The sequence below is a fragment of the Athene noctua genome, chromosome 1 (assembly GCF_965140245.1).
Source record: "Athene noctua chromosome 1, bAthNoc1.hap1.1, whole genome shotgun sequence".
In the NCBI taxonomy this organism is placed as follows: Eukaryota; Metazoa; Chordata; class Aves; order Strigiformes; family Strigidae; genus Athene; species Athene noctua.
In genome coordinates, this window is record NC_134037.1 from 244,607,104 (window position 1) to 244,679,192 (window position 72,089).

The window sequence follows — 72,089 nt, forward strand, 5'->3', positions numbered from 1 at the left end:
ATGGATGCAACACAGATTTTAATGAAATAAACAATCAGTCACCATTTTCATATCAGTATTAATAATAATATCCATAAAAGCACTCATTGAACATGTGGAAAATAAATGTCTTGTGCTGGCTCCATGCTTCTTGTTCCAAGATTACACTTGGCCTGAAGGAGCAGGAATGTCACTGCAGAATGTGGTAAAATAATTTGCATTATAAAAAAAAAAAACCCAAACCAAAACCTGACTGAAAACTGAATCCCAATTCACTTATTCTTCCACTGGCATGAAACCTGGTTTTCTCACAGTCCCTAGGGGAGAGCGCAGCATGCTGATATAAATTAAGACAGTTCTCCCAGTAGACAGATAAAGAATCAACTCCCCCAAATGGTGCTAGACTAAGGGACCCACATGTGCACCAAGGTACATCATACCTAGTGGAAATGCCAAAGATGAAGCATGGGGTGAGGGAAGGGAGTGAGACAAGTCTCCCAGGTCTCACTTTTCAGGAGGCTGGGATGGAGCTAGGGCATCCTCCATCCAACAGCCATCACTGCAGGGAGAAAGTGGTTCGCCAACATTGCACAGAAAGTCCACTCAGGCAGGGCTTGACTGGGGGTCAACTGATGGCCAGGAATCTGCACCACCTGTCCTATGCACTTTTCTATTTCATGGTTTAATGCTGGCAAGTCTGCATATCTTCTACTCTCAGTCAAACTAATCAGCATCACAGGGTCCCTAGAGGACATCAAGGGGTATCATGTTCTTCTGTCTCACGAGGTCTAGGAAGCTCTAATTCAGATATGCATATAATTTAATAAGTAAGATACTTCTGGAGAAGGTAGCCACTGTTTTAAACACCATCCAGGTAATGGTGGAAAAACTGCATGTCTGAAAGCAAAAAGCTATCTCTCTGTTTCATCCATGCAGAACCCATGCTGGTGGCTTAATTACAGAAATGTCATCACTTCACCTGTGTCAACTGTGGCTGCTAATGTCACTTCTTGTCACCCACCTCTCTGGTCAATCTGGCATGCCATGGCTTCGGTTTCATTTACCTAACCAATAAGACAGGTGGTAGGTATCCGTATATGTTATACTGTTTATGTATAATTTTTCATTTTGAGTGTTCTAGAGTATGTACCAGATGTGAAATCAAACCTGCAACTCCTTTTCATACCTTAAAACACTTCTTTGCCTCACAGTGGTTTTCATCCTGGCAGTTTTACATTGAATGTAAAATATTTCCACTGACATCAGTAATATGCATATTATTCATATCTCCTCTTATGTAAAAAGAAAATAAAGCATCAAAAACAAACCTTCCAAGACCTTTGATAATTTCTACCACAGTTTTGCAGAGGGCAAAAGAATAAATTTAAGTAAGACTTACATCAGCAGCTGAGTCTTCAATAAGCTTCTGAGTTTGATAAGAAACAAGTTACTTGCTGGCTTCTCAGAATGTATAAAGTATGAAATGCCTCATTGCTCATCAAAGGTCTCTGACAGAGAGCATGGACCCTGTGGATAATCATGTCACAGCAGGACACAGCTCACTGCAGATCTCCCAAAGAAACCATTGTGTCACTGAATCTGCCAAAGTAGGTGTCCGGCAAAAAAATATTTGAAAACATCTTAAATCTCATGCTAACTGAAACGTTGTTCTTTTATGGATTAAATTTCTGTGTTGTCTCATGTATGTTACTAAACATGGGTAAGTGCCTCTACTGTTATATTTGGCTCCTACTACCAGCCTCTTTCTCTTCTTATGCCATCTTGTTTTTTAACTTAGGGACTCAGATATCCCTCAAGAAGGGCACATGCTCTGCACAAATAGTAGGCTTTGCAGCCTTGAATCCAGCTTAACTGTGATGCCAGACAATTTCTGCACCTAGAGATGCCCTGGTTGAGAACTAAAAAGATGCAAGAGAGGAGGCATTCCTGTCCAGTCAATTCTAACCTGCTCTGCTTCTGCCTCTTGCCAATTCCACCCACGTGGACAACAGCCATTGTACAGGGGGAATGCAGGTGGGTCAATAGACTGCAGAAGATGGTAGAGTAATCAAATATGCAGTGGAAAGATTATGGTTTCTCAATATGCACTTGAGACACATCAAATATTCGCACATTTTAGGAACACAGCTGTGAAGCTGAGATTGAATCTGGCCCTGAAATATTTTATCTGAACCAAAACCACTGCCTAATAGGCTGAATAACGGAGATAGGAAAGTGGTGATTGATCTAACTGGAATGAATTATGCCCCTGTCTTTCCAAATTGTCCATTGAAGTAAAACAGAAGCTTGCTTTTTTTTGTTTGTTTGTTTTTACTCATGCCCATGATTAATAACAACAACAATAATGTTATTCCTCAAGGTTCCTTCACATCTGGTAAACAATCTGCCATAGTATAAGTTAAAATGAAATTGAAAACACTATAAAAATAAAAGACAAGAATGTACAATTGTAAAGGCATCAATGATTGCTGACAAAAGCCATTTGCTATAAAAAGCTTTAATTTATTTTTTTATACAAGTCAATAGCATAATCACTGGGAGGTCAGAAAAGAAGATTCTGTGTATTTGGCACTGAAAAGACTAAATACACAAATGGGACTTTTGCCATCGGCAGCTCACCCTTTCCAGGCAGAGAAGCAGCAATGCTATGTCATGGATCTTAGATCTAAATAGCGAAAAAGCCTATAGATAGTGATAAAAATGCAGTCAGCTTGGCTGCTCGGGATTGGGTATAAATCCCAGGGTCCTTCCATCTTCACAGCTCTTCTGTCAGATATGTGTGTGAGCTACACAGTAGCAACTTTATAATTATTCTTTATTATTCTTATTATTTTACTTGCAATACAGTAGTGGCAGAGAGCCCTGTGTGTTAATGGCTGCATGAAAGCCAAATAGGGACAATGGACAAACAGGGGGATGGAGTGTCTTGCTGGTTGCCTGCAAGATGGCAACAACAGAGCCAAGCCACCTCTTTGTCCTTTCAGAGCCATGCTCTGCACTGAGGGTCCTGCAGTAACACCACCAACATAAAAATTGCTTGTGTATTTTCAATCTGTTTATTTCCAATAACAACTGAAAATTAAGCAGTGCTTGTTCCTTTAAAACAAAATCTCTGGAATAAAATATTCCAGCTGTTTCAGGTCTTCAGCTCTGCTTCTATTCCTTTTGAAAGCACTCAGTAATTTCTGCTCTTGCTTCTATATCCCCTTTCAGCCATCCTACACCTTCATACTTTTCTCAGTCTCTGAGAAAACACAAATAATTACATCTCAGCCTTTGGAGTTACCTTCTCTTGTTGTGAAATTCAGTCCCAAACAAAGGCTCTTGGACTTTGTTTCTGTGAGCTGTATTGTCAATTCCCTACCACTCACTTCTCTGCTTTATTTTAAGCATGTGCACAGTCCGAGTGCATTAGGGGAAAATAAACATATCTTTAACTTTGAACTTGCAAATAGTCCTGCTGATTTCAACTGAGTCTAACTAAAGGTTTAAGGTTTTGGAAAAACTGGGTCTTCAAAATACATGGATAAGATTTTTTAAAAAATAAGCTGATCACTGGTGTGAGTGAGTATGTTTGGTTGTGCTGAGACCCTAGCAACTCCCACCTGAAGAAGAGCATTGTTGAAGGCATCACATTTTGTAAGTGATGAGCAGTGGTCAAGCTCCAGGATTAGTCCATGAACTGAGATTTAGGAGTTGAAGATGCCATTCCCAGAGATACCACTCAACTCTGTGTCAATGAGAAAGCCAGCTAATCTTTTTGGGTTTCTATTTCCTTTCCAGCTTTCTTTGGTCTGGCAGAGAGGCTGTAAGGTCTTCAAGTAGGTCTAGTCTTTATGGGTCTGTTTGCAGGCACAGAAGAGCATTATACTACAAAAAACATTTACCTAACTGATAAGGCCATTTTTGAGGTATTAAAGATAAATACTCCAAGACTGGAAAGTGCTAACAATGGTGTTCTGTATTAATTTGGTCTCTTTGTGTCTATACATTTTGATACTATCTTTAATTAAATGATAAGATAGGTTTTTTCCCTGTGAGGCTACTGGTTTGCACAGTGCATGAAATACAACAGCCTTGCTGCTCTTCTCTGTTGCTTTCAGGGAGCTTGGTGAGAAGATAGTTGGGGTGGGCTTCTCACTCTGGGGTCTGTAGCCTAAAAGGCAGCATGCCATCTCTGCCTGGATTTCAAGACTAGCAGTAGACTTGCACCTAAACAAAAAGGAGCCTTTCAAAACTGTTCAACTGGGGACTAGACTCAAAGCCTTCTTGGCTGTGTTGCTTCTCTTCTTTTTTAATATGGGAGGAAAACTTGCAAGCTCTTTTCAATATGTTTTGTTGTTTATTTGGTTTTATTTTCTGGAGCCACCTGATCAATCATTGCTCCTGTATCCTGTTTTCTGCCTCTTGACCTTTCATCTGCCCCATGCATCTGGGTGAGATCATAGATGTCTTGGCTCCTTTGCCTTGTCCATGCCCATTAGATGGGTGCATCTCTCAATTTAACCAGTACCTAACCATGCCTTGACCAGTCATTTCTTCTAACAAATGGCAAAGATGCCCTGCAGTTGCCATATTCCAGTTCTCCTTTCCCTAGCATAGTCAGATGTAACAGCCCCAGGAAAAGATACCATCACCAAGTAGTCCTGGACATGAGGGTAGGGTGTAGAGTTCTTGGGAACTGGGCATGCATTTCTTGGGCATTCATAGCAATCACAGGAAATTTAAATGTATTCAGACTCCACAGACTGTTACAGAGAGTTCTATTGCTAATATGTATGTCTCTGATGGGCAGATGCAAACTTTTCAGTGGCTTATGGCCCAGAAAAATGAGGGTGGGTTACACTACAGCTCTGACATCACCTTGACAAAAGTTATATATTTTCTTCTAAGCACACGATTGGAAAAAAACCCAAACAGCCAAACAAAGAAACAATAATAACAAGGAAATACCCCAGAATCACTTAGTGCTGAAAATGTATCTCTTTCATTAGCCTTATTTTCACAAAGGGCTTAGCAGAATTCAATCCTTGCCCCAGTTTTCAGCCTGATGCAGATACCTGGCAGAAACAGATATCAGTGGCAAAGTTTTAAGTAACTGAAGCTTGTATTGCAAAATGACATAGTAGAGTCAGAAAAGCCTGTTGTCTTGCATCTGTTATTTGATTCAATGCGTCTAACATCTGGAACATTAAACTGCCATTCTCGTTTTTTGTTAAATTTTTGTAAAATTAGATTTCTTGTGTGTTTTTTTGTTTAAGATCTCTGAGGGAACATTCACAATCTTGGCAGCTTCTGCTATCTCAGCTCTAATAATGCCCATATTTTGAGAAACAAAATGTATGTTGATCATGCCATGGATTCTTGTTTCACCAGATGTATTGTTTCAGGCCTTTATGATTTCATACTGGATTTTGTCTCTTCTGAAAAGAAGAGAGACATGCTAGAGAGATTCAGGAACATTTTTCCCATGAACATGTTTGTCTAAATTATGATTAAAAGAGCCTGCTAGGGAGAAAATACAGTATTTTGCTTTCAAAAATTAACATGTGTTACAGCTAGATCAAAACTGATTTTTTGCATGCCCAGTTTTTTACATGTTTCTAAGGATTTTATTTTTGTGCTCATTACAGTAGCAGAGCAAAGTGGTTCTGGCTTAATTGCTCTCTTTCTTGGGAAGAGATTTGGAATAAGACCCTTAAAAAGTTCCTAATGATCCTGAACTGCTTTTCTTCTCTCTAGACTAAAGGCTGTGGAGATCAGATAAATGAAGATGTTGGGGTGAGCAGAAAGCAACTGTGATGTTTCCTTTTTGCATTTAGAAAAGTCAGATATTTGGAGTGCTATTGCAGAAATGAGGGAGGAAAATTATAAAGTCTATTCACTTAGAACCAATGGAAAACTGTCTAGCAACTCTTCTCACATAGAAAATAACCGGTCTGTCAACAAAGCCCTACTTAATGAAATCCTGATTTTGTGCTCCACATAAGCTTTTATATGAAAGTGTTGACTGACAAGCTTATTCAGTGTTAGTTTAGGGGTTTCCTGGAAGGAAATAACTTGCCTGAATCACTTCTAAAAATTAACAAAATGCAAACCAAAAGCATCCAGTGGCAAGGCTGGGGTAGCAGCATTGATCTGGATCACACAGCTACAGCAATTTTACTGAACCTCCCCAAACTCTCAGCATCACGACACTGAGCAAAGGAAGGGAGACAATAGGAGCAGAAAAATACAAAAAAATGCTCTCTTCTGCCTTGCCTTGCCTTGCCTTGCCTTGCCTTGCCTTCCCCTCCCTTCCCCTTCCCCTCCCTTCCCCTTCCCCTTCCCCTTCGCCTTTCGCCTTTCCTCATACGTACTTTGGCATTTATCTACCATGACAAGCCTCATTTCTCCTTTTAAAAGAATGCATAAATGAGCTATGAATATTTGATCCTTTTTTAAACAAATATTTTGGCTTAACAAGTCACAGCAGATAAGACTACCCGAGATGGTAGCCAGCTGCTCTGGAGGAGGGACTGTAGGTAGAGCCGGGCCTATGTTAGAGGCATCACCTTTCCCAGACACTGCACGCAGGCAGCTGCATAAGGCAGAACATTGGCCACAGAAACGCTCTTTTGCTGGTGCAAACCTTCTGCTTTCAAAGCTGGTGGTGATTCTGCAGATTGGTGCCAGAGGACAAATTCTGCCACACCTGTGCTCTACTTCAGCACATGCATGAGCAGCCCCACTGATTTAGATGGAAATAGTCATGGTTTCCATCGAACACCTCTGTGTATCCTTCCAGGATCACAGCTCAAACAGCACATAATTCTCTCTGTTATAGTTTTTAGGAGGCTTTTCTGTGTTACTAGGGAAATTAGCTGACTCTCTAGTCAACTCAGATTAGCTGCTTTATAGAGAAGTTACCAGCCTCACTCCACAGTGAAATTTAATAAATTAAACAAATAAAAGGCTTTTTGGATACCCATTTATGGGTTAGTTCACATTGTATTTCAGGCTTGACTTGCAAGGGCAGTGTAATCTGCATAAAATCTTTCCAGGTATTGTACTATGCTGGTATTTTTGCTCCTGTAGCAAATAAACAGATTTTCCAAAAATACCCACTTAATCTCTTTTGCACCCAAGTTCAGAGCACATGAAAGTGGTATTTTAAAATCAAGAAACTCTAGGTGCTTGCATGTGAATTTAGCTTAAGTGTTGATTTTCTCTCTAAAACCTATTTTAAGTATATTTTGAATGGGATAATATAGGTAACTTTGGGGGATATTTTTTGTTTGTCATTGGATTTCAATTGAAAATTTTTTATTTTAGGGAAAATCTGAGGGGGGGGAAAGGTAAGAAAATAAAACTGTTTTCACTCATTGCTTTACTTATTCTACAGTTTTCTCTATAAAAAATTTTAAAAGAGCAATACCCAAATTCTCTGAGTTTCTGCATCATTCACCTTTTGCCCAAAGACAAAGGGTCAGCTGTAATTTTCTTGGTGAGGAAGAAAATTTGAAGTGTTACATTAGATGCAATTACATTTTCAAAAGCGCAGGGCAGATATTTCTGCTTTGTTGTAAATTTATATCATGGAGAGAGAATGCAAGATCCACTGGAGTCAATGCAAGGCATTCTTGACTTCAGAAGACTTTCCGTTTGGCCCAGGAGGAAAAAAATTTTGACTCTGGAAATCTTTTTACTGAGGTGGCTCCTTTCCTATGTGAATTTCAGTTTGGTTTTTGGTTTGGTTTGTTTTTTTGTTTTGTTTGTTTTTTGGTTTTTTTTATTACAGTATTACAGCTTTAACCCCAACATTTGAACATTAGGCAAAGCTAAAAGTTACTCATAAACACAGGACTAGGGAACAGTTTAACCACTGCATTAAAAATCTTGTCTGGGACAGTTCTTGATTTCCACCTAAGGCACCAGCAAAAGATTCATATTGATTCAGTTTCCAAATATTGCGATCCCCTTGTACTTTTCAGCCTCTAAGACATGTATTAGCGGGATGGCCCTGAGAGCTGAAAGTGATGAGCAGTGTCCTTCCTGGATGTCACCTCACTGCTTGCAGTGACAATCAGACACTTTCCTGCATCAGCTGAGGGATGGCACGGGCAGGGAGATTGAAGGCCTACATTCTCTGGTGTTGATAATTCATCATAGCAATCTTGTAGGTGTCTTACATAGTGTTTTTACTGTAGTTACATATCGTCAGCAATTAGACTCTGGACGAAGCATACTGAAGGGGAAGAGTTCTCCAAAATATTGCAGAATTCATTGCACTTCATGTATAGATTCAAGAACATCAGAACTAAGACTCAGTTATTCTGCAGTATGAAAAAAATGCAGCCCATAAACAGTACAAATGTCATAGAAGCATGCTTTCCCTCTGCATTTTGGGGGGGGCGTTTGTGGAAAGATGGTGGGATTGGTGGGAGAATGTGCTTAATTGAATATATAATATACATTCTTTTGTATTAAGCTTCCACAGACGAAAGTGCTCATGGTAATGTGCCCTTGTGACATTCTGTTTGAAAATATTACTCTTTCTTCAAAGAGAAAGAGAGAAGCTGTAGCTTTAAATTGTATGAGCATGGGAAAATCAGACATGGTAATAAAAGTGGATGTTTGAGTGTGTCAGATAAAATTTATTAGATAGGGGTCTCCAGCTCAGTGCATTCCTATGCAAAATTCTTGGTAAACTGCCAGAAAGTGAACTCTGAGCATTAGCACAGTAGAAAATATTTATATTGGTGTAAGGCTGCTGGCTGTGATATGTTTCTGCTCTTTTAAAATAGCTTGCAACGAATTCAGAGATGTCAATAGAGGTCAAACTCTAGGGAACTACACAATTTAATGAATCAATTATATGCTTACCAGACAATAAGTAATACTATTGTGGAAAAAATGAATTATTAACATGTGAAAATAATTTGTGAGCTGCAACAACATATACAGTAGCAGTCAGGGTTAGGTTTCTAAAAATGTTCAGTCAGTCTAATTGCTTTCCCAGTAAAGTCAGTACAATAGATTTCTTTTGTTTTGTGCTCTTTATTTTGAGCGTTATCTCCAATACGAATGCCTGTGTGAAGACATTCTTCAGCACACCTCAGCACTGGCTTCACTTACCTCTGCTAGTTTACATTTCATTAAAATTGAGCCCATGAGAAAGACTGTTAAATAATTTTCAAATATATTCTGTTACTTTTACTTTATTAAGCTACAGACTTTATGTCAATTATAAGTTCTATCTGCAATGAGTAGGGGTACCTTGAGATCAACGTATTATTTTATCTGAATTTTGGCCCAAATTCTGATTGGTAGTACCTTTTCAAGAAATTGTTAAAAACTGTCCCATTTGAAGGCGGTATGTTTTCCTTCCCACACAACTTTGGTGCAAAGCGCGGCCTTGAGCAGCATTTCCCTACGGTAGCTCATCCTTCCTTCCTATGATTTGCTTTTGCATGTAGCACTTGTGGATATTTCCCTTGAAATCTGAGGGAAAAAAAGACCTGCCCTCACTCAACCTCCTGCAGAAAGCTGCTTTGCTTTGCCAGTGGCGACGATATGCCTTTGGTCTCAGCCCCATGGGGTTAGTACAGACTATAGGTACAGCAGCACAAATAGTCAACAACTGAATTACAGTTTCTCCAGGATCACAGGAATTCTGACACAGAGTAGAAGGTTGAGCCTAAATCTATTGAATCTTAGACAATTTTCCTCTCAAAAATTAAATTAAAATTATGTATCAACTACCTCATAAATATCTAAGCCTTTAACTACTATTTCCTAATTTATTTTTTCTTAACTATGATCCTGCAGGCAAAATAGCAAAATAATTCCTTGTTTATTTGGGCTTTTTAAACCATTTAACTTTGACAGCTTGTCTTTTAATGACAGAAAACATAAGATCAATATAAAGCCTTGATTACCCTGCCATTTTCAGAGAAAAATGTTTTTTTTTTTTTCAATCCTGATTTCCTGTGAAGTCATGCTTCTTTTGGATTATGGAGATGCTCACCTCAAATCTTCTCCTTTTATTTTATATTAAGCAGGACATGGAAAAATTTCCCAGCATCAATCCCAGCCCCATAGAGTATTTCTATAAATCACACTAACACCCATTTGGTGAATTTAGACTAATCACGATTTCCCATTTATTCAGGTCCTGGAATATAAGAAAATATCCATCAAACTCTCAATTAAAAACATACTTGTTTCATAGCAACTTTAGAAATATGCAGGCCAAACACAAACTAAAGGCCATGTTCCACATCCAGTACTCAAATTTTAGAAGAAAGATCTAAGTCTTTACTGAGGTTGAAAGGACCATCCAAAAATAGAACCTAGATATATGTATAAATAGAGAAATTGGGCTGAATGATAAATCAGCTACTCTCCTCATGTACTTCACTAAGTCAATATTAATACTTCAAATGAAAAATGGAGCTATAATACAAGTTCTTGAAAAATGTCACTGATGGGAATGGAACTTATATCTAACACTCCCAGACTTTGCTGGACTAGAAAGTGTTGCAAAGGTGTTTTCTTACTGCATTTTAGCAGTAGCACATCTTAGTTAATCGAATATACATGGTTCCTTAAGCTGATTCAGAAGGAGCCTATCAAGAACAAACATATATGTAAGCTACCACGTACATGTTGGCTGCTCTGCTGCAGCTAGTGCACAGAGTACCTGGCAAACAAAGATTAAAATGTGTTAACTTAAACCTCTGCCACTAAAGTTTAAGGTAACAGGTCTTATCTCATAGTTTTATCAAGAAAACAGCATTCATTTGGACCATTAACACTAATTCTCTGCTCTGTGGTAACTCATTAAATATATTCAGGCCATAACTTAAATACAACAAGCGAAAAATCAAGAAGAAACCACACTCTTATCCTGAGGACAGCCATATTTGTCTGCTTTTTCCTCTCCTAATTTGCAAAGCCACAGGTAGCCTGTGTTACTCCCTCCTTAGAGGGAACATTGTTCTCATCAGACAGCCATTTTAGCGATGGAAAGCTCAAAATAATGTCAGGATAGTCACAGATGTGCACACAGATTTAGAAAGCTTAGTTACCTCTTTGTAGAATGGGTAAATCTACGGGGTGGTAAAATCCACTTTTCTTATAGAGAAATTTTCCTCCCAAAGTGTATGCAGAAATTATTGTGTGAATGATTCCATGACCTCATGAGAACAAATTTTATTTGTAAAGACACAGTGAATATATATGCAAGGAAGGATATTTTTATTTCTACTTGCAATAAACAAGTTTTCTGTATATTTCTTCAAAATGTACTCAATTTATCTCTGTGGCAAAATAATCTAAATGGGGCCAGCAGCCTGTTTCAGTTCAGTTTTCGGTGTCACAGTATAATTTTTTCTAGGTCTCCTGAGACACAGTGATGTATGGAGACCTAATAGAAGTTGCAACCACACAGGACTTTGTGTCATGAAGAGATCAGCTTGAATTAGAGTAAATATCTACAATATGGTCAGAGGTAAGTTTCTGCTAGGCTGAATTAAAGAATTTACTGGCACATCTCCATAAACATGACTCTGTACTAGGAAATAGTTAATCTTTTATTACATTGGATAGCCTTGTGGGATTGCTTTAGTGATTCATTATAGAAATCAAAGTAAATTCTACAGTATTGTGCAGTTTGGCTCATCCAATTGGAAAAACCCTAATGATCAAAAAGCATGTGTTCTTACTCAGATGTGTTTTATGACATGGCTGTAAAATGTACCTACCACAGTTTTTCATTGTTTCACAGACAATAAGCACAGTCATTTTCAGGTTTCTATTGTTCTACAGCTGAAGCTGTGAATGTCCCCTTGGTCATTGACGTGAGTGACAAGTCCATTCATATTTACTGAAGAGGCATGATTAATCACTATGTTTCATCAACAAAGTTTATTCCTTAGACCTATAGAAATTATAGCACTGCATGTGAGACATGACTTCGAAGAGTATGTCAGCTTTTCAACCATAAACAACAATGTCTGAGAATTTGTAACTTGGCAGAAAGGCCTTTTTGATCTAAATCTTAACATGTATGTTAGCAGTCTAGAAATAATTTATTTTCTGAGATCTGCCAGCCTTACTCAGACAAGGTAGTGTTTCAACTCTACGTGGAGCCAGGTAGGAAAGAGATTCTATATAATTTAAGAAGTTGATTTCAACAATTTACATATATTTTTCTCAGAAAACAAACCTGGAACTAAAAGGACATGCTTTCTTTTAGCAAACATTTTTAAAGTCAACTAACTACAGAATAACAAAGGGTGAAATTTCAGTCTTACTGAAATCCAAAGGAGTTTTCACGTTGAATTCCATTTGTTTAGATCTGTATTTGGAAGTATATAGTTATCTTTTGGTAGTCACTCTGTATTACTGAGCTGTATTTTTGTATTAATTTATTATAATCGCACTTGAGCAGGGCTCTGGTAATAATGAAAAAGGTTCGTTCCTATTGTGCCTGAGAGAATAGAGGTTTTATAGAACCCAGTGGAATTACAGGCATGCTGTTTCTCACAGGAATGGCTGTTTGCAGGAAGGGAGAGAATCTAAGGTTTAAATGGCTTGTCTTAAATTCCCAGGTCTTTGAATGCCAGTAATTCAATTACAAAAATCCTGAATTTTCATAGCCAATGGCTATCATGTGGTCAAGACAACAGTCTATCTTTTATTAGAGCAGAAAAATCCAGACCTCTGGATACCATCTGCTTCTTGTTTTTTGGAACTTCCTTATGTTCCTCCTATCTGTGGACATTTCCAAACTGTATTTTCCTGGTCGATCCCCAGAATACACACTGAACTCAAGTTTAATTCTGAGCTGCCACTTGGCATCCTAATTGAACTGCAAGCCTTAGCATATGCTTTGAATGTTGCTACAGCTCCTCAGTTGTCAAATAACTGCCATAATGTCCCAGTCTCTATAGAGGAAATTATTCACTGTATTAAACATTCTTAATGAGAGGACCTGTTCAAAAAAATTCACTGCACTTAAAACACTAAGTGATAAACATATGAAAAGATTTGAATCACCAGTTTCTGGGTGCCAGTAATGATCCATTATCTAGAGTGTGCCTAAACTTCATGCTGGAGAAGGGAAAGGAATATTATAAATTAGAGATTTCAGAAAACAGAGTTGTGGCTTGTTGGCAGGTAGTCTTTCAAGTATGGAAGTTTGTACCAGGACTAAAAGTGAAGTAGAGTATAAAATGTTATGGAGAGATAATGAAAGACAACAGTCTTATCTGGAAAAGAGGAAGTTTTGCAATCTGTTATGAACAAAGGTCAGTCAGCATCAGCTCAAGCTGTAGAAACTCGGGTCATACACAAGCTCTCATCTCATCCTGCAATAGGGATCAGATTGTGGCCCTCTGAGACATTTGTGTGGATCTACTCACATCTATTCTGCCCAGGGTCAGCATCCCCAGGAGCAATCACCCCAACCAGACTGCACAGCCACAGGTCCATGCGCCACACATGTGGCTGCACTACTATCTGCATACATGTTCCCATATCTGTACAGTGTCTCCAGTTTTTTCCCCTGTCATTTATTGTCCAACCAATGTACATTTTTCAATAGTTCTTGCTATTCTAAAGCAACAGATTTTTGTTGCATTTAAGTACAGTCCTGTTGTACCATGAGAAGAATAATACAGTCTAGTACACCTGGCCCAAACTGAAGTGCCCCATTTTTTTCTTTCACTTCTTGTTTCCCAGTGGTCTGGAATGTGATTGGGTCCTCTCAGTGGGTTTTTAAAAAATTGTTTTATATATCCTTTTCTTAGGTTTTATGATTCAAACCTTGCTCCTCCCATGTACAACTACTAGCACAAAAGGTAATAACTACAGTGCTGCCAGAATAATTATCTTTCCTAGTTCAGTTGATCCTGAAGTTTGATCCATATGAGTAGTAACTCTTGTGCTGACCCATTTGCAGAAAGGGAAGCTTAGAAGCATAACATGTCTTTGGCTAATAGTTCACTGTAAAATTAGTGCCCTGTGTTTTTTTGGTTTTCATTTACTTGTTTTTAAGTAGGTTATGAATAGTTAGTAAATGCCCAAACTAAAAAACTAAAATATATACACTGATGTGTGATCATATGGCTGTCCATGCTGGGAGACTGCAAAATCTAGGGCTTTCCATGATGGAAACAATGTAGAAGTCTGCAGTGCCCGTGTCTCTCATGCTTAATGATGAATTAACTCCAGAACCTCAAGGTGGTTTGGAACACATTTTCTTTTCCACTATAATGTTTCATGAAGTGTGAGTTGCATTTTTTTTTTTTTTTCTGCAGATGTTGCTGGCAGTGCTACACCACATTTTCTTATTGATATGGTAGAGGTGATGAAAAAGGAACATGGAACCGAAGGGGGTCACTGTTCTCCCTGACACTGTTGCAAAGAGTTTACAAGTCAAATATTGCATACCCACTTCAAATGGTTACAGAACCAGTACTGTAACATGGAGCCTCTGCTCCAATAATTATTTTAAAGTCTATGGCTCTGAAAAAGACACACATGAATAGCAAGTCATGACGTGTAATGTGCGCTATTGTTACTCTAGCCAGCACTGACAATTTTTTTGTCGTATCTTTATTATATATACCTGGCACATGGTACTTCATGTGATTTGGTATAGGTTACATCTCAGTAACTCTCTCACTTGCTCTGCTGCACGCCAGAGTGAGGGGCAGCAAGCATCACTGTTGGCTTCCTGACACTATTGTTGAAGCTATGACTGGCCATGGCAAGGCAAAGAGAAAACCCCAAGAAAGCAAGGCAAGAGAAACCAGATGACTGCTAGCAGCTAACTCTGAATTCTGAGAAGGCATCGAAGTCATCTCACTTAATTTTAGAGACGGGATTCAACCTTATTTTAGAACACTTTCATTTTGGTGTCTATATATGAGCTAAATGTCTGAACTCCCATTATAGGCAGTGGGCATCCAGTCACAGATGCCTGGAGCCTCACCAGCAGCTGGGAACAGGATTCAGTTGCCTTACCATCCGTATCTATTGCCACCCTAGGTGTCCCCAGGGGTCTTGTCTGGCCTCCAGCTGCCTCTCTGGAAGGGGTGAGTCTCCCACAGGTCCTGGGTCTGAGAAGGCCTAACAGGTCTGCAGCAGAGACAAGGAAGCATGCCCTTGGGTGCTGAAAATGCTTTAGGAGCTTATATTTAGGTGGACACTTGATATTCATACACCTGAGCTATGTTCTGAGAATTCTGTGAGAGAAAATGGGAAGAAATCAGCATTTCTCTGGGATAGTTCTCCCAAATTACTACAGGTACTATCTTGAAATCATGCTATAAAGGAGTCTGAAGGGATTTATGTGGCTCGTTCCATTAAATACCCAGAGATATCTAGGACCTCTGTACGAGACTTGTAGATGGTAGATATGCCACAGGACCTGCAAGAGACATGGAGTCTTTGCCCAGCTGCCAGAGGCCAGGGAGGTTGTTCTTGAACATCTCAGTTACCTCTAGACACCTCTGTCTAGGCACTGAGACTCCAATTCTCCTGTGACCAGCTGAAGTGTGGCTCCTCCACTATATAAACAGCTACAGATGGATGGGATGAATCCTGTCCCAATGGCCATTTCCAACACCCAGAGACTCCAACTATAAGCAGTAAATGAATCGTCCTTCCCTGTTCCTGACAGCCCTTTTGTCCATGGAAACTATCAGGGTTGTTCAGCTGTCATGGCATGCACGGATCATGGAAGCAAGTGCTCAGTTTTGCTGAGAACCACCATGCCTGTGGTGCAGCTCTGCCTTCTTTCATGCCATTCCTTTCAATCTAAGCCCCGCTGGCAGCTTCTACTGGCTTTCCAGACAGTGAGGCAACAAGAAGGAGAAACAGAGAGTGGAAACCCAGACCAACTCCAACAGTTTCTCTGCAGAAAATCACATTTCAAGGGACTTAGTTGGATGTTAATGGATGGACCAAAAAGTAGGCTTAAACGGGAATATAATTTTGTCCTTAGCTAAAATTCAGCTAACCTCAGGAACAATGGGAAGGAAATTAATTTAGATACACTATGCCATACAGAAAACTATAGTAAACTTTAGCTGTTGTAGGATAATTAAAATGAAAAGGAAGCAATGAAGTAAATTAATGGGAATGAGACTGCAAGTCTAGTAATAATAGAAAACCAAAGGACATTTATTTACAAGAAAAATGGAAATATAGTAATTCAAAGTACAAGAAAAGATACTGAGATTAAAAACAAATAGGAAAAAACAACAGAAATGTACATATGAATTTTGGGGTGTTTGGGTAAAAGTATGGTAATACATAAAAAAGATGGGGTTGAGTTTCAGTACCACTGAGTGATATTGATCAGATTCTTATGGTAATTCAAATTTTTAAAGCACTGCTGTGTTAAACATCCCTGTTCACTAATTTTATGCTAATGTGTGAATTTTTGATAAAGGGATTTGCTCATTAGAAATCAGAGTGGTCCTGTAAAGGTCCCAGTCCTACATATTACTATAGCAATTGCAAGTGCAGAGCTCAGTTTATGGAGAAGCATTTTTAAGGGTCAGGACTTTGTGGATCCCCTGAAAGCAACCAACACAGCACCTGATAATAATCTCAGCTACTGTTGAATTCATCTAAATTTTAGGGAGTGTGTTGGATTAGGGAGTGATCCAGATATGAAAGAACTCAGACACTGGCAGACCAAACTGGTGACCAATAGTATCTCTTTGCCTTTTGAATCTCCTCTCTGGGCTGTGTCTGTTGTCTATTGTTTTACACTTTGAATGAAACACAGTCCACCAGGTCTAATTTGCTAGTTAGGCACCTCAGTAATGCTCACAGAAATGTAGGTTCCTGACACTGCATGAACTGTAAGAAGAGAGTAACAATTCCATCCACCTAAAATAAGTGAAGAAGTTCCCTGAAACTGGAGAAAGACTTTTCATGCCTTTGAGTGCCTTCAGAAGTTTCAGCCAGCCATACTTCAGGATTTCTCTTCAATGACTGTATGAGAATATCAGGCCCATTCGGAAGGTGAGCAGTCCATGAAGTTAAGTTTTTATCTCTCTTGCTAAAAGCCTAGGAATCTAATGGGAATGGGATTTACTGGAGCAAATCCTGTGAGGGACCATAGAGATGATTAAGGGACTAGAGCATCTTCCTATGGGGAGAGGATGTGAGAGCTGGGACTTATCAGCCTAGAGAAGTCTCAGGGAGATTTTATCAATGTATATAAATATCTGAAGGGAGGGAATGCCGATGAAGGAGCCAGGCCCTTCTCAGTAGTGCCCAGTGACCAGACAAGAGGCAATAGGCACAAACGGAAACATGAGAGGTTCTGCTAGAACATCAGGAAACACTTTATTCCTGAGAGGGTGATCAAACAACGGGATTGGTTGTCCAAAGTCCGAAGTCAAAATGTCTGCATCCTTGGAGATATTCCAAAGCCACCTGTATAGTCCTGGGCAACTGGCTCTAGCTGACCCTGCTTGAGCAGGGGAATTGGACTAGCTGATCTTATGAGTTTCCTTCTAACCTCTTCCATTCTGTAATTCTGTGATCTTTCACATCTCACCAGTCTCACTAGCCCCATCAGATATGGAATACGTGGATGGCAACACCAGCACCCATTGCCGACATGATAGTCCAGTAGTTAGAGCATTGTTCCAGGCCTGGACCCACCTCCCCAGTGTCCTTAAACAGGTCTCCCTAGTGCGTCTTTCCATTCTTGCATTTTGAATCTGGTCCAACTTGCAAGCAAGAATAATGCTCAGGGCATTCAGATGGATAAGGCAGAACATAGGTTTGCCCTCTTCAGCTTCTCTGCTTTTATCCATAATGATTTTGGGTAAATACATGCACACCCAGGCAGAAGGTCCTGGACCCGCTGGCTGTGTCTTTTCTTGAGTTCATACCCTACCACCATCATCAGGTTTTCTTTTCCTGCTTCTTGCATGGGTGGCTGTGTACTGGCTCCTGGAAAGATCAGGAGCAAGCAGCATCTTCAGTTATGAGGTCCATGGTCCAGTTGGTTGTTTGGGCACTTGGCAGAAGTGCATGACCCAGCAACCCCTGGGAAGAGCAGGTCCTGCTGTCCCTCACTGTCCAGCCGGGGGAGACAGAGGCCAGTCTTGCCAGAGCAGGGCATCCCGTCCTCGGTAAGAAACTCCTTTCCAACTAAAAAACTGTAAGCTCCCTAGGGCAAAGACAACAGCTTTATTCTGTATTTGAACCATGTCTTCCTACTGCATGTCCTGCCTGGTCCAGGGCAAATATTCCCTTTAGCTGTTGTCAGTACAAATGCAAACAACAAGCTGTGTCCAAATGCCAAGCAGTAACAGGAAAGCAAAGAGAGAGAAGGAAGATGAGCAGACCTATACAACCCTTAATTTGCTATTAAATTTTTAGCTACAGACAGTTTTGTCAGTCAGAAATGAGAAATGTACAAATACTTCATTAGGGATGATATAGACACATTTTTAACAATTGAAAGGCTCTGGCTCAATGAGGAGGCATTTTTTGTGGCATTATACACGGCTGTAAATCAAGATAAGTTTGAGGGACATCCCATAAACAACCCAGCTCTTTTCTGACTCAGTCTTTCCTAGCTTTTCAAAAGCTCCAGATTGAGCCAGACAGTCTAAATCCTATTAAAGTCAGTAAATTCATGTAAAAAGGAATGTTCCTTGGACTACAATAAGGTTTCCTACCAATTTTCCTTTGATTATATTACAGATGACAGTTTATAATAGAACTGCAGGCTATGGTAACACGGAAAAAACCCATAAAATTTAACATTTATATATTTCCAAATCCTTGTCAGACATCAGAGGGATTTAAAAAATTTAGTGAGAAATTTATACCTTGACACAATCACATGTGCAATAATGACAATAATTACAATAATAATAATAATAATAATAATATCAAATGCCTCTCCTCCATTCTATCCTTCCCCCACCCTTGAAATGAAACAACATTAGAGAAGTATTAAAAAATAACTTGGACTCCCAAGGTGAAGCTGATAATAAATACAAAAAGCCACAGGGAAATAATTTTCTCCCACTGTGTGAGGAGGCTCAGTCAGTAAATTCTCTATATGTCAACTGAATAACTCTTTCTGAAAAATCTGTGCATAATGTATGTACAACCTTCTTTTTTTTCCTATGGGTACTTCCATATATAGACCAAAAACCTTTTAGAAGAACTTGGGTGCCCTGAAAGAGCAGCAAAATGTTTAAAACCTGTATTTCAGCTGGGAATTTTTCTATGAATCACTAATTAAAAACTGTGGGCTTAATCACTCGAGGATTTATGCACAGGAGCAATTTTACACAGGTGAGTTATAAAATGAGCTCCCCTGAGAAGATTCACATGAGTAAAGTTACTCTTTGCAGTGCAGTGTGAAGGACTGGGCCCAGCAACTGAATCACTATGTTTTCCATGGCACTCTCAGTGGCACAGGCAGTATCACTGCATGGAGAATATGAATATTTCTTTGGTGTTTTTTCCTTCGAGCTCTGCTTTACACATTCAACACACAAATTAAAAATTGTCTCCAAGGATTAGGGTTTTTAAAAAATTATTTATATATATTCAGATTAATTTTATATATATATTATATAGCTGAAGGAAAAAAGCCAGCTTGATTCATGCTATAATAATAAGCAATTTATTTGTGCAAAAGAGCTACAGAATAATAACATAATATGCAAGCAATAGTTAAAAGCTTGAGAAAATTCTCAAGATTAGGGCTACCATATATGGTTACACATTAAGATCAGGTAAATATGGAGTTAAAATATCTTATCAGATTCCCTGTAAAAATAATTTTTGAGAGTAATAGAATTACTGTAGAAATACAGAAAAAGCCTTTGCCTCTGATGAATCCCTCTTGATGTTCTAACTGCATTACAAAGGGAATGTGACTGCAATTTTTTTAGCTTATAGAAACATGTTTTATCAGCACTTCTGTAGTAAATTCTAAACTGTGTCTTTAAACATCACATTAGGAAAAGTTTGCCCCATCCAAGACTAGTCTCATTAAAGTCTTGTAGACACTTTCTGCCCCTGGAGAATTTTAGGGCATAAGCGAGAAGCTGGGATATGAAAAAAATAGAGAAGAAAGCCAGCCTCATCCAACTTACAATCCAGACAACGAGGAGCCTGATGATGATGTAGTGAACGCTGCAGACAGGGAACTCAGTTTGAACTCTGCTTCATGCAAAAAAATCTCCACAGGTATGAGAGCAGCTCTAGACTCCAAGATACAAGCTATCTGAAAACCATTGGAAATATTAAGCAACAGGGTTATGTGAATTCAGCTGAAGTCCTGTCTCCTGCTGGGGAAGAAAATTTCTGTTTCTTGTACCTAGCAGGGATGACTGAGGTTCCCCAAATTCCTCAGTAGCAAAAGCAAATCAAGAAAAACGTAGGAGAAAAGTTTAAATTGCCACCAAGCCCCTGACATATCTGACAACAGTGTGAAATCCTACAGGGGCTGAACTGATGGAGGGAGTATGGAAAAGACTCCTGACATTGGGTTTGAAAGATTAGGCATCAAGTGTCTGTGCAAGAAGGGGTGCAGTGAGAAGAAATGGAAGTGTTGCCGAGAAAGCAGAATGAGAGCTTGAATCCTTGAGGCAAGATTTGGCTGGATGATGGCTCCCACATTCACAAATGTAATAAAGCGAAACACAAGGAGTGAATTTAGGTGTTTATCAGTGGTGCCAGGATGCTGTGCCTTTCAGTGCCACAATACGTAATACTTGCTAAACTTGGCTGGTGTCACCTTAATGGGGCAAGCTAATGTCGTCTCTGTCATGCATGACCATGGAAGTGCCAGAGCTGTTGTGGCACAGCCTGGTGACAGGACCCCTGCAGGCTTCTTTTTCCTTGGGGTTGGGTGAGGACACCCATGGGAATATGTAAGGTTGGGAAGACCCTTGACAGTGTGTGAGCAGCATCTTCTTAGCCTGTGGATCTGGCAGAGGTTCAAGGGGAACAGAAAATAGAGAACTCATGTGCCCCCCAGTCAAAGGTGGGCAAGGATGGGAGGGTTCAGACAAGGCTGTTTGTCTTGTCTGTGAAACTGAATGCAAGAACACCATGAATAGATCATATTGAGACTGTTGCTTGGTCAGAAGAGCTCTCTCTCCATCCACTGCCAATGCAAATGTTGTCAGAACAGCCTGTTCAGTGCTAAGAGGATTACACGACTCAAGTAAGCAAAAGAAAATTCCTCTTTTTCTAAATGTCCATAGGTTTTTTTCCAAAGGGCAGTAGAAAGAAGAGCAGGAAAACATGGTGAGTTAACTTCTTGCAGTTATGAGAATCAAGTACCTAATAGGCCATACCATCGTATCCTGTTCTGAAGAGGGTGCATGACACTCTGAAAAAGGTATCCAGTTATCCATTTATAATTCTGCATACTGAAGTTTAGGAAAAGCTTATCTGAACTGTCTTCCAAAAACTCAGGTTGGGTTTGAACATTTGTATTCATTGATGGTTGATCTGGAATGTTTTGGTGATTTTTCTTGCTTACTTTTAGGAGGAATAATATTTATGGTTGCAAATATATGGACTAACAAATCCAATGCTCTACCTCATTTAAAACTAAACATACAAAAAACATGATATTTCCTTAGGCTGGCAAAGAAATGTCCGCCAGATTCAGAAATGAGCTCAGTTTTTTAAACCGTAGCTCTGAAAGTCTTGTATAATTATTTCTCTCTCGATTTGTTTCCAGAAAGACTGCCAGATCACCACACTGTGCAATTACAATTTCTAGTTCTCCGTAGAAACCAATCTTTCGGTTGCTATTCAGAAATATTATTACAGAAGAGCAATTACAATGCTGCTGAAATTGTCTTAACAATGACAAATAAAACCTTTTCTCTTGCTTAATTTTCAATGATTACCAACTAACTTTATTGGTATAGCTAACCTAATATTTTATCATGATCAGTGAATTACATTACACAGTAGAATTACACCAGCTGGATACCAACACTTTGTCTGCAAAGTATCGTAAAGTATATACTTGGGTTAAAATTGCAAGATTTATAAAAGCAAAATCTCTTTACTGATAATATTAATATATTAAGAATATACTCCTCAATAAATGATGAATAATGAAATATACAAACAATACATGGTTGGTTACTTTACAGTGTAAACACTATAAATTCATGCACCTAGAGTTCATCTAATGGCATCTATTTTAAAAAAATGTGAATTACACTCTTGATGACTTCATATTGAGTCGTACATCTCAGAGTTACTACAATCTTTTTTACTTAGGGCTTGTCATTATAATACATAAAAAGTTAATGTTGAAATAAAGTTACCAAAGCAATCAATCTTTATCTGTTTTTCAAACCTTTAAACACTTTCAAATTTAATTTTCTAAGGAAAAATCTGCTGCAAGATAAAGAAATAAGGGAACAACAAGTAGATGTCAAAAAGATCCACAAGGATGGTAAACTAGTCCCTTCTCAATTATTCTGCTATTATGAACTGAGTGTGAACTGATGGTAATTGAAGCGGGAAAGGCACTAAAACACTTTCCAAAGCAACATCTGCAACAAATCAGAGGAATGAAGATAAAATGACAAGGACATTTAATGACAGGATTGTTCCCCTGTCCGCCTTTCTGCTTAAAAAGGTCTGGCCAAATTCCAGTTAGAAATGATCCCAGCGTAATGAGTATACCATTTCTGTGTGATGTGTAACTGGGTTTCACAAAGATATTTGAAGAATGCAGTTAAGTATCTCTTTGAAATCTGGATTGTTCCCAAACTTTCTGGTGCTCATGACACTCTGGGTTGAGCTCTTCTTCTTCATTCTCATATTTTTTCCACCCACAAAAATTTTCTATATTATTTAGGTGGGAGCATTGCTGGTAATGAATGCACATTGGTATTAGGCCTTATGAAGAAATCAAGTGTATGCAGGGCTATCCCAGCCTCCATAATGCTTCTCCCCTTCCTCACAGCCCTCCCTACTCAGTCCTTACCTAGTCATACTCTCCCATAACACACCACAGACCCTCACCTCCATCAGGCTCACACTTCTGTTACAAATAGAGACTTCCAAGAAAGACAGAACCCCTTTTGAGGGTAAGATCTTCCATTGTTAAGTTATTTTCACTGCTAAAAAGGCATATCTTATTTATAATCCTTTCATTTGTCTGTTCTATGTTTCTCATGAAATTCCAGGTCATGATCAAGTCATCTCTAAATGGACAAATTCTCACATAAATACTGAATTTGATTTTCCATGTTTTCCAGATTTTGGGGCTTGCTTGTAGCTTCTCTCTGTTGTGGGCAAAGAACTGAACAAGGTACCATACGTTACTAGAATGATAAAACACTGTGAAAAGCCAAACTAATATTTAGAAACAATGGTATAACATTGTTAAAACTGTGATCCAGAATAAGACAGTTGAAAAAGTCTTTCTATCTTGAATAGATTTTGGATTATGGTTAACAGAACCCTCACATTTAATGATTAAAATGAATAATACCGTTATTGTAAGTGTAATACAATTTCACAGGCAAAATATTGATTCTGTGTCTGTTATCTGATTACCTAAAATTAGAATTGGAATATATTCATAATGCTTTGCTGACAGGGAGCAAGCAAACAAAATTATTTCAAATCAAGGGAGGAGGGAGTCTAGCTGGTGAAACCAGATTGTACAAGACACTTAAGAGATGAGGTGTTTGATCTGCAGTTCCCACACTGCATGGACATTTTTGCATAAAAAGCTTTTGGCTTTCTATCAAAGCTGAAAATATTTACAAGTTTGCAACTGTTTTTCAAACAGCACTCTAAATTCCTTCTGCCCCCGTAGGTATAGTTTATGAGAGATTGGTTTTGTCTGAACTACCTTCCCCCCTCCCCAATTGTCCATTCATAACAATTACAAGATAAATTTTTGATCTCCTGTTTTCTGGATTAGTTCTGAATCATCATATTCAACTGTTCCTGTGTGAAATGGAGGACAAAGAATTAAATTTTTACAGTTGTACATGTTTACTGTAAATCGAAAGATGAAAGTCGTGCCTCTTTTAACCATTCTCAAATTATTTTCTTTGAGTAGGAAGTAGATCAATAATCAGGAGAAGTCACTTGACTAAGACATACTTCCATTAGACATACTGAAAATATGTGGTACATACAAGACACACAATCTGTATTGTACTGGAATTAATTTGACGTTGTTACTCTTTTCAGCCGTAAGAAGACTCACAGCAAAAGGAAAGAAATATGCAAGGCTTTAGCTCAGAGCCCTCTGAAGACACTGCGAGATTTACCAGGCTGAAGTGAGAAGCGATTAGACTTTTAAACTATTCCATTTCTACCAGTACTTTAGGAAATTGAAGTTTATTTCCGTTTTAAAAAGCCACCTGTCATGTCATGCATAATCAGTGTGAAGGGTGAGATTAGCAGGGGTTTTTTTCCACAGTAAATGCAGCAATTATTGGCTTTTGGGGAAGACACAAATTTTTGGGGAAAAGCAAATTCAACAACTAGTTCTGAATGGAAAAAAAAAAAAAAAGGTAGCAAGTTCTGGATTAGATTAAAACATTTTGTTTCAGTATTTTGAAATGATCTTTTTTTTTTTTTTTCAAAGCAGTGAAATGAAATTTAACATTTTTTCTGCATTACAAAAAACCAGCTGTAAGCAACAAGGGGATTTGTTAGAACAGGAGATTAATATAATGAATGTAAAAGGGAATGTGAAATGCAACTACAAATGACAAGAGAGAAGAAAAAATTTTGATCTAGCAAGAAAACACTCTCAGTTTAGGAATAGGGCATTGAGTTTCAGCCTGTGTAGGTGAGCAGGACCTGGGGAGCCTCATGCCCATTTCTATCCATTCCTCTACCCACAGTGTTTGGCAGAACTTCTTCCCATGTGATGCTTCTTCTGTACCAGGGGTACAGAGTGGTGATGCAGAACAAAGGTAGGCACATATTTGCTCTGCTCCATGCCAGTAACAGCAGAACAACAGAGACATTGCAGCTCCCCAGCAGTCCGTGTTACAGGATGTGCATAAAGGGACAGTTGAGCCATAAGCAAATTTAAGAGAGTAAGGTAGTAATTGTTTGAAACATAGACTGCCTTAATAGACCTGCGAGATCTTCAAGGGAAAAAAAAAAAAAAAAAAAAAGATATCTTACTGCAGTCAAAAGTTATAAATATCACATTTAATAATCACATTTTTCCATATTCACATTCCATATTTCTGCACCTGAAATTAGCTAGCATATTGATAAATGAATTTATGCAGTTGATTTCACAAAGGTGGTCTGTATATTGTCACCATCTGTGCACCAAAACTTTTTGAAAGTACAACATCGGAAAAAAAATTGGCATTATAAACATTCTAAAAATGTGAGTGGGTATTCCAGGCTCTTAAACTTTTTTTACCATATTAGGATTTCATCAGAATTTGATGTAGGGTGAGCAGGGTGAATTTCTAAACCTTAAAAGATCAGGCAAAAGAAAAATTATATCAAGTAAATCTCTATTAAAGCAATATCACATCCAGAAGAAACATGTCATTTTGGGTCTTCCAAATACTTTGAAAAGAATAAAATGCGGTTTGGAAAGAAACGTGGTATGCTTTGAAATTCCAGCTGAAAAACCAAGGAAGACCTATTTGTTTTCTTTCGTCTTTTCATACAGCCTTTCTGGATTTTTTTTTTAGTATCTGTAAAGTGTTTTCAGATCATTTTGTATGACAGGTTGAATATGCATCATTATTTTTGTTGCTAGGACAAATGAGATAACTGTAAATGTTTGGCTACAAAACGGAAACTGCTATCAATTTTATGTGGGATATGTAATGAAGCCATGGGCAAGTGAAGCTGGTGCACATGGTGATTGCTGGGTGGGGATTAGCTGCTTTTGGTGGTGACTGACAGAAGAAACAAAATCGAGATTTTTATGGAGGAAAGCAGTTGTTTACAGATTTCACTTGTGTCAGTGCAGACTTGTTGCAACAGATATCTGAGTGTCTCTGGCTCTTCTCTAAGCGTGACAGGCAGGAGGTAAATCACTAAGTCACACTTAGTTGTCTATGGTTTTGTGCTTTTAAGTCACCAATGACTCTGAAATTTCAGAGATAATACTGACTTAAGGGTGATCTGCAGCACTAGAAGTGAGGGCGGAGACACCTTCATCCCCCTGACATCTGGACCATGATAAGACTGAAGGAATCCCTGAGGTCAAACTTGGCCCAAAGAATCCCTTCACACACCTGCATCTTGAAAGGAATTTTCCATCCTTTCAGCTCCCTCTTTTCTGCCAGGGAAGTACAATAAATGTAGGAGCAGATTCAATGCAATCTTTTCTTAAAGCTACACACATCTTTCTCTCTCTCTCTAGTCTTTCCCAGTGTTCAAAACCTGAAAGAGTAAAAGGCACAGGGTGAGTACACACAAATCCTTCACAGCTTCTGGATATTGACAGTTGAGGGCCTTCCTGCATTAAGGTTACATTTGTACTGTTATAGTTAATAATCATGAATAGATTTATTTCTGATTAATTTGCAGAATTCCTTTTCAATCCATGTGTATATTTTTCCTCGACACCAGCTGAGAGCAACAAATTCTGCACTGTACTCTGAGCTGTATAAAAATACATTTTTTATTTAAAACACCCTCAAATTTCACTGAGTGCTCCTAAAGTTCACATGAGAAAATGTGAATACTTTCCTTTTTTTCCATGGCCTCCATATCACTTATGATTTTACATTTCTCTCTTGTACCCTCTTACTCTATCCTTTTCCAAGCAAAGAAGTGCTTTTACTCAGTTTTTCATTGCCTGGAAGTAGCTCCATAGATATTATTATGCTTATGACATTTTCCTTTGTCTTTTCCAGGTGTCCTATATCCTTTTGGGCAGTGATCAGGGTGAGAAGGCATCACAAATCAACAGAATGGCATAATAATTTTTTCTACTTACCAGTTCATTTCTTAATCATGCCTAACACTCTGCTTTCCTTTACTTTTTTTTCCCCACCGTCACTGATCACTGAGTTAGTGTTTTTCAGGAAACAACCACAGGGAATTCAAGCATTTTCTCCTTAGTGGCAAAAATTTCTACACCATCACCGCATATTTATCATTGAAGATATTCTGGCCTACATGCCTTAGTTTGCATGCACTGACTTTTAGTTCCATCTTCTGTTTTATTGTCAAATCTGTTAGAATTATGAAATCCTGATGTAACTTTTGAAATGAGCTTTAGAATTGACTACATTGAATAATTTTACTAGAAGACTTTGTTACCTCATTATTCACATACTTTTATACTTTAATTATGAGTATGCTGAAGATACTCTATAGGTCTGTAACCCCTCCATCACAGAAATAAAATTCTTATTCCTACTCTTAATTTCCTACATCTTAGCCAGTTATTGCACAAAAATTATGTTTTCCTCCTCTCCCAAGACTACATGATTTCTTTAACATTCCTTGGTAAGGGATCATATCACAAGCTTTGGGGAAATCTCAATTCAGTGTCTCAACAAGTAAGCCATTTCCTCATGTTTAATAACTTTTTTGACAAATTTAAAAGCGGTTTGTAAAGCATGACTCCCCTTTACAAATGTTGTGTTCACTCCTTTCCAATATTTTTTAATTGAGCTATATGACTTCTTCAGTATTATTTCTACCATCTTGTCTAGTACAGAATTCAGAAATACTGGCCAGTGCTTCCCTTGACCTAGCAACCTCATATCCCATTTCTGCCCGACCATCCTCTTTGCCATGAGTGATCCTCATACCCCTCTCTGTCTTGAGACCTAGGTGCCCTCCTTAGGACAATCTCCTTTGCTGCCTTTGCTCATGGGAAGGTAAAATTAAAAAACCAGCAACAACAAATGCAGATTCAAGTTCAAAATCTGTCTAGGTTCTTTAAGGTGAGAGACCCACCCATCTATTAGCTTTCAATCGACTGCTGTCTAATTAGATTGTAGACCCAGTGGGGCAGGGAAATTGGTTTTTATTACACCCTTAAAATTATGTTAAAAGGGACAAAGTATGTGACATGCTACCTATAGACATTCTATTTCTTACTTAATTAAAACTAGACATTTGAGAATCAAAAGGAAATTATTTTATCAGATTCTGGTCCACTTGAAAAAATTTGCCTTAAATAGAGCAGGTAATCAGATTAGTATGTGGTGCAAATGGATGAGGAAAATGAAGACTAAATGATACATGACAAATTCTCCATCTCTAAATTTTAAAACCCCCCCAAAATCCACATAGCACAGTTTCTCATTAATGTGACATCTGGCTATATTTTTCCCATTTGTCACTTATTATTTACTTGTGCAATTACGTCCTTGCTGGGCAGGGGGGGTGGAGGGGGGGGGGGGGGGGGGTGTGGAGCGGGGGGGTGTGGGGCAAGCCTGTTAGCAGGGACAGAGGATCTGGATGATGACAAACCAATTGTGTTAGTCTGTATCTGCGTTGTCTTAAGTTGCCAGGCATTGGCTTATCTGCATAACAGGAACTATAGCTGCAGTGCAATAGCAGTAGCTATAATAGAATTTCTAGTGTAGTAACTGATTCAAAAAATGAACCTCAGGGAAAGTGTGTAACCATTTTGCTTCATTTCCTAAATGGTAGCATTTACTAAATTAGTGAAAAGGGGTACAAAACAGGCTTTGCTCTACATTTCTGATGAATTATTGGATACATTAGTAGTATCTTATGTAAATGATAACTGTAATTAGAAAACAGACCACAAGGTAGTTTCTGCCCAAAATCACAGAGCATGCACCTGCCACAGGAAAAAGCAGCTCAGATCATGTGGTTTATATTAAATCAGAACCAAAGTACTTTATTGATTTATAAATGATGCATAACTGACTGGCAGTAAGTGTACTATAACTTTAGGATCAATATCAGCAATACAGAAGATAAACTGCAATACTAAACATTTACAAAACATCAGCAAACACCTGCAAATTTCTAACCACCCTTGTACAGCTAATCCAGGGAATTTGGGGTTACACACACACACTTTTATGTGCACACTTTTACATGCACAGCCCACCCACTGTTTGGATTACGAGGTCACTTCATACAACCTGCCAATGCACACAGCAGTAAGAAAGGTCCCTGGGCTGACATGTGCAGGTGTGGGTTCCCCTTTGTGGCACCCTGTGCTGTCACTCTTCTGCCTGCATGGTTTGCAAGAGGGGAGACCTTGTGGGCATCCCTAGAAACACCTTTTGTTGACTTGTCGTAGTCTTTCCCCGAGTTATGCTATGCCATGAGATTCAGTACTTCACTCACTGACATGAAGAAATATGGATTTATATAAAAAAAAAGGTGTTTCAGCCATGACACTTAGCATAAACTGCTTTATTCCTCACAGGAATTTCAAAACAGAATTCTTTACTAGGGAACTCCTATCAGAAATCTTGGAAAACTTGTAAAAATTCCTTATACTTCAGCTGTCTGCTTTAGTCATTGGCATAGCCTTTCACTAGTAACAGTCCTGTTAAATAGCAAAGAGAGCAGAAAGCTGGTTCCTATCCAAGTTTTGTGGGCTTGAAAACAATTTATTCAGCTTGCCACATATGTGGCTAACATAAAAAAATAGAAAGAAAGCATTAAGAAATGAACTAAAAATAAAGTTTTTGAAAGGATAGGTTGCACATGATGTGACTTGGAACTAGCCTTGTCATTCCATGTAAACCAGGGCTTCACCAAAGCAGGCTGGAGAGCATGGTCTGACGTGTTTGCAGAGTGCATAGCCAGTCCAATGTGTTCTGCTTTCACAGGGGAATCCAGGAGAGTTAATCAGAGTTTAAAATGTTTTAAGGCATGGAAATATGAAACAATGATAAACTGTAAAATTATTAACTTCTGTGGCACAGTGGTAGCTGGAAGTAGCAGTGCAGAGAATATCCTTTACTTGTGGCAGTGCCAGGTGATCTGGCACTTCCTGACTCACACCATGCTCTGCAGGCAGCTGTCTCACTACCTCTGTCCACATATTTTTTTTTTTTTTTTTGGTAGACTATTGTAAAGGAATTTGAGGAGAGTTGGTTTCTCAAAGGCACATTCCAAGGAGTATTCATACCATTTGCCACAGCATCTGACAGCAGGGCTGATACTGGGTTGTCACAGGACAGGGAATGCAGAGGTTTTACAGTGGACAGAGAACCTGCCTCCGCTTACCCACTGGAGGGGCTTGATGTGAAACCATGGGTGTGGCTGGGGGTTTGCCAGGGTCTGAGGAAGTTGCTGGTAGCCAAAAGGCCATGTAATAGTCTAGGTTAGGCAAGAAGCTGAGGAGAGGAATTTCAAAATCTCTTTATTCAACATGTCTGTTTAAAAGGGGATAAACAGTTGAAGATAAAGGCTTAATTTTAATTGCAGTTGCACTTGTATAAAACAGTGGGAAGCAGTGGAGTTACCCCATCATAATGCCAGAGCAAGTAAAACTGGGCTTAGGCAATGAAAAGAGGGGAGAACTCAGATTCCCTCTGTATCCTTATTTCAACCATGCTTCATTTTAGCAACTGCATTTGATTCCTCAGTATCATAAATATTTTATATTCTTTCAGTCACTGAGTTCATCATTTAAGCAGGAAGGCATTTAGCAGTGCTGTTCTCATTCAGTTTAAGGATGTACTTCAAGCACGGGATTGAACCCTCAACTGATGTAAAATAGTGCAGCCCCACTGGGTCTGGGGGGAGCCACTTTCTTCTGTGCCAGTAGTGTTTCTGCTTCCATTACCTCCAGAAGCCACAGATCCTCCTGGGATCTCACCACACCACCTCCTTCCACAAGAGCTCAGGGCTGAGCAGGGTCGTCACGCAACGGGCTTGTGCTGATCACAGCCTGATGCTTCACTACCGCAGCCTCGGGCGGTCCCTGCTATGATATTGCAGAGTGCAGCTGCCAGGCTGAGTGCAGATGGAGCTGAAAATGGGCACCATGAAGGCAGTCATGGCAGCAAATTGCTCCTGAAACCGAAATTATCTCACCCTGCCACTGACAGTCAGCACACCCCCACCATAGACAATGGGAACAACACTGGAGTCAAATTTACCTGTGATATCCCTCCCAACTGAGCAGTTGAGCACAGGCTGTAAATCAGAGGAGCTTCACCTTGTGACTGTTAGGCTGTGAGTCCACAGCATCTGTGACCCAAAGAAAACTAATGTGCATTTCTCTTGTGCGTTCAGGTTTAGTTGGTCCAGTGTTTTCCCCATGAAATCCTGTGTAACCATATATATTTTAGTGGAAGTGCTATGGCAAACACAAACTATTTAACTAAAGATTCTCTTTCTATTACTAGAATAGATCACCATTCACATGCAAAACAAAAAAGAGAATGTTGCATGTGTCCTTCACCTTGAATGCAACAAATGTTTACCATAAGAAGAGAAGTTGTTCTCTTTAGGGGTGTTTGTCTTTATTATTTTCTTTTGCTCTTGTTTTCTCTGCCTGACCAAGCTAGGAAAGCAGGGCTGCTAAATAATATCCGCATAGAAATTCCAGATATTCAAACACTTTACAAGTGAAATTGGATGCAAATAGCAAAATATGCTACATATCCTATCCCCCATATTAAAATACCTCCAGTTCAAAATATTTTGATCCATTTCAACCATTCCTGCAATGCATAGTCATAACCAAGCTAGTTTGAAATGGTCATCTCTAGGCAAGTAGCAACATAATGCAGCAGGGTGAGAATTCTCTAACTCATCAGTTACTCCATGATGAGGTTCAAGCATTTGGGCTTAGTCTGCATCCACTCTGGAATGATGGGTTCTAAGCAGTGCCTGGAAAGAAGACTTTGACCCGAGATTGTCAGCCACACAGCCCACCCACCAGCCATGCAGCTGAATAAAGACCATGATTGAACACTTTCTGGATTCAGGCAGAAACAAGAAATATCACTAACTGCATTCTTGCTAAACCAACCCACTCTCTCAAGCCTGTAGGGAACTGGATGAACAACATAACCCTACAACAACTCCTTTTCTCTAGTATGTCCATATTTCATGTCCAGCAAAATATTTTGCTAGAAAGCCAGGGAAATAGCAAGCTTAGATTACATTTTGCCATATTATCAAATAATTCACAGTGAACTGGAAGCCATTCAGGGAAGATGAAAATAAGACCACAAAGATAAATCACTTGCAATCATGTAAGCATGTCATAGACAATCTTAGGTGAGGAAAAAGGGAGAAGAAGAACTATTTTCAGAATTGGATGCAAAATAAAGACAATAAATGAAGAATTATTAGATCTTGTTCTATAAAGTAGAATTACAAAAATGGAAAAATAATTCTTTTAACTTACTACATCTAAAAAATGGAAACCAGCCACTGATGATGAAAGGATTGAAAAATCTCCCTTAACAGCAGACTATAGGCCTTTTGCGTTTTGGAGATGTTTTTTTTCCCCACTGTATTTTCTTTTCCATTTCCTTTTTTTCTACTTTGTGTATTGATCCCAACCTCGCAAACTCAAGTCATTTAAAGAATATTTGAATTCAAAGGAGTATTCACATGAATACATGTGGGTTGACAAGAGCTCAAAGAAAGGAGGAAGAAGGCAGGGTAGATTTCAAGCTTCTGAAGTAAAAAATTTACCTTCTGATCTATCTGCAGAGACTACCTTAGTATGGAAGATTGCAAGAATAATTGTGAATAGTTTGAAGGAAAGATTTCAAATGTAAAAATGTGTCATTTGCCTCAGAGTGAAGCTTACACCCAGGGGAACTGGGTAGCAGTCTGTAAATGTACAAAGTGAATAGACCCCAAGGACAGAATACAATTATTTAGGAGGTAATGAGATGAGATTAAGAAGGGAATATTTAGACAGAATGCCAGGAAGAGCTTGAGCTACTTTGAAGTGTTGTATAGTCTTGTGAGGGAAATGTGAAAGCACAATTACTTGAGACATTTAAAACTGTAAGTACGTTCACATTTGCTTCAGGGAACATGTCTCCCTTTGCAGGGAGTGATGCAACCAGGTTTCTACCCTTATTTTTTTCTTCCAGAACACAGTGCAATTCAGATGCCCAGACACTGTAATAACAAGTAACACAAAGGACACTACAGTAGTGAGCAGCATGAGGCAGATGGTGGGTAGGCTGCAACAAGCATTAGAGAATTTTTGCCTACTGTATCAACCAGTTGCAGAAGTCTGTTGAGGATTACTAAATAGAAAAAACATATCAAGCTCAGGAAAATCCTAACCTGGAGATAGTCAGAGGTTGGAGAACAATTTGGGGATGTGCCATGTACATTTGCTTTGATCTTACTCTTCACTGGGTAGCTACTGAAGGCCTCTGCTGGAAACTTTGGGTTAGATGGAATCTTGTTCTGAAATAGTTCATCTGTAGGTATACTTTCCCACTCTTAACTTTTCCAGAATCCAGATGAAAGTCTGCCTGACTGTGGTCCCTCTTTTGCTTAGCATTTTTGTGGCACAATGCTCAGGGAATTGAAGTAACTAGGGTGGTTCTGTATGCCTAAATTATTCCTATGTTTTATATTATCTAAAAGACATCAGAGATTTAACTGACAAAATGTGGGGTTTTACCTCTATTTTGATTTTCTTCTTTTATTCTCTTAAAAACAAACGGCCAAGCACATTTATTAGCATTGTCCTATTGGCTGAGGAATAATGCATGCCTAATATTACTAAGTGGAGTATTCCTCCCCCCTGACTTTCAGTGAGAGGCAGCAAATCCTCTGTATAGTAAAAGAGGAGGGAAAGACATCTGCAAAGGGCAGCTGAGAACAGGAGTGGGATTGGCTAGTCCTTAATTTAAATTTGGCATTAGCTTTCATAACATTTGTGGAAAGATTTTGAAACAAACAATAGCAATTACAAATGGTTATTTTAATGTCTTTTATGAAGCTAATGACTAAGAGGTAATTTGATATAGGTTATATCAGCTAATATATTTTTCTATCATCGATGTGTTGTTATCAGCTTCCAACATTTTAACTGGTTACATGAAATTGAAATAACCCAGCAAAATTTATTTGCTTTTTACCTTAAAAAGTATGTTGGTGTGGCCAGCTTTGGGAGAAGGCTGGGTTCTTCTGTCTTCACCAAAATAAATTGATTGAACATTAATGTAGAACACTAAATAATCTGTGGTCCATACCTGTGCAATTTCTGCAGAGGAAATTCACCAAGCATTTAAAGTGATCTGAATGTAAAAAAATCAGATAAAAGAGAGCTTGTTGAAAAATCTTAAACCAGGTCATTAGCAAGAGACTTCTGAATGAAAGTGAACCCTCCTCATGTTTCTGAAAATTTAGCTTTTCTAGTCCTCCTATAATGTAAATTGTGGGTTTAAAGAAAATGAAAGAAGATAATTTGCCATAGACTGGACATTTCTTGAAAGCATTCTTGAAAGTATGAGAAAACTGATTTTTTTTTTTTAAACAAATCCCAGGCAAGAAATTGAACTAGCACAACAGCAAGGAGCCACAAACCTGGGGAGCTGAGCAGCCTTCTGAGAAACTCACTGGTTGAATGGTCAATGTGATGACTCTCTGCCAAATCAGCAAATTAGTCCTTTCCATCAGGAAAAATTTCAGTCAGTGCTGCTACTGAAGAGTTGTTCAGGTGAAGAACCAGTGTTATTATGGAACAAAAACTGTCTAGGAAGCAGTAAAAAGCAAGGTAAGTGGTGAATTTTCAATCCTTAAAGAGAAAGTACCTCAAATATCTCTGTCATTATATATATTTATGAATCAGGAAAATAATAACTCAATAAATGTGCAGATGAGATTGTGTTAATTAGGTTGATTAAGACCAGGGAGATCTGTAATAAACCTAAGGAAAAACCTAATGAGCTAGATGAATGGACGATGTAGAAGGGAATAAATTTCAGTCTTGAGGGGAAAATGTAAATTACACTCACATTTGACAGGGTTCTCAGCTAATAATATCCATTTGGAGAAGGGATCATGGCACAGAAGCAAACCAAGGGATTAAAAAAAACCAGATTTTTTTTCAAGGAGGTAAATTTTCATGTCACAAAATTTTGTTTGAGGAGGGAGCACCAGAAAAACATTTGGGGATAGGAAGTTCTGAAGAGGCAGGTTCAGAAAATTGTAAAAGTTAGGAGGCATTCTAAAGTGTGAATGTTCCCTCTTGTTTTGTGAAAGGAATGGAAAAATAGTTTTGGTTCAGCAGTGACTGGAGATACTTGTCAGAGCTGTGATTTGGGCACTCCATTCCTCTGCTCTTCAGGCTGACTTTGTAAGCTGAACCCATGAGCTATGATGGCTCCTACAACAGGGTGTCATGCTTCAGTCCAAACATAAGAAATAGAAGGAGACAAAAAAGAAAGATTTTGTAAGTCTGAATTAGGTTAGAAGGTCTTAATTTTCTGTGTCCTCTGAACAGGTTTCAGATGTATGCTGAGAAGATACAGCTGCAATTCCTTGACCTTGGCTTCTCCTTTCTAGTGAAATGCAGAAGAGTGTAGTTCCTGCTCCAATATTTGTTGAGGGAGCAAACCCTTTATGAGTTTGGCTAGCAAGGAAAGATGCAGAGTAGAATTCAAGTCCACTGTACTGTTATGTATTTTTGGAACATACTCACCTCATCTGATCCCCCTCTCTGGCCATCTTCCCTGGGTATAAACTGTTGGAGAATGGTCCTAAACAGCCCAAAAGAACAGTGCTGAAAATTATGATCCAACTCAGTGTTGAAGTCTTGTAGTTCACTGAAACTGTAGTTGAAATAGCTGCATTTTCATAAGATCAAATGCTGTGACCCAAACTGAGCGGCTCATGAGAGAATTTATTAGTTACATCTATAGGAAGGGTTAGACGTCTTGTGCAGCATATGCCACCACTCTGATCCACCACTCACCCTGAACAGTCTTATTAAAGTATACCTCCATTAGCATTACATTACAGATAAGAAGTCTACTTTTGGACTGAATCTTAAAATTGTTCCATTTACGGTACATTAGAGCAAAATGAACTGGGAGCACACAAATGCAATTCCTTGTCAGAGTAAACTGAAAGATATACTCCAGGAGGGCACCTGATGCAAATCCAGTAGTACAAAATGTCTCTATGAAACACAAGAAGTGTAAATACTGGGTCTTCAGACCAACTGGTTCACCCTACAGATTCCTTCCTCTTGCACCACACTGTTTGCTAAATATAAGGATGGTTGGAGTACACTGGCACTGCCTTCTTTCCTGTCCAGCTTTCCCAAGAAAAAAAAAAGGTATACAGACAGGTGAAGCCAACAGGGCTAGCACGGTGCCAGAACGTAACCAAAATGGATACTGTTGGCTTCACCTCTCTTAGCCTGTATGGCCACAGGAGTCACTCAAGTAAAAGTTGCTCTAGGCCTTAAGTACTACTCGGTGTTGTATTGAAGAGATGGAATTTGGCTGTCAGTATTTTTTCTTACCTATAATGCTGTGGTTCTTCCAAATTTACCTGTAGTTATACATAGTTTTATGCACATTTTTCTTTGTCGTTAGCCAAAATGTGTCAGAAAAAGACTTGCATGAATGTCACATCATGATCTTGTAGACTGCAGAATAAGTTCACAGCAGGACAGGCACACATTGCAACACACATTTATTAGGGCTTTCCAGGTTTTTCTCAATACCATCTTAAACAATTTCAAGGCCTCAGAAAAATGTGAGAATGACTTTGAAAAAAAAAATTATGACTGTAACAGTACCAAACTGATTATATGGCTCATTGAGTAACTTGGCCCTATTAGAAAACATTGATTTCCCTCCCCCCTTCCCAAACACCCTTCAGTCTGTGACATGCAATTGCAAGACAATTTAGCAGGTTCAGCTATTTCAGTGCAGTACAGCAACTGTTTCATTTCATACATTTTATGACTCTAGGTTAAGGAGAGCCATTTCAAAGCAGTATTTAACCTAGAGGCTCTGTAAAAATGGCTGGGATTTCAGTAAATACAGTGTGTGTGTTGTGTCTGGGGCTAAGGCTGACATCAAGCCAGATCATTCTTTTCAGCTGTTGCTAGTATGTTCTTCTAGCATGGGCCTGATTTTGCAAGGTCTTTTCAAGCTGAATTACATAGTTCCCACTCAGGGAGCTTCCACTAAAATGTCCATGGCACTCACTGGGATCAAATATTTCTCATGAGAGACAGAAATTGCAAAACATTGTCATCTCTAAGCAACAAGTTAGAACTGTTTTACTATTGCTCAGATAAGAAAAGATTGCCATAGCAAAGTCCTTGATGAGTATAGATCAATTCTGTGTCACAGGTAGGCACACCAAGCTCTCTCTGAACAGCCAAAGGCCCATTTACTCTCCTGGAAAGACATACTGAAGCAGTTATACTGCTTTCTCTGCTGTTTTCTGAACATGTTCCATTCAGCATCTCACCTAGAGATTCACCATGCAACGCATACAGTCCCAAAGTGAGCATCTGAATCTGATCCCAAGGAAAAGAAATACCAACTGGTTTCTGAGGAGCTCTCTCCTTTGTCCCCAGCTGTCTCTTTTGACAGAGTTTCTGAGTTTCAGAGACACACACACACACACACACCCCCAGCTCCTCTCACACCCCCTCCAAGCCAGAGGCAGTTTGTACAGTGACAGGCTTAGAGATACAAATGCAGGTTGGCCCCCCAAAAATATATGGATGTGTGTCTGGTAACTGCAAGGATGCTCACTGCACTGCGTGCCAGGATCGGCAAAATTCTGCTCTCCTTTCCCGTTCAGACACCACTTAATCTGAGACTCTCTTCTCGAGCCAGGTGACAATTTCCATGAAATTTATAGGAATCCAGCAGATTAGAGACTTCTCTGTGTTTTCAAGTGTGGCTGAAATCAATCTATGAGTTCAAACAGTCCTAAATAGGCAGGCTCTCAGGTGAGCAACAGAGAGACAGGAAAGTGATATAATTCCCTACTAAACCTTGTTTCCTTTGGAAATCAAGCTGAAAAACAGAATGTCTTGGGAGGTCTGGGGTGTTTTGGTATGGTTTTGATTTAAATAGATCAAGGGATTTGGTTTAGAAGAAAGATATGGAACAGCTTCTAGACATGAACAATTGAGAAGGGTATGACTTTTCAGCCAGAAAGACATGACTTCAAGAGATATGTGATAAAGACCTACTGATTCATACAGTTGTTACCGTTATTGTTGGTTGTCCTGGTTCAGCTAGGATAGGGTTAAGTTTCCTTGTCAGAGAGGAGGAAGGGATCTCCAGGCGGGTTATTCATACCATGCTGAGGTCAGGTCCACGCGCGGGAGCGTGGGAACTTTTTCCTTTGTGGCTTTGGTCACGGGGAGCACGGGGCTGTCTGTAACCATTGCGGTATTTCTCTGTATATCTTTGTCTTGTTCACTGGTATTACTGTTTACTGTTGTTATCATTGCTACTGTTGTTGTTCAGATTGCTTATTACACTGTTGTATTAAGTTTCGTCTTATCTCAACCCGGGGTTTGTGTCCTACTTGTGTCTGAGGGTGGGGGAGGGACAATGGCAACGTGGTGTCCGGTCCCGGCAGGCTTAAACCAACACATTGGTTGATCCTGTCTTTGTTCATAGTACAATGACTTTTAATTTACTGGTCAATCAATTAAAAATTTCCAGGGAACATTTGAAGGTGCCAGTGAGCCAATTCCTTCTAGCCCAAAGAAAATTAAAAGCAAAAAAAAAAAAAAAACAAAAGGAGAAATTGGGGAACACTCCCAGCCATAAAGTTAACCACTTAGCAGTTATCTACATACCCCCTCCCTGCTTTTCTTCTGCCATTTTAGTGCTGCCAAATGTCATGTTTCAGTTTTCACAGACCAGTGACTTGCCAAAGAGAAAAGAGAAAAAGAATGAGGGAGAAAGGGGGAAGTGGTAGAACATCTAGGCTATACAAAATAGTGATGAAAAGAACTCCATTGCACAAGAGAAGAAAATAAAAATGTTCCTAGTTCCTTGCAGGAAATTCAGTGGTTTGAGGGGTTATAGAAAATAGGAAAATGGGGAGAACAGTATGGGAAAAACATGGAGAACCTGTAATAGAAAAGCAGAGAAAAAACGGCTCAGGTGTGTAGAGTGAAAAGAAGTTTTGCAAGAAATCCCTAAATGCCTCAGGACTGTACAGCAGCAGAAGGGGAAAATGAACCTGGAAGAAGCCCATGATGTACACTGAGCCTAGAAAAGCAACAAAGTGTTTATTTATCACAAAATTTATTCAGCTTGTAAAACCCAGACCAAACAAGCTATCTGCATGCTACCTGCACACTTCTGCCTGCCATCTGCATCCTACTTGTAGCACTGACAGCCCTGGCTGAAAGTCAGATGTGTCTCAGAGGAATTTTGTCCTTCCTGGAAACTCCTCCTGGGACTCCAGGTGAGAGAGATTTGTGATTCTCTGGGCAGGAATATATTGATCTTTCCTCTCTGATTACTGAGAACTGTTATAATTTGAAAGCAAATTCTTTGGGAGTGATTTGACCTCTCCGAGGAACCAGCCGAAATCAATCCCCTTAGAGTGGGAGTGATCTGTACTGTAGCAGAGCAAACAAGGCTCCATCCATGCCCAGCATTTCCCACAGAGGCATGCTCATGAAGACCCTGTCCACCTCTGAGCATGCCTTCGTTGGGTACCCACAGCACAGTTTGTACTAGGTTTATGGATTACTCCTGTTTCTGTCACACAAGTGCTGCTAAGCACTGCCAAGGAGCTACTTTTACCCACCTTACAACTATAACTGCCCAGACAGTTTATAAGAGACTTACTTCATTCACAGCATGATTTACTCCAAATTTCAGTGAGCAAGGATGACTGAGCAACCAACCAGATGGAGTTGCTTCAGACATACTACCTCTAACTGGGAGTTGCTGAGACTTTTCTGAGGTAAGTTAAGACGAATCCAGTAAATGATTAGACATGAGACCTCCGAGGAATGCTTGAGTATGACTGGAAGTGGTACTGGTAACTCAAACAGTCAGTGTTTTTTCCCACTGAGAGAGTGCTCAAAGTCAAAATTACACAGAACAGTACATTCTTTTTGGAGACAGGAGACAATATCCTTACACTTCACTGTTGTAACTGTGAGAAATTGAGGTGTTTGGTCTGATACATCAGTCCTCTACTGTGTTTCTGTCTTTCTGTGGCCGTATGTGACTGGCAGGAGATGGAACAGCCTTGGGGCTGCTCTCCACCAGCACATGTGGAGAGAGCTATCTCCCAGCCGCAGTGCAAAGCTGTGACTTAGCTTCTGCAGTCTGCACCATTCACAAGACAGAGCCATACAATCAACCTCTATAAGATTGTCTGAAGAAACTGTGCTTTAAAAGTCACCTTTCACGTTCTCTGAAGAGTTGAAGGACTAACCAAACTTCTCTGAAGCTTTAATCACTTGAACTCAGCCAATGACATTGCCCAGTAGCACAGCCATCTTTAGTTTATGATCTACAAACTTCCCAGGATCCATGGGCTACTTCTGAGGGATCAATGAAAGGTAACAAAGAAAAGGCATCTTCTGCTTTACAAGCTTATTTATGTCCACTGGAAATTTTTTAGGTGACCACAAGTGGAAAAAAGATTGAAAAACAGCTTTGTATCACATTCTTTAAGACCTCAAAACTGTTATCGAGCGAGGTTTCTTCACTGCAGGCTGCTCAAACCCTAAGTGTTCCCAACCATACAACAAAAAAGAAGGCATATCTCAGTGACTCAATGATGAGTCATTATAACCTAGATAAGAATATCAGTGAAGGTATTTGTAATTTTTCAGGTCTTTGTCACCACATTGTCTTTTTTCTCTGCAAATATTTTCATTTCTAGAAGAAATACAAGGCAGCAATCTTAACAGAATGGCTTATTTCGTATCGTGACAAATCCTTTTCTCTAAGTTAAGATTTAAAAAAAAAAATTAGGTGTTGTTTTTTATATTTTTTTTTTTAAACTGGACTGTTTGAAATGAGACTAGGAAAGACTACATCATAGGACCTATTAAAATGAAACTCTGTTTACCCTATGCAGATCTCAGTCTCCTCTATGCCCAGACTGTTTGTGTGTGTGTGCACAAACACATGGAGAGCAGCTAGCACAGACCAACTCTAGCTGTGAGGATTTTAGTCTCCAACCTCTTGGGGTTACAATAGTAGAAGTGATATGTCAAAAACCAAACAATAGACCAAAGGTGAGAGAGAGACAAAACCCATGTGATTCTTCTTTCTTATTTCATAGGTACCACCTGAGGCCACTCATCACTTAGCCATATTAACTAGCTGATGTTTTTCAGACACCTTGGTTGAAGCAGGCCTTGAAAGACTGAAGACAGGGCAGTGGTCAGGGACGTCAGCTTTCAAGAGGCTGTTCCTCAACTAGGCAACACCATGGGCATGAGGCAGGGACAACATATGTTTATTATTATACATAATGCTTCAATTTATTCAGGCTGCAATGGTGTTGAAAACAAACCTGATATTTTCCATATGTAGACAAAGACATAGTCTCTTTTCCCGAGAGCTTATGGCCTAGGAGAAGATTCAGTGGACGGAGAGCAGCAAGTCCTGGCTAACTCAACTGGAAACTGCAGTCAGTACCCCTCCATGACAGACCGTCATGTTCCCCCTAGAGCAAAGGTGCCATTGCACCACACCATTGCTTCCCCCAGCTCCTGGACCCTGTGTGCCAAAGCTTGGCCTTGCCAGCCAGCCATGGCTGAAACATGGTCTACAGATCTCACGTGGCAGCTTTCATTTGTGCCTCTAGAAAGGACTGGACACCGAGAGACCTGCTGGAAGCCTCTCCTGTTTAACTTTGTGGTATTGCATGCCTTCTCCCTTCTGCAGGAACTGGTGCTCTAGGTGTGCCCGATGCTGGGACCGATGGCTGCATCTCATGTCCGGGCAGAGTTTTCCAAGGTGTGTCAACTGGAGTTTTACCTTGCATTTTTCTTAAATGAGGAAGCTCTGGCAGTACCAAATAATAATTGTTAAATAAATCATTCATGGTATTTTTTCCCCTGCACTCAGTTGTTGAAATATTTTTTCACGAGTAGATTTTTTTTTTTTTTTTTTCATGTGACCAGATCTGATTAGGAAAACCTTTTCCTAGTTCTTCAGCTGCTCAGCTCCCAGCCTCTTACAGATTTTTCTCTCTGGAGCCCATTCCTTCGCCCCATAATCTAGCAATTCCTTACTGTTACTTTCCATAAGTAAATTAGACCTGATGTTGTTATGCAAAGAACAAGAAGAAACAGATACATTTAGTTTTAATATTTCAGAACCAAAGACATGGGAGAGGCAGCTCCATTTTTCAGTATCAGGACACCAAGTCCCACTGCTTTGACTCAGAAACCCTTTGAGCAGGGGAAGTTTGAAGAGCCTTTAGGATAGCAGCCCTCCCACACTGCTTGCACAGATACACATCTGATCTTACCTTTCATTTGAAAAGATCTCCAAGGCAAAAGGAAACAGAAATATGGTTTCATAGCTAAAGCAGTAGCACATTACAAGCTGAAATGCATTCTCATCCCACTAGAGGGTGGTCTGGTCACCTTCATGTTACAGCTGAGGTGTGCAGTCAAAGCCCTTTCAGAAAACCTGTGTCTGCTTTATTTAGACTGAGCAACAACAAAGTATTCCTGTTCTGAGTTTTTCCAAGTGCCTCATGTCCCATCATCAACACTGAACCTACCCTCGCATTTAAACAGATAAACACATTGCACCTTTCACTGAAGATCTGACACTCTACAAACATTAGCACCGTCTAAAATCTTCTACCAATGCTACAACTATATGTGTATGAAAGAGTAAGGTGAGGCTCACTGTTAAAGAGGAACGTGCTTGGTTTGATACCACTTTGAAACCTTTAAAATCTGTTTATGTGGTTGATATTTCTTCACATAGTTTTCACAGGAAGCTGGATTATTACGAGTAAAACAAGGAAAATTATTTCTTAAGAGATACCATGTTACAGTGAACCAGAAAGGGCTGTACAAGAGATGAACTGGAGGCTCTTCCATCAAGTCTGAGTGATCTGGCAGTTAATGTCACAGCCAGCTCTTGCACCAGCTGCATGAGATTCACCTTCCTCTGCAAAGCTGTCCCTCTCCCTAGGGAGCCATGTCACCTCTGCTCCCCTTCCCAGGACAGCCCGCTCATCTCCCTCTTTCTCCTCCTTCATCTATTCAGACCCAAATGCACATATCCCCACCTCCATGCTTCATAGTGCAACTTTCAAAACTTGTTCCTCCTTCTGAGATGCATGTTATGATCATCAAGAAAAGGTAATTTTGACCTCTTTTCTGGTTCACATCACTTCTGATGATCACAAATCCTTTAGGATCCTTGCAAGGAAAATAAAGGTACAGCCATACATCATGGAACAGATGCTGCTCAAGAGTCAACTCAAACACCATAGGGTTCAATCTGAATTTCAAACAGATTTCAAAGAATTTCATCCAACATCTTGGCTCTTACTTTAATGTCTACCCACATGGGAATCTTCCCTTTTATTCTCACAAGTGGGAAGAAAGACACAAAATCACAAGGGATAAACTGTGCTTGTGTACCTATGCAAAATTTTCTCTGTTAGGGGTTTTTGTCTGAAAATGAATTAGGCTTTGGATCCTGTTGCTCTGATCAGGTTTCTCCTTATTGACTCCTTTTCTTAAGTGTTGTTTTCAGACTTAGTAGTGGATAAATGGCAGACTTTATCTCAAAAACATGTGGTAGCAGGTATTTCAGCCACAAGAACTGGCCATGCCTAAGGATGTTCTAATGTGGATGCAAGCTCTCTGGAAAAAATGTAAAGGCTATGTGAGCAAAGCAGGGTACTATTCATCTTTATATATATATATATATATATATATATATATATATATACACTAATATTTTGAATGATACAGAAACAAATGTAAAATGATTGGGGAAAAACATACTTAATTCACATGAGTTCACTTTCTCATCAATTTTAGGAGACACTATTTGCCAATTTGGTTTTGTCTGTTTCACATAGTTCAGACAGCAAAAATGTTAAAAGATTAAAGAATTAATTATTAACCTCATTGCACTTGAATCATGTCAAAAGATATGACCCAGCTGCCAATGGTAATCAAGAGTACCTTCAGCTGTGAGTTTGGATGCAAATCACAACAAACAGGATGATCTGTTCTGATGCAATATAATGAATTATTACATTATTTATCTGCTCTTTACAAACACAACATGGCAAAGAAATAAAGTACCTTCTCTTCATAAACTCTTTACACTTCAATGTCTTGAGAGTTATATAGGATGTGACATATTGTCTGGCTCCTGTAGTAAGGAAGGAAGTGCTATGGATCAGAAGTGTGATGCTTAGGTCTTACAAAAAGCTCTTGCCTCCCTGTGATCCTTTTTGGTGGCAGCAAAGTTTTGGATGGGTGGTGTTGTCTCTAATAAGTAAGTGTTATATACTTAACTATTAGGATACATAAGTAGAGCTGTCCTCCATAACTGGTTCCAACATCTGGATACCACTGTTAAATAGGTTTGGGGAGGAACATGTGGTCCTCATTTAAAGCATTGCAAACACTATCATGATGTAAACTGTGAAATTTTAAGTAAGACTACTGCTGTTTTGATTATACTTTAAGATAAAAAAAAAAAAAAAATTGAACAGCACTCTAATGATGTAAAAACCTGCAAGAACACCATCACCTTTTAGCAGGCATCTCTACAGCAGATAAAGCAGCAACTTTTCTTTTATAACAGAAATTATCAAAACGTGGACGGATGTCTTTGTTTTCTGTTTCCCATGTGAACTTAGAACAGAAGGGAAGAAGGGAAGGGAAGGGAAGGGAAGGGAAGGGAAGGGAAGGGAAGGGAAGGGAAGGGAAGGGAAGGGAAGGGAAGGGAAGGGAAGGGAAGGGAAGGGCAAAAAAATTCAAAAATAAATTCCAAACGTAGCTAAAATTAGCAAGGCTGTCCTTTGAATGTTGTGTTTCAGAATCCAGAGCTCTGCATTGCCATTCTTCTGTAACCCAAATTAATTAGGTATTGACTTGTTTTTTCATTCAATTAAAGTATAATTAAATGGCAGTGGTCTGTCTCTGCAAAACAGATGAAAAGGTTCTGGTAAGAATCTCTAGGTTAATCCAGCTGCTTAAAATGTGTGTTGTATTTGACCATTTGCCAAGAGACTCTGTGAATACATGAGCCAGCTGGCACGGGAAAGGCTGGTGGGAACCTGTCAGCTGTTTAGGACAATGGCTAGAGCTTTTTTAACCACATCAGTTTTTAAAATACCTAAAAATGAGACACCCTACCTTGGCAGCTCAGGAATTATGGCAGCAATAAATCCTAAGAATTTTTTGCTCTTAAAATATGAGTTTTGACTCATATTCTGTGAACCTCAGAACCAAGCCGTTTATTTAGATTACTCTTAAATGTCTGGCAAAGAGATACAATGCATCAAAGCCTTATTTTTGCAATGATGGAGCCCAAGTTTGTTGTTTTGACAAATATGACTATTCAAAAGGAAGAAAACTGTGTTAATGTGCTCAATGGAGTTGCATCACCAGTTGCTCTTTGAACCAGGCAGGATGCCAGCCTTAGGTCCAGCTTTCAGGGCATCACCGCTCACTCCACAGGATCTCAGGAGGATGCACAGGTGATAGTTTTTCCAAACTGTGAGCACAAGCACACCCTGGTGAGTGGTCATTCCTACACACCCTGCTGTTGGCTCTGGCTGGACTTCTCATGTGAATAAATGCTTATCAGCCTAAGTGAGAGCTTCATGGGCAAACGTTTAATGCCCTGTTTCCCACTAAGTATTTTGGACAGAAAAATTATCCAATGGCCCTGTCATTTAAAGAACTTCTTTTGCTCCCTGTGTTTTTGCTATTGAACGAAACAAAATGATTACAGACAGGAGTGATTTCGGGACCACAGAGGCGACAGCAAATAGCTGAATAGCTCTTTAAAAGCCAAGCTGGGTGCGTGCATGTAGAGGCTGGGGTGTCTGCACACCAGGTGTCGATATGAAACTTGCCATGCTAACAAGAGCCTTGCAACAGGCTGTTACTTTGATTTTTTCCACCTGGTGCTTGCTGCAGCAACATGTCTGCCTCACCATGTGAGTTATCTGAGAAGCTGTCAAAAGACAGGGAAGATAGGGGATGTTTTGAAAAACCTGGCTAAGCCTGCCTTCTCAACGGTAACACTTTATGACACTTTTATTTTCAATTCCAAACTTCAGTTGCTTCATTTTCTTTCCACCAAGAGAGACAAGCTAACAACGAAAGCCCTCCAGCCCCTGGAGATGCTCCGGCTGTGCGCTCCATGAGGTGGCCTGGTGTTCCATCCAGGGCTTCTCTTCAGCTTCCAGGATCCTGCCCACAAGTACAGAATGAGCTCTCTGTCTGCGCAGAAAAGGAAAAATGTAAAATGTAAATATCTCCATAAGCATTTGGAAGATGAGAAAAAGAAGGTCTCCTCAATCTCCATTTCTGGAAGCTTCAGGTCCGTATCTGAATCACTCCATACCCACCACTTTTGCTGACCTGTGGCCTTTAGTGTTCCCAGAAAACAGGAAAACCTGAAGTGCAAATACTAGGTAGGGAATTGGCATGAATGGGACAATCCTGAAGCCGCAAAGACAATGAAGGAAAGTTGGGAAAAGCCAGCAGGTACATTTCAGCATCTTTGGCCCTTGCAGAAAGACTCACATGCCTGACATCCTGGCTGCTCATTCAAACTGGACCAGCAAGTATGTGTAAGAAAAGGTTATTCCCTTACTGCACCAACCTCACTTTATTTCCACTGACCAGCAGAGCTCTACAACTTTAATATTGTGTGTGTCAGACTGTTCCTGATAATGAAGGCACTGGGTTTCTCTCCTTTTCCTAAAGCACAACATCTTTCTTTTTTTTTTTCTTTTTTTTTTTTTTTTAATAGGGGGATTCAATTTCTAAAATACAATTGCCTTATTCAGGACAGAGGCTGGAAGATATTCTGGGAAGGAGGAAGCAGTTTAATTCTTTTTCTCCCAATTATCCAAATCTGCATTATTTGCTGTATGCTGTATTCTGATCGTAGAACTACTTGCTGGTTTCAATGATTCTTAGCAAAAGCAATTTGGGAGCCCCAGAAAAGTTGGTGATGTTGTTTTTCCTTGCAGCACTGTCAGAGAGAGCACTTCTCACAGATGCACTTCTGAGCAGTCAGGCTCAACCACAGATATGTGGGCACCCAGTGACCTCGGAAGCTGCCCACAGCTCAGTTCAGCTCCTTTAACATCCTCATGTCTCCCTGCTCCTGCAGCCAGGAGCATGGGACTGTGCATCTCCTGGCCCCTCTCACCATCCCACAATGTTCACAGCACAGGACATGTGGACAGGATGGGAAGATGCGGGTACCTCACTCCATTCAGCAAATGTCTTAAAGCTGATAAGTGATTAACATGATGACAGGGCAGGGGTTCCACACCTAGATCCATCCAGGAGGTTTTGGGACTCTTATTTTAAGACTTTTTTTGTGGAGTTGGGAACCTGCATTCAGGTCACCAGGTCTCATCTCCTGCCTCTACAGAAGGAACCAGAAATCTGGGTGGACACCAGAGCTTCTACTGGAGTTGTGGTCCAGATTGCTGTGAGAGAATGCAACAGAGAGAAAGAGAAAGAAAGAGGTAAGAAAAAAGTATTTTTTGTTCCAATTTGGGCCAAAAACTTTTTAAAAAATTAAATTTCCCATGAGTCAGAAACCTATTTGTTTTGCAGCACAACTTTCTGCACAACAAATTTTTTAGTTCACCTGATGTGATGATATCTTATAACAAACAACTTAGAATATATTAATACTTGAGAAAACATAATGCTGTCAGCTAAAGATATTCCCCGAATTAGCATTTATCATTCATGAAAGACACCAAATCAATTACATTCTATTTGTGTTACTTTTTTTATGTTTTTACAACAGCAAAGTCAAGACCAAATAAAGAGCAAGGAAAAAACAAGGAGCAAAAATCATCCCTGCTCCAAAGTTTTTAAAGTAATTTAGGACAGAGGAAAGAGGAATAGCTGAAATATCTCATGAATGAGTTGGATGATGTAAAAATGTTAACAGCAATACTAGTATGGGCTGGTATAGATAAGGTGGAGTTAAAGTCACAACAGATTTATTCCCCTTGTGTCTCTGGTGCTGTGTTTGTTCCAGAGTGTCCCAGGGAGATCAGTCCCTTCTCTTGGCGCCTGTGCTCCTTGGAACTGGGGCTTTGCTGCTGAGCTCAATACTGAGGTGATTCAGGGGCTGGTTTAAAGGCATGTGTATCAAAACCTCCTTCTCAAGAGTGATTCACTTCAGACCAGGAAAGTTATTTATGGTGTGGTTACAGGAGGACATTCCTTTTACTGAGAAATTGAGTGAAGCCCACCAAACTTGAACAATAGTCAGGGGCTGACCTTACAGAAAAACAGCAGAGGAAAATATTTGGAGTGACTGCAGTAATGAATGGACAGCCATTAATTTAAAACAAACCACATTGTTCCTTTTACTCAGGGTAAGAATAATGAAAGGAACCCATAAGCTTTCAAAACAGCAGCAGTAGCTGGATTTCCACTGCCACAACATCAAAAGAGGGGGATTTGTTAGGTATAGTCAGACAGTATCAGACACGTAAAATCTACACTAGCCTAGCAGAACCAAGTCAGTCCCTCAGCCCACCTCTGTACTCTTTCCCTCCATCACGCTCAGGCACACACATGCTCGCAGACAGGGTCTGTATTTACATCATCTTCCTCTCCTGATCCATCACCTGAGTAAACTCTGCAACATCCCTTTTATTTCCAGGAATCAGTACTTTTCCCTACTTATTTGATCAATGCAAAAAGAAGCGGTGGTGATTTTTCTGGCAATCTCTGAATGCCCCACCTCCACTGTTCATTCAGGCACCATCTGAAATCTGTGTTTCTGGAAGCACCTGTAGTTTGTGCTGTGCTGTTTCTATCTTCAGCTAGAATTTATGTCCAATGGCAAATATTCTTCCATAGCAGGCCATGGGTTTCCAACTGACCTTTGAAAAAGATGATTTGGAAAAATTGAGAGCCCGCTTTCTTACAGTCAGGGTCCTATGGGAATTTGCATCTGAAACGTGCAAAAATGGAAGAGACTCAATTAATGAATTATTTTCAATTTTGACAATCAGGCCGCACCACACTATTGATTTCCTATGTACAAGTGACCCTAAGCCACAGCTCTCAAAGTGCTTCTTGTTTTCAGGTTTCAAGTAGAAAAATGAAAGCAATGGTTTTGGACTGCTTTGGAAACAGATGATTTACACTGTACTTGGGTCTGCCCATGGCTCCTCTTAGTTTCAGTCCTACATAGCAATGTTGATTCTTCTCACCTTCAACCTTTGTTGTGGTTTAACATCAGCCACCAACTAAGCACTACAGAGCCACTCGTTCACTCCTCCCCTGGGATGGGGAAGAGAACCAAAAGGGTAAAAGTGATAAAACTCATTGTTTGAGATAGACAGTTTAATAGGTAAAGCAAAAGCCATGCACACAAGCAAAGAAAAGATAGGAATCTGCTCACCACTTCCCATTAGCAGGCAGGTGTTCAGCAATCTCCAGGAAAGCAGGGCTCTATCACAAGTAACATGGGAAGACAAAACACCATAACTCCAAATGTCCCCCCCTTCCTTCTTCCCCTGGTTTTATATGCCTGAGCATGACATCATATGGTATGGAATATTCCTTTGATCAATTGGGGCCAGGTGTCCCAGCTGTGTCTCCTCCCAGTTTCTTATGCACCTTCAGCTTCCTTGCTGGTGGGAGGGTGTGAGAAGCAGAAAAGGCCTTGACTCTGTGTAAGTGCTGCTCAACAATAATGAAAATATGTCTGTATTATCAATACAGTTTTCAGCACAAATCCAAAACATAGCCCCATACTAGCTACTATGAAGAAAATTAACTCTGTTCCAGGCCAAACCAACACAACTTTTTTCTCTTCAGAATAGCTTCCTTTTCTGATGTTTTTTTTCTCTGTTCTTTTATCTCCAAAGTCCCATTCCATTTATCTGTCCATATTCCATGAACAAACAAACCTATGGCATATGGCCTGAGTGTGTCAGAAAGTTTGTATGTCTCAATTTCCCCATAATCAAGTCACAGGATGGTGGGATTCAGTCACTATTTCATAACCAGCATCTGAAGCATAAAATTAATCCTGAGTGACATCACCTTCAGAAGACCACAAGAGACAATCCTTCACTCCCCAGGAAACTGAAGCACAACATCAGAAAAAATGAAGGGAACACTTGTCAGTTTTGCAACTATTATGAAAATTACATGTTGTCTTCAAAAGAGTAGAAAAACCCCAAAGAACTATATATTTTAAGCCAATTTTAAGCCAGGAAGATGAATGCATCTTTTATCATCATTTTACAGAACAATTCGTACTGAAACCCTGAGGTTCAAGCCGCTTTAAATTTTCCCACTGTAGGCAAACACAAACTGCAGATTCTGAGTCAGAGCAAGTCTGAGTACCACCGGGCCAGAGCCCAGCAGGGTCAAAGTCCCTGTGAGAAAGGCAAAATGAAACAACACCTTGTCAAGCACGCAGTAGGAATCCTTCTAGGGTATCACCTGATAAATGCAGTACAGGGTAAACCAGGCAGCCAAAAGAGATGTACATTTACGGTCAAAACATGTCACCACTGTGGTAGAACTTACAAACGCAAGAAGAAATGAAAGATTTATGATTCATTTCACATGGGTATGGAGGAAAATGTGCTAGTTTTCAGACTCCAAAGAGCGAGCAAATATTTATCTGACAAAAAAGATATAGAGGACTGAGAAGTACTGGTGTCCAGAAACAGCCCATATTGCTACAGTATTTTAGTTGTTTATGAAAGTTTGGTGTGCAAACCTTAAAAGACAGTGTAAAAGATACTGTGATAACTGTTATACCACAACTCATAGCTAACTTAAGCAAAGAGGAACTATAAACCTTGTTTTTCTTGAAAATACGTTAGTCTGTCCAGTGTTTTAGTTCCCTGAAAACATAAATTGGAGAATAATGTATTTATTTCCAACTAATTAGTGAACTTCTGCTATACTTGGTTTTGATCCTGAAACTGAAGAATCCTGAGTGGGCAGCAGCAAGCAGGTTTGGTGTTGCATCTTGCAGCAAGGAGGATTACTGATTTGTTTCTGTGGTTATTTTTGCAGTTGTACTCCTTTTCTTTCACAGAATCATCTAGGTTGGAAAAGACCTTGAAGATCATCCAGTCCAACCATCAACCCAACATTAACAGTTCCCAACTACACCATATTCCTCAGAGCTATGTCAACCCAACTCTAAAACACGTCCAGGGATGGGGACTCCACCACCTCCCTGGGCAGCCCATTCCAACGCCTAACAACCCCTTCTGGAAAGAAATGCTTCCTAATATCTAGTCTGAACCTTCCCTGGTGAAACTTGAGACCATTCCCTCTTCTCCTATCACTTATTACTTGGTTAAAGAGACTCATCCCCAGCTCTCTGCACCCTCCTTTCAGGGAGCTGTAGAGGGCGATGAGGTCTCCCCTCAGCCTCCTCTTCTCCAGACTAAACCCCCCCAGTTCCCTCAGCCGCTCCTCCTACGACCTGTGCTCCAGACCCTGCACCAGCTCCGTTGCCCTTCTCTGGACACGCTCGAGTCATTCAATGTCCTTTTTGTAGTGAGGGGCCCAAAACTGAACACAGCAATCGAGGGGCGGCCTCACCAGTCCCGAGGACAGGGGTAAGATCCCTTCCCTGTCCCTGCTGGCCACGCTATTGCTGACACAAGCCAGGATGCCATTGGCCTTCTTGGCCACCTGGGCACACTGCTGGCTCCTGTTCAGCTGGCTGTCAATCAGCACCCCCAGGTCCCTCTCTGACTGGCAGCTCTCCAGCCACTCCTCCCCAAGCCTGTAGCGCTGCTGGGGGTTGTTGTGGCCCAAGGGCAGCCCCCGGCATTTGGCCTTATTGAAACTCCTCCAGTTGGCCTCAGCCCATGGCTCCAGCCTGTCCAGGTCTCTCTGCAGAGCCTCCCTACCCTCGAGCAGATCAACACTCCCACCCAACTTGGTGTCATCTGCAAACTGACTGAGGGTGCACTCGATCCCCTCGTCTAGATCATCAATAAAGATGTTAAACAGGAGTGGCCCCAACACCGAGCCCTGGGGGACACCACTCGTGACCGGCTGCCAGCTGGATTTAACTCCATTCACCACAACTCTTTGGGCCCGGCCATCCAGACAGTTTTTTACCCAGCAAATTGTGTGCCCATCCAAGCCACGAGCAGCCAGTTTCACCAGGAGCATGCTGTGGGAAATGGTGCCAAAGGCCTTGCTAAAATCAAAGTAGACAACATTCACAGCCTTTCCCTCATCCAATAAGCAGGTCACCCTGTTGTAGAAGGAGATCAGGTTTGTCAGGCAGGACCTGCCTTTCATAAACCCTTTAACAGTGTTCTCTGTGAAAAGGGATTGCACACTAACATGTATTTTATGGAATGTGCTGCAAATTTGCAGAATGAATTTACAGTTACTGTAACACATGTAACATCTGCCATGTGTGGATCCATTAAGCCAGTTCCTTCAAAAACAGTGCTGCCAGATGATTGTATTTTATGATTACAAAGCGGAAGAGCAAACTATTTTATGTGGCCACTAATTGTCAATGGTTTCCTTATGCTTCCCAGATATTCTCAAAGATAGTGGAAAATGTTTTCTTCACGTATGGATGTCTTTGAGGTTTTCATTCACAGTTCCTTTCACTGTGGAAAGAATAATCATGAACTCAAAAAATTTCATGTACTGTAACTTTACAAAGACTACTCACAGAAACTTTATAAACTATTTCTAGGTTTTGTATTTTCTTCAGAAACTTCACAATATTTCAATTTTTTGTTGAAACCATTTAGCTATCACTATAGGTAACACTTTGAAATAAAAGTTTGTTTCAAACACAGCAATGGTATTTTTTGCTTTAAAATGTTAAAATGAAACATTTAAAACAAAAAAAGACATTAAATTTGTTCTGCTATAAAACGTCATATACATTTCCAATGCATTGTTTTAATTTTGATGAATTGTCATTTTCAGATAAAGAATGGTTAGCTTCTTAATTCCCGGTCATCCTTAAACTAAATTTATCATATCATTGCACCACTGCCAGGGGAACAGTTCAAGGTGCACAGCTGTCAGCATCCTTTGGACCCAAAGTTCCATATAAGGACAATTCATTTTCTCTTAGTCTCCATCTTGCAAATCTTTTTATAATCACATTGCCATTTCTGCAGCAGAAGAGATCTCTTGGGACTTTCAAGAACCATGCAGATGGCTTTAAGGTAAAGGCAGAAAAAGCAGACAACAAGCACTGAATCAGATTTGCTTGTATCTGCAGATAGCTTGTTTTAAAGGACATTATGCCTTTGCATCTCACATGCAGGGGCTGTGAATACATGCAAAGAGGTCAAACAAGGTCATTGACAGAATCTTCTGCTATGCCTCCAACATCCCCATGACACGGGTGAGCTGTTGTACAGTTATATCACTAGAGAAATACTTAAACTCTGCCTTGTGAAATCTATGCCAAAATATTATACCTGCAAAAAACCCTTTCCAGGCTGCACCAGCTCCCAGTGATCTCTCATGATGTCTCCTCTTTGCCTCCTTCCCTCTCCCTTTCTCCTAAACCCAGATGCTGAGCAAGAGGGGCTGCATGGCTGCTGCAGCAGGGTGAGACAGAGCCATGACCCAGGAAGCCAGAAAAGGCCTGATGGTCTGAAGTTTGAATGTTGAACCAAAGTCATGGTTCATGATCTCCTGCCCTGCTCTGCTTTAGCTTTATAGTTAAGTGCATCACTGCACCACAGGCACAAGGCTGCTGTGTCAGTCTGACTGCTGCAATTCATCCTTTGCAGGTTCTGTAAGAAGTGGCTGGGGCCATGGCACTCATTGACAACAAAGTCATGAGATCCTGATGAGCTTTGATTTGAAACTGTAAGAAACAGTAGGGCTGAGCTGACATGCTGGTTCCAGCTGGGGTTGCCCAGAGAAGGTGTGACTGGAATTCCCTAGGCATCAGTATCTTCCTAACTGTTGTTGCAGCCCATCAAAGAAGGTACAAATATCTGAAATTTCAGTGCTCAGCAAGCTGGGATGAGGTCTTCCAGCAAAGCAGAGATTTAAACAGTGTTAGTGATGCATTGAAAGAGCTTAACAGCTGAGAGGAAACCCAAATTATTCCATTTTATAGATGCGAAGGGAAATGTGTTTTCAGCAAGCCTCCTGTGTGGTTTTCTTTCCTCTTCAGCTTCATTTCTGTGCTGCTTCAGTCTCAGGCATTTGTAGTCCATTTGTTAGTAGCTGATTTCCCCCATACTCTCTGGCAAGGCCTGCCCCATCTTGGCGGTAACAGAGTGGTGGAGAGGAGTGATGGGTGGACCTTCAGCTCACTGCTTCAGTCCACTTTGTCTCATGACCTCCTGCATATGTTTAGCAGATTATGAGAGGTAGAAATGGTGGTGTTCCCTGTCACTACATGCTGTGTGTGCTCCACTTTTAACGCACTCAGATAGTACTGAAATAGCAGTAATTTGGGCTGAGCCTTCTACTCACCTCCCTCCCTGACTGTGGCCAGGCAGCCTTCCGGCCTCCTTTCTCCACCACTTCTGAGCTCATACTTCCACAGCTGTATGCACTTCCCAGGGCAGTAGCCCATCATATTTCTTTCTCTACCTGCAAAACCATGTTCTTCTACCTCTCATTCAGCCAAGTCATTGCTGCACCAAAGCCTGGAGTCAGCAAAAGGTCAGTTTATTTTTATGAATGTTTACATTAAATACAACCTGCCCAAACACAGCCTCTTCTTAGTGAGGCTAACAAAACAAAACATATTCAGTGCTTGTGGGCCAAGTCATTTTAAAGGTATGACAAGCCAAAAAAAGTTAGGAAAGCATTCCAGAAGTGAAGGGTGGAATGTTTTGACACAACGTGTGTTCAGCTCCAATCGATCAGGAAAAATTCTGCCACAGTATAAAGCAAAGCAGACAAAACTTCAGAAGATAAGGCTTATTTGGGGCAATTGAGGCATAGAGATGAAACCGGGGATCCTGCCTGGAAGCCAGGATCATGTCTAACTATGGAACAGCTACTGCTGTTTCATAAAACTGTAAGTTTTGGCATCAAAAGCTATCAGAGGAGAGAGGCTAAATGGATCTCCACATGGAGTAAATAAGAAAACATGTGGTTTTATTTTCAAAAAACAGCTGAGATTGGGTCAGCTGGTAGTGATAAAGGAGGATTCAGTGTTTCTGAACTGATATATAGGAAAGGATTATGGGGTGCTCCAAAAGTCAATGGAAAAGCAATTCCAAAATAATTTAGCAATTCTAAGTTCCTTTGGTATTTGTTGTAATAATATTTGTTACTGGAAATTTATTTGGTACAAAATGTAAATGTTATCTATCATGCTTCCTTTGGTATTCAGCATTGTAAAATGAATGTGCTGGGGGAAGGGGTTGCACTGTAAACTTCAATGCTTTTGAGCAGTGAGAACACCATAAAACAGAAGGATTAAGAGCTCACTGGGGGCACATCAAGTTTTGTGCCATCACAATTATATCTCCAGGCTATCATGACTATATTAATATATTATAGTATGGGAGGGCTGTCAGAGTGAGCCCAGAAGGAATCAAGTCTACTCTTAACAGACTGTTCAGATGCTAATTTACAGCTCAAACCTAGGGACCGTGTAGTTCTGTGTCATAAGGTGTAGGTTATGTTCTAGAGTGATAGTCACTTTGAGAGGGGAAAAAAAAATGCTTTCTTGATCTGGGGTAAACCTGATTTATTACCCCATAGTTACCCCTTTAAATTATATCCTGCATTCTCTTTCCTGCTTTCTTCCTAAATTGCCTCTCACTTCTGCTTCTTTTCCATCTACTATCATTCTCTTTTGCACTAAATTCCTGAACAATAACAGATTTTCGGAGGAGTAGTCTAAAAATCAGAGGTGTGTACTGGGATGTGAAATGAATACACTGCAGGTACCGCCACTTAAAAATTTCAGGAATTTTTGCACTGGTGCAGCTTTACAAAAACACTGCCTACATGTGCTTTCAAGTCCATAGGGGAAATCTCTCTTGTCACTGGCATCACATAAGACCGTGCACCTTGATTTCATGCCACGTTTCAAAACTCTTTTTTTTTTTTTCTGAGGTGGAATCTGTCTCTGCTCCAACAGGTAAACCAGCAGACTGAAAGTACTTCTCTTCAATACAGGATCTTTCTTTCCTTTTTCTTAGGAATCTACTGTTTGTTGTTTTAAGCACCCAATCCATAAGGAGGGCAGCTCTCAGGCATTTCTTCAGGACTTACCTTTAGGCACTGTCATGGATCTCACCAGCTCTTTGCTTCTCAGGATTCCTGTCTTGCTGTGTTTCCTCTGTACATGCTTTTCTGTGCCTGCAGGTTTCAGTGGGTCTCCACCAAGGCTCAAAGGGCACTGAACACCCCAAAGGCTCTGGCTAAAAGACCAGCCTCTGAAAAAGGCCCATCAAAGTCACAAAATAAACAAAAAAGAACAAACAGACAGACACATCTGTACTCCTTTCAGAGACAGAGGCTTTGCCTGTTTTATTCTAATGCCCTTAAAATGGTTTAATTATGTGTATATCACCCTAAAAATACTTTTATTTTAGCCTTTTCTATGATTCTGGGCCTCACAATGGAATTTATAAGAGCTGACTGCCAGTGCTAACTGTTTAGTTTTTGATGATTTCTGCTTTATTTCTACTGAGATGGAGAAGCTCATTTGCTTCTTATTCATTGCAATCTATCTTTTCTCAACTAGTATTGAATCATCAGGAAGATGATATCAAAGCACAAAAAACAATCTTAAAGCAGGTCAAGAGAATAAGCAAATAAGACGTGGTGATGAAGCCTTTTTGACAGTGGAATTCTGACTGACCTTGAAAAAACACTCTAAAGTTTGAAATTATGAGAGTATGATCCAGCACAAAGCGTCCTCCATCTCCATGATTAGGTCAGTGAAAGACTGAGTAGTCTAATGCTCTCTTGTGCATCATATCCAATGGATGGGAATGAAAAATCTGAGAGTACCAGTGAAAATAGAAGCTGAAGATGAGTTTTTAAACCCAATGCAACACAACTAAAAATCTCTAATTATAATTATATGTCATCTTAATAAAGTGCCTATTGTGACATTAGAAATGAGGTTCTTATTCATCCAGACGCATTAATTTTCAAACTGCAGAAAAGAAAAAAAAAAGAAGAAAAAAAAAATTTAGAATAATCTCTGTTGCTTTATGAGTGAAACCTAGGTGAAAAACTCACTGTTTGTGGTAGCTAAATATTTGGATTTTAGACAAGTAATAGGAAATTATCTTACCCCTGTACTCGGCACTGGTGAGGCCGCACCTCCATTCCTGTGTTCAGTTTTAGGCCCCTCACTACAAAAAGGACATTGAATGACTCGAGCGTGTCCAGAGAAGGGCAACGGAGCTGGTGCAGGGTCTGGAGCACAGGTCGTACGGGGAACGGCTGAGGGAACTGGGGGTGTTTAGTCTGGAGAAGAGGAGGCTGAGGGGAGACCTCATCGCCCTCTACAGCTCCCTGAAAGGAGGCTGCAGAGAGCTGGGGATGAGTCTCTTTAACCAAGTAGTAAGTGGTAAGACAAGAGGGAATGGCCTCAAGTTGCACCAGGGAAGGTTTAGACTGGATATTAGGAAGCATTTCTTTCCAGAAGGGGTTGTTAGGTGTTGGAATGGGCTGCTCAGGGAGGTGGTGAAGTCCCCATCCCTGGAGGTGTTTAAGAGTTGGGTCGACATAGCGCTGAGGGATCTGGTGTAGTTGGGAACTGTCAGTGTTAGGTTAATGGTTGGACTGGATGATCTTCAAGGTCTTTTCCATCCTAGACAATTCTGTGATTCTGTGAAATGAAATAAGTCACCTGAAAAGATTAACTATCCATTTTCCAGGGTTGATGAGTTGACAGCTCCTGTGTTTCCCAAATCAATTTAGAGGCAACACAATAGTACCTTATTGAGAAGGAAGCACCACCAGCTAATGAGAGAAAATTGAAAAATTGCTATAGTATGTTACAAAGGAGGATTCTGTTAGACATTCCTCTTAACACACACAAATGCACCTGCAACCTGCCCGGGAATTTAGAGCAGAATTTCCCCTTTTACATTTTCTTAAATTCAACTGGAATGAGCTGAAAAGGTGCATTTACTGGATTTGGAAAATTGGGATTGTTTGTAATTTAATAACAGTTCAATTTTTAAAGGAAAATATATAAATTAGGGTATGAGACATGTAAAATGTGACTTAAAGCAGTTCCTTAATATGCTATCCTAAAAAGGTATGTTTTTCAGAAACAAAAGCAAACTTGAGAACAAAAGCCTTGCAATTTCAGTAGTATCCAGGCATGTAAATTGATCTACTGCTGTTTGCTCTGAGCCACTCTTTACCTTATGGTGGGACTCAGCTTGCAATACCAAGTCTTTAGTGGCTAGAAAGGTAAAATAAGTTTTCCCAAAAATGCCATTCTGAATTCCCAGAAAAGTAAGAATGAGTACTTCAAAAGCCGAAGCTTATGAAATTATATTTAAAGACTCATTTGTGTCTCTAAGCATTTATTTGCCAGCAGATAGAGAACACGAGTAGTTTCCAAGATCATGGTTGTTCTATTTGTGATTTGTGCATTTATGTATTCCTTGCTTAGGATGCAGACTCAGGTGCAGGCAGATGGTCAGCAGGCGGCCTTGGAGGTCAAGAAGTGGTTGAATGAGCAAACATGAGCTTTTGTTGAATCAGTTGTAGGGATGGAGCCTTTCCTAAGTCTTTTTTACTCGTTTGTCAACAGAGAAACAGCAAGAACCAAAAAAACTGTGCTTGGTTTTTTAAGTGTTCATAGCTCTGAGTCTGGAAGATATAAAAAACCTAAAGTGCTTCATCTCAAGAGAAGAACCCAGCATGAGGAAGAAAGCAGGAGTCTCTCCAGAAGAATTCTGCCAGCAGCTAATTCTCAATCCAATATGGCATTTGCGAATTTGGAGGAAATTTGCCTAAATGTAGACTCATTCATGTTGCCACTAACTTTCCAAATGCTTCTCATTTTGCAAATAACATCTCATTTTTTGTCCTAGCCTGGCTGTGGACAGTCCATGAGCAGGTTTTCAGCATCACGCACAATTTCAGCAACAAGGAGGGCTTTACAACAGAACCCACCCATGAATGAAAGCTGCAAGGAGGTTAAAATAAAACGCTGTGTGCAAAACATATTCCTGCGGTCAATCTCGCTGCTAAAATTTGTTTACATAAATACAGATGGAAGGCAATAATAAAAAAGCACAATAGTATAGCACTGTTTTGGGGGGGTGGCAGGCTAATCCCCTTGGTCAGCATTTATTCTCCATTGTGTAGGAAATGTGCCATGTAAACATTTTGAACCAAGCAGGACATTGAAATTCAAGTGTGTGAGTGCAGGGTCTTCCCGGTCTCTTTCCAGTGAAAAACCCCAGCTGCAAACTGTGAGTGTGGCACCACTTCCCACCACCCAGCAATGACTGACCACGACATGTGAGAAATCACTCCAATGTTTATGCAGAGAAGAAATGTATGAACACAGCACCTTCAGCCACAAGGATACAACTGAACACAAACCTCTGAAGTGATTCCTCTGTTGGCCATTCACCTTCCCTGACATCCGTCTCCCATAGCAGGTGGGAAATCCAGTGAATGTTGGCATGACATCCTCAGTGCACGGCTACAGTGCAATGATAGATGGCCATTTTAATGATTTATCTCTGAATGTGTTTCTGAGACATGTGTGACATGTCACAGCAAATTACTTTGGTGTGAAGGAGGCTTCAAAACACAGTTCCTTAAATGTCATGGCACCGGTCCAATTTTACTTCATTAAGTTACTGCAGTGTAAAACAGAAGTAAACCAGTTCTTCTGAGAACTATATTTGCTCCACAGTTTAGCAGTGACCTTCCAGATACACTGCAATGACTGTCAAAAAGACCCTTCACAATTATCTAGGCTCAATTTTCATGTGCAATACACCATTGCTTTTTTGTTTCAAATTCACCATTGCTAAATGTGAAAGGATAGTTTCTTTCTAGAGCTGAGGAAGTATGTACAAACTTGTTCAAAGAAATGTAAGGATTAAAATCAAACTGTCATTTCAAGAGCAAGGTGTCCTGTAGTACATAGTAACACACCCTTTTTTAACAGAGCAGAAAAGGTTTTAAATAGCAGTAAATGACATAACAGATTAAAAATTTAATTTTTGAATGCAAGTGGTAATAGACACACTGCTAAAGCTAAGGTCTGCTAGATGTGTTTACTATAGAAATTTGAATATATTTTTCTTCATCCTCTGGCTATGAAGTCAAAATCAGCTGCCAAAATCCAGGGCCATATTTCACAAGTGCCTCAATGTGCCCTGAAGACTTGTGCCTCTAACTCTTTGCATGGTCCCTTTCTGGTGCCAAAGTATTAGTACATTCAAAATTCAGAGTCAGAAATGTCACTTTTATACAATGTGGCACCAATTCAACAAAACATATACATTCATGTTTAAACCTCAGTGGCCTACTTGGGGTTTAATACACCAAAGGTTGACTAGTTATCCCCAGTGACCACGGCCGCTGGAGCATCTACCATAGGCCATTACCGTACTTTTCTATTTTTCAGATTATGATGCAGATATTTTCGTGAACACTCTTAGATAGCTCATGGATGGTGTCCAGTGACTGCAGAGTGGAACATTAACAGGAGAGGGATCTGGTCCATCAACAGGCATCTAGATTTTCTGTGCTTAATGAAGCAGCCTTCCTGATTTTGGAGCTTTCACCTATTTCAATTATAATGCACCCAAAAGCTCAAGGGCTGAAAGAGATTAAAATGTTTGGAAACTGCCTTTGAAAATTTGGCTCTAAACCTATCTCCCTGTGATTTCTCCACCAGGGAAGTGGGAGAACATTTAGGCTCAGTACTTTAGGGCAGAACCGCTGTGGTGATAAATCAGATACTGATCTGAGGGTATGAGGTAAGCCCAATTACAACAGCAATGGAGCTGCCTCCCACTGGTGGCTTTAGGTCAACATTTTGGGCTAATCACCTTAGCTGGGTAAGTGCTCGTAAATCAACAACTGCTTGGAAATTGTCTGTTTTTCTCTTTGCATGGCTGAGATGCTCAGGGCAGCCCGGCTGCTTTTCAGCAGAACCTCCCACTGCAGGGTGGAAAGTGCTGTGGGGAGGATGGGAACCAGGGACGACTCATGAGGAAAAAGCACAAGTTAGCAGCTGTAACAATACTTTTTAAAGGAGGCCACAAGAAACAGTAGTGCTTCTCATGTAACTGCAGCCTGACTCCAAAGTCAGAGCTTCTCCCTCATGTTCTCTTGCAGGGCTGTGAAAGTTCTCTCTGCAGACAGAGAAAAGAACGGGGGAAGAGTTCACCCTGTTAGAAAACCCTTCACACCCCTCTGCTGTGATGGCTCATCACAGGCAGATTAGTGCAATCCAATCAGTTTTCAAGAGACATCTATGCTCTTCTCAGGCTTCTCCACCACAATGACCACCATGGTCGTGGCCCTGAAACTGCAGTGGGCAGAGGGTAAGCCTGGCTGGAGGTGATACTTGCAGCCCTGCAGAGATGCTGGGGACAGTTGGTGGAGGTGCCCTGAAACAAGAATCGTTTCACTTCTCCCTTTGTCATCATCCACTGCCCTGGGGACCCACTGTATTAGCTCTTGTAAGAGGAACAAGAAGCAGAAGAGACAATTCTATTGGTTTTTACAACAATTTGTTTTCTTTTCAAGCATATGTGAACACAGACCACTATATAGAGGTTATAAATAGACAGAAGATACGGGAAGTAGTAGAACATAGTTTACTCATATTTTAAATTTTGCAGGGTGAACCTAATAGAAGCAGTATATAACAGAGAGGGCAACAGAGATGCAGAGATGTTTTCAGGGAGTAAATGTTTTCTGCTTGGTTAAGGGAAACTGCAGATCTCGAAAATGAGCCAGCCTTAAGAGTCTGAACAAGGGACAGTTATTCACTGTTTTGAAGTGTTAAGGAACTGGGACACCCAGTGAAATTACCAAGAACCAGGTTCAAAACAGACACAAGGGACTTCTTTCTAACACATGGCATAATTCAACCCAATGGTTCGTTTCCATAGGATACTGCAGAGGCCAAAAGTGTAAATGGGTTCAAAAAAGGATTAGTCAAATTGATGGAAGATAAGTCCATTGGTGGCTATTAAAAATGACGGTCCAGATGCAATGTCTGGCACTAGGGAGTCCCTAAACTGTTGACTGCCAGGATCTGGGGGATTACAGGAGGGGAAGGAATGCTCCATACAAGGCGTATTTCTTTTCTTTTCCAAAGCATCTGCCGCTGGCCACTGCTGAAGACAGGATATTGGTCTAAACAGATGTGTGTTCACAGCTCACAGCAGTTCCCATGTTCCTCCCAGAACTGGGAACCGATATTACCTCATTTCAAGCTTCTATTTGTTTTCAAGTAAGCTCTTAAGCCACGTTCAGCTCCAAGTATCTGACTACCTGCCAGTCAAGCATTAAGCAACATCATTAACATCTGTCACTAACACTTGGACTGTCTTTGGTGAAATGTTTTGGAACATTTTCAGATTTTTATTTTTTTTTGTTAACCCCAGAGATTTTTTTTCCTGCTCTAGATATCAGCTGTCCCACTGTCTCTGGCAGAAAGGTGTTTCTACCATATTTTCATACTCTCCTGCAAACTGCAGCATCCTCACTCAACACCTTGTTTATTGTCAGAGCTGCACTGATTTTCAGTTGTGTTATTTTAAAAACTGTTCCAAACTTCAAGTGCCCTGAATTCACTTTAAAGTTAAAATTATTTTAAATGACTCTTAGATTGACTTCTTCAAAGTGTAAAATAAACCACATGTATCTGAGCTGGTGCAACTTGGAAATGCAAAGGGACCTTTGAGAAGATAGGGAGACTTCCCAAGAGTTACCTCCTTTGATGTATGAAGTGGAACTGTGCTGGGTGATGGCCAAAACCACTTATGTGCATGGGAGGGATCCACATGGCTGGGGACATGCTGTCAAGCTAGGCAGCAACAGGGATTTGTGACTTCTGGCTGTGCTTTACATGTGTGGGATGTGGCCACAGCAGCAGGGGCAGCAGGAAGGAGTGCCTGAGCCTTGTGTTGGGTGCGTGAGACCCAGTGGCTCTGCATGTACGCTGAGTGTAATGTCTGTTAAAGTCATGTAAAGACATTTTATAGTAAATGAGAATAATTCCTTGGGATTCAGCTCCAAACCTTACGTATCTGCTATGCTCCTTGCATTCTAGTCGATGAAAATCTGGCTTAGATCTGCCATATTACTGTAGGTGTCTCACAGTATGTCCCACAAACAGATCTGCCAAGGGGATCAGTACAAGAGTCTGAAGTTTATACAGGGCTAGAGGCGTTAAGAACCATTCTACTCCTGTTCAAGCCTGAAAACCCAGGTCTTACTAGTTCAGACAGAACAAGTGCTAATTTTCAGTACAACTATTCTCAGATTTGATCTTCCAGAAATGCACAAGTGTTAAATAGTCTCAGACTCCCCTAAAAGCACTGAATGTATTTAATTCCATGATGGCACACCAGCTCTACTTTTAACAGCAATAGGACACAGAAGGCACGTAACAATAATCTCTGATATGTCAGAATTTCTCCTAGTTAAGAGAAACCCAACAAAAAATGTATCCTCAGGGTAGGCCAAGGAAAGCTCTACCCTTCCAAAGACACCATTCATTCACCTCAGCACTCAAGCCATGACATCATTTAGTAAACATCATTTAGTAAATACTGCAAATGAAAAGGAATGCCCTGGTGAAAGACTCCACCATTCAGGTGCAGCATATGAAGCTGATTTTGCAGTCACTACAGATGGAAAATGAAGTGAGGGACCTCTGCATGAAACCTTCAGCCATGGAAGATGGCAACAATAGTCCTTAAACCTGAGAGTAATATTGATACTAAGGGAAATGGTAATGAGGACTGGCATTTCAAGGCTAGTTAAGTCAGGCACAATGTGCACTAAAGCCAGCTCCTGCTCCAGAGTTATATCATCTACCTGGTGCTCAGGTATTGCTCCCCAATGCTCCTCTGCATGAGTGAGACTAGTGTTGCTCAGCCATGGGATTTGAAAATGCTGCCCAAGTTCTAGCAGAAACTCAGCATGTTCAAAACACCACTGTGGGATATTCATAGCTCAAGATACTCCAGTTAAGAAAAAAAAAAAAAAAAAAAAGTAACATTAACAATTTGAAAAGCAGAATGATGCAATCAGCAGAGGGAGGCCAATCATCACACACTTCCCAAGCACACTTCCCAAGCACCTTAGGATGGACCGACTGCCCCTCAGGAGGTTACAGCTTCTCTCCACTCATGTGGTGAGGTTAGCAGTCTAGCATATGGATGACTAAAGCTGGTGAAACAGATGTAATCCTAAAAGCTTAACCCCATTCTCAGTGATGTTAAGTGGAGTTACTCTGTTGCTCTCAGTAAAATTCAAATTGGGAATGTGCCTGTTATTTAGTTTATCTCCTACTAAATCCACCAATCTTTCTTTTCTCCCCCAAGAAATGAATCCAAGTTAATATACAATAATACCCATTGTTCACAGAGTTCTAACAACGTGCCCCGCTTGGCTGCTGTACAGATGACAGAATGAGGCTAAGCCTAGCACTTTTCCAAGAAGTTGTGCTGGCAGATCTTATGCTGTTTATATAAAAATAAATAAATAATTTGAATGCCCCCAGTGGTACGCTGAAAAAATAACAATCTCTGCCAAGCAAAAGAAAGATGAAGTTGCTGTAAGAAAATAAGTTAGGGACATTTAAGAGAACATTACAAGTAACATAAAATACAGTAATTAAAAAATAAATAAAAATATATGACAGCAGAAATAAATAATCATATGTGTTACCACTGGGGTGTTTAATTATTGTTTATTATGTTCATATCACAGATATGCATATATTCTAAGTCTTCATGACTTGCTGTTGTAGAAAGTTTGAAGTAACTGCATTTATTCATGTTCAGCAAACATGACAGAGACAGAGACAGAAGCTTTGAATAATCTGCTTTCACACTTCAGGCATTTCTTCTGGTTTTCCCTGTTAGTACTTTTCTATTTCTGCAGAAGGAGCAATCTCTCACAACACACAGTAGTACTTCTGACACCCTCGCTGAATGACTCGTGCAATGACCCACAAATACCTTTCAAGACTCTCATGAATATCCACATGGGGACACGTAATTACCAAAATAAGTGTATTGCAGTTGCTGTTAGATGAATATTTGTTTTTCTGAAGAACTGTTAGACCTAGCATACTCCAGTTAGAGGCAAAGGCTGTCCAGGAAAGCAAGGTAGGAGACTCTGGGTACACATACACTGACCCTACAGGGCATTTGAATTTTAATTCAGATCAGAACTGTGATTTTGAAGCAAATGTCCCGTTCATCCTCGTTTACTGCTTTTTTGCCTGCCTAATACAGTTCAGCTGCTCTTGGGTTTTGGTTTGTGGGATCAGATTAGCACTAGTCCAGAGTAAATAATCTTAAAAGATGTATATAGCAGCCTCAACACCAACTGTTTAGCTCTATGGAGGTGGTCCCATTTCCCTGCACTGGTTGCTAACAGAAACACAGTCCTGCTATACTACAAGCTGGGATAAAAATGGGTTTGCACTGTATTTCTGTTTAGCTTCAGGGAAATGAGACCTAATCTCTGTCCTAAAATATAAAACCCATGGATAAACATATCTCTGTTCCAGGAAGAAAACCTGGACAGGTAAGTATGGCTTGATCTTACCTGAACAAAATTAGGTGTGTTGCAAGAGAGTCATTACACAACCATTGTAATCTGGAGCTTTTCTGAGTACTACCTCTAATTTTATTTTTCACTTACGATGGTACTTAATGCAACTGCATTTTATGGTGTACCACATTCCATTTTCAGTTACCAGAAAATACACATGTGCTTCAGACCTAGACTGCTGTAATGCCATGAGACCTGTGCCCACCATGCAATACAGTGATTATATAAGCATCTCCCCTTTCTGAACAACACCTGGAAAACAAGCAACATCTGCCAGAGTTTGCAAGCAGGTAGGGGCAGTGAGGTTAGCTCTCATCCAGTGAGGGTAGCATCTCAGTGAGTTGGTAGTCCCAAAGCATCACAGCATGGAGTGTAGTAAGGTGCTTTGGCCATAGGCAGTTCTAGCCTGGCCTCACATACTTCTAAATCCATGGAAACAGGCAGATCCTGGGGCAATTCTTCACTTAGGGCGGGCATGGTTTATGTGTTCAAATCATTGCCAGCCACATCCTGCAATACTTTAATTTTCCCTTGCAGAGGACAAGTACAACACGGGTGTGCTCAGCACAGCAGCGCAGCCTCCCCTACCAGCTGGAGAAGTCCCCTGACACTGCCTTGGCAGAGCATGCCCATCTCTGCACCACAGCACGGTTGTGGTTCTGGTGTCTTGGCTCCCACAAAGACATGTCTGATGCTTTCCTTTTGCAAAACAAACAGTAACTCTTGAACCTTTTCTGGAAGGAATTGAAAGAGCAGATAAATGAGAGCTGATGGCAATAATTTAGCTGGTCTTGTTAGTGTCTTGATTATACTACAAGTCAAGACATAGCCCAGGGTGGAAGACCTGCACGTGTATATGGCAAAGTTTCTGGGAAATAACTGGAGGAGTTACTGACATAGAACTAGTAGATTTGTTTCTTCCCTAACCAGAATAAAGTGTCCCTTTTTGCTAGTGTTCTGCCATGGTTTGGAGGATCAGCCCACCATTCTCAGATCTGGCAACAACACTACATAATGGCTGCCCTTCCATGAAAGGAGTAGGATGTTACGTTTCTGCAGCTTGGAAATTCTTGTATTTGTTTTGCCAACAAGTGAAGAAAGAAGCTAAAAGATGTTTTGATTCACAGGTCAATTTATTTTCACTAAACAAGAACACTTAACTTATGTCAGTTTCTTATCAAACAAGTTCTTGTCATTGCAGGTATGCACTAAAGGAAAAAAATGTGTTCAGACAAATCTGCATTGAAAGGTTAAAAAGATATAAATGATCTTAGGAGAGGTATTCTTCCCCACTGCTGCAAAGGTTGGCATGAAGTAAAGCAGTTGCTCCCTTTGAAGTGCTGCCAGCATAAATAGCTCAGAGCAAGAATTTTGGTTTTCATAACAAATACTGAAATGCAAGAGAACTATGCATTGATGAATATACTATATGGTTCAGTGGGACTAGACAACTCAGGCAGAGTTTAGCTACAGTATAAACAAAATATCTTCCAAACCGCTTTTTTTTTTTTGTAAAAGGTGTCAATTATGTAAAATGATTCCATGATAATAACAATAGAATTCAAAGGCAGATGTGTGTCTTTCAAACCCATCCAGTCTTTAGACTTCCTCAGCTTAGAAGACAGAGATCTCACCTGCAAAAACAATGGTGGAACTCAGGAGCCCTGCTTCTCTCAGCAACCATCTGCACAGATCATTCATTCTCCTGTTTGCTTTATCTATCCCTGATGTCCACCTGAGTATCTTTGAAACATTTTTTCTAATTTCTTTTTTACTTGGAGTGAATGAACAGAGCTAAAACAGGTAACTGTTTGGCTTTGCTAGCTTATCAAAGCTTTCAAGCCTCCCAGGAGGTACCAAACACTAACATGAGAGAAGTTATAGAAATTTCAATTAAAAAATTTCAATTAAAAAAATTTTTCAATGAAAAATAAGAGCATCATTAGCTCTAGGGCAGATGTGGGTTGGAATTTACTGGGGACAGTTCTTTGTTCTTTTATCTTATTGCTCAGCTGAGAGGTGCCTTATAGGTGTCATGAGAGGGATCTGGGTGCAAATTTTTCCCACCTAATTTAATCTGTACAAATTGCAGACATCTTGTCTCATTTTGTACAGTCTTTTTCCTGAAGTTAATGGAAAATGATGAGTACCTCCAAAGGAGGATACACCTTAAGCATCCCCTTGAGACCTGTCTTAAGATGAATTACACCCTGAAAGTGTCTATCTGTGTTCACTGACTGCAGGAAGAACCCCAGATAACATGACCAGAGAACTGATTAGTAGGTGACTAACTTTTTGTTGGTTTAAGGAATCCAGCTCAGTGATCTGGACACCCTGAAATACTCAAATAGTACCCTGTAGTCTTCCTTTATCCTCACCTGCCATCTCAACCAAACATAACAGTGAAGAGTTGAAATGGTGACTGTGTCATATCTGCTCCCAGGCATGCAGTTTGGTAGAGAGTAGCTCCTGCTGCTGGTGTCCACAACACTAGTCAGAGCACATCAGCAGAGGTGGCTTCGTGCTACTGCGATCATGTGATTTGCATAAATATTTGCTCACTTACAGGCAGATACAGAGGTATACAGGTCTGTGTCACCTTTAAGCGCCTGGTCTACATGAAACTGAGTGCAGTGCACTTGCTCCATCAGGGCTGGTCTGCAGGGATGGTAAGGACTGTTTTATAGATGCCACCTCTGTGGGTGCTCATGAAACAGGGAAATGTCCAAAGACTTTTCATTCCTTTCCTCCTGTACTGGGTCTGGCTGAGCTGGAATTGGTTTTCACCTATAGCAGCCCTCACGGTGCTGTGTTTTATGCTGGGAGCTGGCAGGGTGTTGACAGCACCCTGGTGTTGTGGCTGCTGCTGCGTGGTGCTTACACAGCACCAAGGGTCTTTCTGACATTTTTTCCCCCAGTGGGATGGGGTGGGCAAAATTTTGGGAGGGGACACAACCAGGACAGCTGTCCCGAACTGACCAGAGGGATATTTCATACCATATGATGCTGCTCAGTATAAAGCTGGGAGAAAGGAAGTGGAGGGTGGGGTCACCCGTGGTCCTCCAAGGCAACCACTACACGTATGGGAGCCCTGTATCCTGAGAAGGCCCCACATATCCTCTTCATGGGAAGGAGAGAATAAATCTGTTTTCTTTTTTTTTTTTTTTTTCTTCCATGCACATACCTTTGCTTCTCTTTGCTTATATTAAAACTGCTTTTGTTTTGCCCACAAGGGTTGGTCTATCTTATTTTCTTTCCCCTCTTTGCCCTGTTGTGAAAACAAGGGGAAAGGGGGGGAAGTGATAGAGCGACTTGGTGGGTACCTGGCATTTAGCCAAGGTCAAACCACCACACTTCCACACAATGACCCATCAAAAGGCAGACAACTTTATTCATGCTTTTCAGAGATCTCTACTTTTGCGGTGTAGGAGATCATGACACTGGAATGGCACACCCCTCCAACAGAGCCCAGCTCAAGCTCCTGATACATGTGAGCATGTCTCTGCCCAACTCCATGGAACAGGGCAGTTGTACTTGGATTTCCTCCAGTGAATGTCTCCTAGACATCAAGATAATTTAGCAAGAACTTACCATATCCAAAGATTACAGACCAAACTAAATAAAGCCCCTGTGTGGGTGTGCAAAGCCCAAAACACTGCAGAAGCAAGAAGTTTCTATTGCATTTCTCTGTATGGGTGTATGTGTTCATATGAGTGTGTGAGGCCTATAGCTACAGGATAGGGCAGATATATATAGAACCAAGCTTCAGAAAGCCCACATAAGGAATTGCACTGTATATCACATCTCCACAAGGTGTGTCTGGAAAGAGATGGATACGTGTGTGTGTTGCCCTGCAGGCAGAGAGAAACAACGTGGGGGCCCAAGGAAAGAGGTTATGGACAGCACACGCTCCTGAGTGCAAGCTCTGCACCTGCTGCACAGCCTCATCCCTGTTAATGTTTGTGGTCCTGGCTCTGGGTCGGGCTCTCTCCAGTGCTCAAAGTGAAGCAGCTAGTTCCTGCTTGGTGGAGTATGTCCATGTATTCTAACGGCAACGCAATGCTCCCACAAATGTCCCTTCAGTCTTTAGGTCACCTAAAAAAACCTCCGTTGTTTTTTCTGGTAGAGGTTTAATCTTATGTCTGAGAAATTATCCACTGGGGCCAGTAGCACTAGACTGGCACTGAAAAGGCACCAATAGCATATAGTACGTATAACACAGTTTAAAGAATAACACTGTTTAGAAAGTATAGTAGGATTCTTACTGTTTATACATATAGCAAGACATATAAACTGAAGGCATCATGGTCCCCCACTCATGCTCTTGCTTGATTTTTCTGACCTATGTTCTTGTACAACTGCAGTCAAACAGGTGAGTAAAATGTTTGCAGGTTCAGGCCCATCTAGTTACAGCAGGCAACTAAATGTCTATTAAAAGGCTGCACTAAAAAAGAAAGTCTGCTGCCAAACTCAAATAGCAGAGGAAAAAAAAACCCTCTTGAAAATAGAAGGAACAAGTTTCTACATGCACTTGTTTTCCTAGGACTGCACCATTTGTGAATTCATATTTCAAGATGACCACTCTGCTGACAGTTCCTTCAGAAAGGTAAACAGATCGTCCTTCTCCAGAACAGGGGGAAAAAGAATCTGTCTTTACATTTACTCATTCTTGTTTGCAAAATTTTCAGCTGCTTACTCAGGTCTGAAATATTTGAAGAACCAGATGAAAAGGAGATTGATGGAACACATTTGCACTACACAAAGTTCCTGCTCTGTATTTTAATCACTGCTTTGATGGACATATCAGAGGAGGTCAGCAGAAGTGAAATGAGCTATGACTTGGGTGGTCTCTCTCAACTGAACCTCTAGCATACAATCCTTATCTCCACTGAAGTGGGGTAAGAAAGATTTACAAGGTGGCCAGGATCTAAATGAACTGAAGCCTGGAGACCCTTACTGTTGCAAAATGCCCCCTATACCTTATTATAGTGTTAAAGCTTAACAGCAGGGCCTGCAATGTGCTTTGCATTCTCCTTGGGGAAACCACGTGGACAGGTGATGTGCTGCCCAAACAACCTCAGCACCTCTGCAAGCGTTAACTACCCAAGGAAAGAGGCCAGGGAGACAGCTGGTGTGAACCAGGAGAGCTCCTCTGATCTCAGCAGAGCTATGCAGATTAGCATTACTGAAGACGTTGCCTAATGCAACTTTGTAGAATGTATTTATTTTTAATTTAATTTCTAAAAGTGAAGTGGACAACAAAACCCAAACAACTCACATCCAAGCTGTCTTGTTTATCAGAAGAAATAATAACTTACAAGAATGAAAGTATGACCTTTACTGAGGTTTAGCAGATATGCTTAGGATTTGGATCTCACTAGGAGAACCTATTGCATAGACCATTTTCCTGAGCCTGTTTCTCTGTAGGCTGCTCTCGTTGTAAACGCACTGAGTTGAATCACTCCCACATTGCTGCGCTGTTATTGTGGTACTGGGGCAAAAATATTTGGCAGGCATTTCAAAGTAAATGCTTCAGATGGAATGACGGCAGCTGAGGAGCAAAATGCCAAGATTAAGGAAAGTATATTCTCTGCTATGCAGGGAAGCTTTTCTGGAAGACATGCTAAAAAGAAGTTTAGTTAAATTTTAACGTAATTGCTAGTAACTTTTACTGGAAATAAGACAGCAACGTGATCAATACTTGATGTACATATTTAAAGGGTTGTTCAGAACATTAAAATATGTAAACAAGAATAAAAATTCCCCATCTGAATGTAACAGGGGGTTTAATTCATCAATACTATAAAGAATACACATTCCACTGGGGAATTCTACTGTAGTAATATAAATTCCTCACAAAAAGATTGTGGCGGGGCTCAGAGTATAGAAAAAACAGATATTTTATATTAATGTAGTGGCACATTTACCTCACCAAAGCTTGGGCAACTTCAGCTTTTCCATTAGAAGTTGCTGTTTTCAGGGATTTTTTGTAACTTGGACATCAGAACTGGTTTCCAGCTATGACTTGGTAAATAAAAGCTCAGCCTGAGACACACTTATAGTGCCAAAGCTTAAAAAAGTAATATTTTGGGCACTTTTAGTTATAGAAGAGTAAGAAAATAAAACTTTTCTGGTCTCGTACCATTTAAAAATGCCTTTGGTTTACAAAGGCAAT